This window comes from Meles meles, chromosome 9 (assembly GCF_922984935.1).
Source record: "Meles meles chromosome 9, mMelMel3.1 paternal haplotype, whole genome shotgun sequence".
Lineage (NCBI taxonomy): Eukaryota > Metazoa > Chordata > Mammalia > Carnivora > Mustelidae > Meles > Meles meles.
The window spans coordinates 53,891,649-53,963,737 of NC_060074.1; the positions used below are offsets into that span (position 1 = coordinate 53,891,649).

A 72,089-nucleotide genomic window follows, 5' to 3' on the forward strand; every position below is an offset into this window, starting at 1 on the left:
ACACAAGCCTTTTTTGAAAGTTCCTTGTTTTAAAAGCAGAAATATGATGTATTTCACATAATTTATAAAAATAAAAAATGGGAAACTATTCCTAAATTTTACAAACAAACTGAAAAAAAAGTTTATACATAAATTGGCTGCCTAGTGTCCACAGGGAAAATTAAATTAAACAAAAATAATTGTACAGGTCTATGTCACTTTGTTGTGCTTCACTGAGTTTGAATTTTTTTTTTTTTTTTACAAATTGAGGGTTTGTGGCAACCTTGCACCAAGTAAGTCTATCGCCATCATGTTTCCAACAGCATCTGCTCACTCCATGTCTCTGTGTCATATTTTGGTAATCCTCCTAAACTTGTTGATTGCTATAACATCTGTTATAGTGAGCTATGATCAGTGATATTTGGTATTAGTATTTTAACTGTTTTGTGTAGCGCAAAACAAGCCCAAATATCATGATGAACTCCATCGATAAACGTTGTGTGTGTTCTGATTTCTCCACCAATTTAGCTGTTCCCCTGTATCTTTCCCTTTCCTTAGATTTCCCTATTTTCTAAGGCACAACAGTATTGAAGTTAGACCACTTAATAACTCTACAATGGCCACTAAGTATTCAAGTATTCAAGTTCAAAGGAACACTCACAGGTCTCTCACTTTAAATCAAAACATAGAGGGGTGCCTAGTGGCTCAGTCAGTTAAGCGTCTGCCTTTGACTCAGGTTATTATCGCAGGGTCCCGGTATTGAGCCCCACATGGACTCCCTGCTCAGTAGGAAGTCTGCTTCTTTCTCTTCCTCTGCCCCCAAATTGTGCTCACTCTCTCTTTCTCTCTCAAATAAATAAATAAAATATTTAAGAAAAATAAAAAATTTTAAAAAATAAGTCAAACCTTAGAAATGATTAAGCCTAATGAGGAAGGCATTTTGAAAACCAAGATAGGCAGAAAGCTAGGCTACTTGGTCCAATCAGTTAATCAAATGATGAATGCAAAGGAAAGGTTCTGGAAGGAAATTTAAAGTGCGACTCCAGTGATCACATGAATGATAAGGAAGTGAAACAGGCTTATTGCTCTCATGGGGAATCTGAGTAGTTTGGATAGAAGACCAATCTGGCCACCACATGCTCTTAAACCAAAGACTAATCCAGAAACAAACCCTAACTCTCTTCAATTCTGTGAAGCCAGAGAGAAGTGAGGAAGCTGCAGAAGAAAAGCTGGAAGCTGGCAGAGATTGGTTTTTGAGGCTTAAGAAAAGAAGCCCTCTACTTAACAGAAATGTGCAAGGTGAAGCAGCAAATGCCAGCCTCTAACACTGTCCTAGCCATTCTGTTCCTTCCTTCCCACTCTAGGCAATATCTGCTCTTTTAAAATGTCATAATTTATATGCTAAATATATATTTATATTTATTACTATATTTATATTATATATTTATATTTTCATAGGCTAAATATAATACATATATGCATATTTCTTCATTTTTAAATGGTGGCATACTATACAGACAATGCTATAGCATGCACATATATGTTATACATATTCTGTTTCTCCCAAATGCTTTTTTTAAAAAGATTGATTGATTTTAAAGATTTTATTTATTTATTGAACAGAGAGAGCAAGAGAGCACAAGCAGGGGAAGCGGCAGAGGAAAAGGGAGATGCAGGCTCCCAGCTGAGCAGGGAGCCCGATGTGGGGCTTGATTCCAGGACTTGGGGATCATGACCTGAGCCAAAGGCGGACACTTAACTAACGGAGCTACCCAGGTGACCTATTTATTTATTTGAGAGACAGAGAGAGCAGGGGTGGGGGGGACTGCAGAGGGAGAGGGAGAGAGAATCTCAAGCAGGTCCCCCACCAAGTATGGTGCCCAATGCAGGGCTTAATCTCAAGACCCTGAAATCATGACCTGAGCCAAAATCAAGAGTAAGATGCTTAACTGACTGAGCCATCCAGGCATCCCTCCAATTCTTTTTTTAATTGAATATCATATTCTGGAAATCATATCATATTATATTTCTTTATTTAGCTGCATAATATTCTCTTGTTTATTTAACCAATTGCTGATAGACATGTTGTCTTTCTGATCTTTTGCTGTTAAAAATAGTGAAGCATATTTTCATATTTCTGTTAGTTTATCATTAAAAGTATAACAGCTAGATATACGTTCTGATGGGGAAAATTACAAACTGCAGAGTATCTGTTGAACTTGAATCTCATCAAATTTCTAAATGTGACTCTAACTTTATTGTAAATACAGGAGAATTAACCGTAATCCAGAATATGGGAAATTCTTCAGGCAATATTCAGGATTTAAATAGAAAAATAGAAAAAAAAAAAAAAAAGGATGAGTCATTACATATTTTAAATGATTTTAAGGACTTAATTGACCAAGTGTAACATATAAACTTTATTTATATCCTTCTTCAAAAACTGAAAAAGAAAATAGAAGTCCTTTAAAAAGTGGAGAAATTAGATGATATTAAGAAATTTTATTTTGAATTTTATCTGCTTTAAATAAGCTGTAATTGTTAGGGGTATATATTGAAGGATTTGTGCTGCAATACAAACTTTTGGAATTAGATTTAAAATACTGCAACAAAAATATTTGAACATTGTTTACTAATATACATCCTGGAGTATTTGTGGTTGAATTGATATGTTATATAAGATATGTTTTAAAGTATTCCAACAAAAAATGAAGGATATGTAAAAAAAAAATTGGCAAAATAGTTATAATAGAGTTGGGTTATAAAGAATAATTATAACAAAAAACAAATTATCTAAGTTTGGGAACAATATAAGAGGTTCATTAGCTCACCTCATAGATCTATGTTTTCTGCTTACAAAATATTTGACATTATATTGAATTTGTTTTAATTTTCATTAGCAATGCTCACAAAAAAGTTTCTTGGAAATTTTTTTTTCTGCTGCCTATACTTTATTGTACAATTTGATATCTGATAGAAATATTTGGCAAAACTGCATTTGATTTTTTTGAAAATTAGATTATTTCATAATCCATACATTTCTATGTAAAAATTATAATGCATTTGTCTATTGCCCAACCAGCTACAAACATTTCACAGAGAAGGGAAGAAGAAAGCTGAAGTCTAGTTCAGAACATCAGTGAAATTCTGTTTTACAACACAGCATTACTGGTGCCATACCAGTTAGATTCTCCTGGTATTCACCAACTCATTCTGAAATGAATGAATGTTGTCTCTCTCTCTCTCTCTCTCTCTATATATATATATATACATATATACATATGTATACATATATACACATATATACATATGTATACATATATACACACATATATATATATATATAATTTTGTTTTTTGGTTACTGTTCTTGTTTTTCCAGGTTATTCATAACCACCAAGAGTACTTGTAACAGTGCATAGCACTATTTTTTTAAGATACCTATTGATTCAAATGAATTTATATTTCTTTTGTTAACTCTTTTAATGGGGACTAGTGAACATGCCAGTGAGTCAGCTGTTATCATTTTCGCAAAATATATAATTATTTTTGTTTTTGTCTTAAGAATACTGAGAATTGATAAGGATTTTTTTCCTTTTTTTTGTCACCCACAACTATATTTATTTTTCTATTGTGTTAGATAATATATAGATATTGCTAAGGTAAAGCACATGTAGTATCAGTTCAGCCAAAATACTATTAAGTAAACCTTTACAAATCAGAGCATGTTGCTTTAAACAAATGGGTTAATAAATTGAAATATCAAGTTTGGCAGACATGTTTTTTTTTTCTCTTCTCCACAAATAATTGTGGGGAGTTCATAATTAATGGAGTTCTTATTTAAATATTAGTAATTTATCATAAATTCAATAGAGAAATTCTATGATACATGAATAACACTGGCATTTTATCATTATTTTTTTATTTTAAATAACGCAGTCTCTCTCAAATTAACATACACTTTCATTTCATCCCTTTACTTTGAGAGTGAAATAGTAGAGATGTGTTGAACATTAAAAAAATATTTCAAGATCATGCCATTTTTTGGGGGAATTCATATGACACTCAAGTATAAATTATATACTCTAGACAGAGTTCTTAAACAACTATATGTACAAATGAAACTGTTAATCACACACTTCTACTCTTAAAACTGTGTTCATATATAAGCAATCAGTAATTCATTAGTAACAATGATGATTTTTTAAAAATCAGACAATAATATGTCTTAAAACATGTTTGATAGATTTTCCTTATGTTTTCTTCCATCAGCATACTCAACCAAATTTGGCAGGATCACTTAGGATAACCCCTTTAGATATAAATGATATGAAGACAGTAATGATTCAGATCCTTTTATAACTATGGACTTTGAGATACATAATTGTTCTTACTTCACACTTTATTTGACATTGTAAACATTATTTCTGTTATAAATCAGTGTCTCAGCTGCACATTGCAACTTGGAGTAGACCATTGAGCCGTCCTCTTAAATATTATGACATGGAGAAAATCACATTGTGCTTTAACCTATCAACAAAGGAGCAAAGCAATTACAGAGCTAAACAGAGTCCAGGAAGACCCAATAAAGAAAAATCCAAGAAAATTTGGTGAAAATTCTTAAGGGGCCTTCCAATGTTTAATTTAGGCCTGAGGCATGATTAATATTCTGATTCTAATTCAAAAGACTGAACCACAAAGGTACATCTTTTGGGTATTTTTAATAAGCATAGTACAACACTCTGTGAATTAACAGCTGGTCTGACTGGTATTTTACTTCTTCTTTGCTTACTCAAGTGAAGCAGTTAATATTAGTGTAATCATCAAACTAACACTAGTCCGGCGGAGGGACAGATTTTTTTTTTCCTAGTGTTGTGATGTAGAATACAAATTTTGAAATACACACACACACACACACACATACATAAATACACACACACACACACACACACACTCAAATCCATGGCCGTATTAATATTAATCAAACCATTGGTTTAGATCCAAAGCACAACAGAAGTGGGCTTTTTAAGAAAAATACAAAAAAAAAAACAAAACAAAAACTAAAGCTCTATTCCATTGAAAAAATAGAATGGCATATTTATATATTTCACACTTTGAAAGGGTAAACAAAGTATCAAATACTAAAATAATTACATGAAATTGAATAGATGTTTATGAGAAATATTGAGAATATTATAATGAAAAAGTGATAAACATCATTTATCAATATTATTGCTAAAAATATCTAAAAACTTTAAGATGGGAAATTCTTCTTCATAAAACTGTATGAAAAATTACAATATATTTTACATATACCCAAAACAAAGATCACATTTTCTTAGTAAATGAAGAACTAAAAGATATTTAAATCATGCAACATTAATTTTCATAATTTTGGTTGTTTGTAAACAAGATTTCAATCCCTTTTATTATCCGATGTTTTGATGTGCTCATTCAGATTCAGATTAATCATTATTTGTTAATATCTGTTGAAAAGAAAAATTATAATTTCTTTTATTTTAATTTGTAATACATTTATGTATTTGAAACAAAATTTGCAACATAATATTTCTTATTGTCTTACAGGCATTGTTTAATTTTCATGACAAATTTCTTAAAGAAAAAATCATTTTTAGCATTAGTAAGTCTAGCTCTTTTAACCACTGTAGTCAAATATGATCATTCTCCAATTTACTAAAGGAAACTACAATTTATACCTATTTTAAGACTTTCATTAATGTCACTTAATTAGCTTATAAAATCATTACAATTAGCTGTTTGCTTTTGCATTTATGGTAAAAGGCAATATTTTTAGCATTAGTATTTAATTTTAATAATATTGTAATAATATTATGAAAGACTAAGTAAAATACTACTACTGTGTTTCTATTTAAAATCATGAGTACAAAAGAATTAATACCATAGTACTCAAAGATATCTATTAAAATGTCATTTTTGGGTGGCTCAGTGGGTTAAAGCCTCTACCTTCTGCTCAGGTCATGATCCCAGGGTCGAGGGATGGAGCCCCACATTGGGCTTTCTGCTCAGTGGGGAGCCTGCTGCCCTCCCTCTCTCTCTGCCTGCCTCTCTGCCTACTTGTGATCTCGGTCTGTCAAATAAATAAATAAAATCTTTTAAAAAATAAAATAAAATGTCGTTTTTTGAAGTTCTATAATAAGAAATTTAAAAGATAGCAACATTAAGTAAGACAATGTTTAGAAACTGACCCATTTAGTCACATTACTAGAGATTATGGCTATTTTCTATTTAGCAAATGAGGGAATGAAATGTGTTTGAATATTATGCATAGTCAGAAATGTTTTTAGTGTTCTTAAGGTTTCGACTTTGAAGCATCCATAGCACTATTATTCTGATGACAGTCGTCATCCTCTCCAAACGTTATTTCTATAAGAAGAAAACATCCATGCCTGTTCTTCTCCAATAACAAAAGGAAACAAACACAAAGCAATATTCATGTTGGTTTCAGCTCCATAATCATAACATTAACTGAACATCAGGTGTCACACACAAAAGTACTAGGCAGGTAGGAACCGTGACACACTGGTGAGTCTGTCCTCAATAAAGACATTCAGATTCAATTTTTAAAAACCCTATGTAACCAAAGAAATATACACCTGCAGCAGGATCCAGTTCCAGAGTCATTGATTTGTGATTCTGGCTAGTGAACAGTCTATGTCAAAAGCCACCCAGGTTGGTAACCCTTGCCTGTCAAACCGTGGTTGTTGGATTTGACTGATAAAACAGTGAATTAAATTACCAACTACTACAAAAGCATTTGTGACTGGCTGTTGAGGAAGTCCTGACATCAAATTTGGCTTTACCGAAAATAGATAATTTGTTTATGGGAGACAGGCAGAAGAAAGATTGATTATGAAATTTAGAAAAAGAGAAAAATGGAGAAGAGAGAATAATAAAAACTAAATCGTTTCACTTTCCCTCAAAAATTCTCCAACCAGAATTGTACTACAATTGTTTTGACTTCTTGCAATTATGAGAAGACTCTAGTGTACCAAAGAAATCCAGATGCTAGTACTACTTCAGTGAATGCTTTAGAAATTTGTCACAATTTTTGGAACTCACTTTCCCTAGCTATAAAACATCATGGTTGTAATAGCACTATAACATTTCTATTGTCCTTTCCAGCCCTAAATCTTACAAATACTATTTTCTGACATAATATTAACTGTTGAAATGGAAGCTAAAATCTCCCTACAAAATATTTAAGAAAAATTCTCAGTATTAAAAAGAAAGGAAGAGTGTAGGTGGGTACAAGGGACCAGAAGGATCTATTTTCTTATATGATTCTGGCCTCTGAAGACAAAATGTTTCTGGAAAAGATTTCAGACTTAGAAAATTATTTATAGTTTGCAGATTGGAGTATTCATATATTATCAGTTATTTTAATATTAAGTGTTCAGACAGTAGGTTACTGGACACTTAAATACAAATTTTACTTAATCTTTGCAGGGAATTTTTATTCTAAAAATATAATCTTTTATTTTACTAGTAAGAACAGAGAATTCTATTAAAGGAAATTTACAGAGAAGTTCACAAAGGTACATTTCTTCTAAACCACAGATCATATTTCTATTGGCAGAAACAGCTGAAAAAGCCTCAGAATTTTAGATATAAAAGTGTTTTCAAAGATCATATTCAAGATTTAGTGTGCCATTCTTATAAAACTGCTTTCTTATTTTAATACAGTATCCTCTACAGGACACAAGTATGTATATTAATTGAAGCCAAACTAGTAATACATTTAGAATATACTAAGATGAACAGTAAGCAAACAAAAAAACCCCATAACTTAGTAGTATTACATTGACTCCTTCCTTATATAGTAATCAACTTTTTCTCCATTCTAACTGAATTTTTTATCTATTGTTAGAATTTTTATGCATATTTATTTACTAAAGAAATTTAAATTCAGTAAACTTCTATGTCAGAATAATTATAAACTCCTATGTAATGTCTTCAAAAAAAGAGATACCGAATGGAAACAAATTCTATTACCTTCCACAATTTATTTGTTAATGAAAAGCATAGTTGTGAAAACAAACAAACAAAAAAACATTTAACTTACTGCTCTTAATTAATGAACATGGATTTACATACACATGAGATGTTTCTCAAACTGAAGTTAAAGGCCATTTGCCAACTTTGGTGTTATGGAAAGAGGTGGCCCAACAGTTGATTTGGCAAGTAACTGAATTAGGCATTAAGAATTTCAGGAGGAAGGACTGGTAATTCTGATTATAGGAGTTCAAAATCACTGATGTACATGCTGAAGAAGAGACAGTATTTTCCATCATTGTTTTGGCTGTTTAAAATTCCATTTTAGCATGTAAATAGAAATAATTGATGAGGTATGTACCCAATTTGGGGACAATAGCTGGAGACACCAAAAAATGTGTGCAGAAATGACAGTGCTGACAAGTGTTGGAGGAAGGATGGTGGGTAGGACCACTGAAAGGTCAAATGGAGTTTAGAATCATTGGTCCTCAGCCTTTGTTTGTTTGTTTGTTTCTTTTTTTTCCTAAGATTTTATTTATTTGACAGAGATCGTAAGTAAGCAGAGAGGCAGGCAGAAAGAAAGAGGGGTAAGCAGGCTCCCTGCCTAGCAGAGAGCCCAATGTGGGGCTCGATCCCAGGACCCTGAGATCATTACCTGAGCTGAAGGCAGAGGCTTTAACCCACTAAGCCACCCAGGCGCCCCAGTCCACAGACTTAAACGTTGGCAGAGGTAGTCAGACTGAAAACTGCTAAAGTCCAAATAAATGTCCTGCATGTATTTTGACTTCTAAACTTCTAACTAGCCTACTGTTCTTGTTGCTGTCATAAATCTACCAACCTCCTCTTTTTAAATAGATTTTATTTATTTATAAATAAATAAATAAATATATAATATATATATTATATAAATAAATATATATATATTATTATAAATAAATATAAATAATTATTATTATTTATTATTAAATTATTATTTATTTATTATTATTTATCATTTATGAGAGAGAGGGCAAGGGGAGGAGCAGAGGGAGAAGGACAAGCAGGCTCCATGCTGAGCACGGAGCCTGATCTTGGGTCTTGATCCTACGATCATGATCTGAGCTGAAATCAAGACTTAGATGATCAGCTAACCAAACACCCAGACAACCTTCCACCAGCCTCTTCTTATATACTTTCCATCAAAATCGTCATTGCTTTTGACACAGTGTTTGTAGCTTGAACTTCCTCACTCTATTCCAGAGTCAGTCCCCTCAAGCAGAGTCATGGAGCTCTCTCTTCCTACATTGCCCCTTCCTCCGGACCATTCCTCTGCATCATTGCTCCAGAGCTGGGGTGGGAACAGCAGCCTGCTTCTCTCAGAGTGAGAGAAGTGTACCTTCTCTACAGGTAGGGCATTGAATGGGGGAGATAGCCTCTGATTTGAGTTTACCCTTCTCAGTTGTGAAACCCATTGGCCAATGAGTGAGCTGTGGTGAGGACCCGGACTTGGATTTCTCAGCCTCTCACACCCGGAGTAGAGCTCATGCCCTTCAAGTGGGGCCTGAATTGGACAAAGGTCGCTCCCAACCTCACTGCTGCTTTTGCCTAGAATAGAGGCTCTGCAACATCAAGATCGAAGGTGATTATAACTCCTAATAGCCGGCACTCTGGGAGAAACCTAAGTCCTGGACTTTATTGTAAGGGAGAGGGAGCTTCATCTTAGCATCCTCCTGGAGTAGAGGTTCCATCTTGCTAAGCTGGTAGGGAAGGATCATGATATGGACATTGCTGAAACATATAACACATTGCATGTACATGACGTTTAAGATACAATTCTGGAAGGCCATCAGTCCTCCAAAGCACATCTGTATGCCTCCTAGGAGCACATGAGCCCTAAAATAATAACCCATGATTCAAATACAATTTAGAAAGATTAAGAATATGGAAGACAGGCAGACAGAGTTTCAGGATTTTCTTCTGCTTCACATGCACATTTTAATACCAAAGATCTCCTTTAGTGTAACTGTACACAAAACATTTTCTTACATAACATTAAGCATTTCTTGAGAAATTAAAATTTACAACACTATTGGAACACTATTGGAACAGATGGTGGCTGTAGATACCACATCAAAGGTCACTTGACCTGAGTTGAAATTCTGGGTCAGAAAGCATGACTGTGAGTTAGCTTTCAACATATGGGAGCCTCTGTTTTCTCATCTGGATTATGTGACTAATAACTCGACTAATTGCTCTAGTAGGTATATGGAGTAGGTGAGATAATCCCTAACAATTTCATAATGCAAAGACTGGCACATATAGAAGACTCTTACTACATGTTTACTACTATTAATATTCTCACTGGTGATCTGAACATGTAGTTTGAAGATAATCTTCCAAAGTTTCTGAGTTTCTGTAATTCCAGAGTTCTCTTTTAGTTGTTGCTTTTCACTATTACTTTTACATTTATGTAACAAAGGAATACTATTTTTATTCTGGACCCTCATGTTTGATATTGCACACATTCTTTTCCTTACATTATTATAGAACAAGAGAACTCTGATGATGCACTGCCCATACAAAGCTTCCCTTGTATAATATTAAGATAGATCATTTGCCAAAAGAATAACCTCACTAAGAGGCCAAAAGCATGGGGCAACAAAAAAGTCTTTATGTAATGATTGGTTCACAGGGATCGTGGGCCTTGGGGCATGATTCAAATTTCCTCATTGGATTAATTCTGTACATCTCTCACGCATATCCATGTCCCTCACAAACCAACTTTCTTAGTTTCTAGAATTCATTAGGGATCTTAACTTCTCATCAAAGTAACTACAACTCTAACTTGCCGCCAGTTTGTTTTTGACACAGAGCAAAAAGGAGCTGAACATTTAAGTCCCTAGTTAACAATAAACATATTGGTAATAAAAGATAAAAGAAAAATGGAACAGAAAATTTGGATATCCCCTAGCTCTTTTGGTTAACTAAAATTGCTCAAGTGGTAAATTTAAGCAATTATACTTCTAAATAGAAGAAAAATTAAAGTTTAAAAAAAACTTACAAAAGTAGAAAAGGAAAACCTGGAAACTACTCCATCAAAGCTTAATCATAAAGTTTTAATTATATTAAGGACTCAAGGTTAGAATGTTGAAGAATGCCTCCTTTTTAAATTAGTTTGAGTGTTTAAATCTTAAATCAAGCTCAGCAGTTTTGACAATATCCTAGTAGATCCTAATGTCACTGCCTTTTTTCCCCTCACAACCTTTTGACAAATTTTACCCTCATTGACTCTCTTATGTCCATAAATAATAGAAATAGGAGTAGTGGTAATTATTGACAACCAGGGAGTGTTCAGAGCCAATATCCTCAACTTAGTACACAGCTTCCCTACTTCAAAGGGATATTGTTGTCATAAACTGAAAAATAAAGAACTGTATATACGTGTAACCCCTTGTGCCTCAAATCAGAAAATAAGTGTGTCATTTACATTGTAATTCCTAAAAAACTGAATGACATATATCTATTTTGGTTTTGTTGTTTTTTTGTAAGACCATGACTGGAATAATTATTTCATCGCATCCTAGCCACTTTAAATGAATCTGATAGGCCCAAGTAAACATTTAATGAGAGTATATAAACATATGGTTGGTGTTTGCCCTTCATTTCTGCAATTTACCTAGAACAGCTCTGTTTATACTATTGCAAAGAACTCAATTTCCTTTCTCTTCTTGAATAACACTCCATTGTCTTTCAAGATTTTGCTCAGGTGTCCCCTCTTAACCTATTCACAAATACATGTATAGCTTTAAATGGCAGTTTAGATGTCTTTCATGGGAGACAAAAACAACTCAGGGGTAAAGACTGTGTCGTACCAGTCTTTGGGTGCACAACGCCACGTACCTAGTATATGCCTACTAAACACATGCTGATGAATGAAACAATGAACACATGCATGCGTGTCTCTCTACCTAAGTTTTCACTTCACTCCTCACCTTACCCCACCCTCTGTTTTGGATAAGACCTACCATGTCCTGTCTTGACGTTATCAAACACATTTCAGAGAGTTTATTAAACCTGGGGTATGAACTTTGTGTAGTATAGCAGCAAAACGGAGTCCAGATTGATGATCTAGGCATTAGGAAACAAGTGCAAAATCTTAAGTGGCATACAATCAGATTTGCATCTTGGCATCATCACTTGGATAACCGTGTGAGGCACTGACTGGGCAATGCAGAGAGTGGTGTCAGGTGATCAACTCAGAGGTTAATTTCTATAGCCAGGAGAGAGATACTGATGTGGGTGACAGTTGGGCAGGAAGGAAAGAAGCGTATTTGTGATATTTAGGAGACAAAAAAATCAACAACTTTTCATTAGCCACGTAGGTATGAGTTGGAATAAAAGAAAGTGCTTGGATTTCAGGCTTTCACACTCTAGCAAACAAGAAAAAGAGGAGGAAATCTGGGGACTGACATATGTGACGGATGAGACCATCCGTTCAGTTCTGAACATGTGAAGCTTGAGATACATAGGGGGCAACCAGTAAGAAAGTTCAAGCAGGTTAACTGTATGAATCTAGAAATCTGGGAATGGCTAGTCCTACGGATAAACATTTGATAACATGAAGCCTACAAATACTATTTGAAATGAGAGTAGATGAAATTTTCAAAGGACAAAGTAGCTTTTTCTCCAAGAAGTCCACAACATCGTTTTTCTGGAATCATGTAGCTAACAGAATTGAAACTGACTTACACAGTAGCTCAAATAAAAGTTAGCATGGTTATCATTTTTAAAAATAATAAAATCAGGCCAATTCTTTCCATTGCGGGATCCACAGAATTTCATTTTCTGACTTAATCCTATCACTTCTGTTTAATGCACACAAATATATATGGTGCATCATTTTGCTTTGCATATCATAAAGCATATTGATATAGCAATCAAAATAATTCCCTCATCTTTGTCTTTAATCCAGAATAATTTTTCATGCTTGGCACTTCTTCACTTTATCCAAATTCTGTCTTTTGGGACTGTGTATAAAAGCTGACAAGGGTCAAAGGATGTGTGGGTTGAAAGTAGTTTCATGATTCATGGGAACTATTAAACTATGCAAAAATTATCACTCTGGCACAATGAGTTTCTTATGAAAGCCTTCTTAATGCAAAAAGGAAAATGGAGCATTCCATGGATTTTCCATCTCAAAAAAAATGCTAAGAAGTACATGAAAAATAACCACATAACAGTTTCCAGATAATGGCTATATAGCTCTGTTACCATGCAAACACTTTTTTCCCCACCATTCTCTATATGCAAGTGTTATATATTAACTGGTTCTCTGCTAATTCTGACAATCTAATGACTCACTCCAACCCTATCCAAATATGATTTTTTTAAATGTTTCTGGTCAATTTTGAATAGTTAGAATAACATCCTAGGATTTGTTCAAATCTTTGCTGTTTATTAAATTCTTTCACATAGATAATCTCATTAAACATACAACTATAGGCCATCCAGTGACACAAATTGTTTTAAATTATACTTCCATTAGATTTGTGTTGTGCTAATTCTTCAGATACACATTTGGTTATTTTAAAATTCCTTCTCATTCTATCCAAATATTTAGGGATAAATTTTGTAAAATAAATGAATTAATATTTATAAGTAGTCAAAACAGTATCTAACAATATAAGAAATTATTGATACATAAAAAATTTAAAAAATTTAAGCGTCTTCAAGAACATTTTATGACTTTTCATTTCAGTCAGTCTCACTTTTACTTCTATATACCAGGGTCTCAGCTTAACGACTAGGCTTATTTTAGCCTCTCAGATTCCCCTCAGTATAAACCACCTAAAATATCGCCACTAAATTTAATATGACTAAATTCCAATCACATAAATCTCTTTCTGTAAAATGAGTATTATTTCCTAACTTTTGAAATCCTTATTACAGGTTTCAATCTTGGTCAGCCAGCCCTACCTAATTACCTAGTACCTCTCCTTAAGCAATGCATTCTGCTCCCTTGACATGGAATATTCAAGACATGGAGAAAAAGCTTGCTATTCTGTCCTTCTTTGTGACAAGTGTGTCAGGTCTAACTCAAATGCCACTTTTTCCATTGAAGACTTACCTGATTATTACAGTCAGAAAGCAGGATTTCTTCCCTTCCAAACTGATGGGACTTAGTGTTAAGATTCAAAAGAAATTCATCACCTAATGCAGGGTATAATAAGTATGTTAGTATGATCTATCCTGCTTAGCAGAGTGAAAGCTGATTAAAGACTGATTGAAATTTGGCCAGTTATATATTCACACTAAATTTTCCCGAATGTCTTGAATTAGTTCAGATGTAGCCTATGGTAGATTGATGCTTTGCTCTGTCTTATCTATAGAGTTCTAATCATTACTGGCCTCTCCCATCTATCTGGGACAGCTTCAACCTCTGTCTACCTTCCTGAGCTCTGGATCTGGAAAGTGAGTCTCTGTCTCTGTCTTCTCCCATTTCACTTATCTCTCTACCCTCCCTTGAATTATGAATTCTAGAAAAATGAGGAATGGAAAAAATATAGGAAGGACCTATGTATTTGTTTCCTAAGGACTAAAAAATAAACATGGCACTGAAGTTCATCAAATGAATAATTTAAAAAACAAAAATTAGGCAAGAAAAGGAAAAGAAACACAATATTAAAATATTGAAACTAGTGAACATTTCCTCAGAATCAAAACTGTATTAAATGCCTCTGCATCTGATACCTAACAAATGAGAAATTAGGAAAAATAGAATTAACAATTGATTTAAATGTTTTCTTTGGGCATTTTGACTTCAATATCTTATTAGCTGTTTGATAAGCAAGTAGAAGGCTCAGGGAAGAGAAACCCAGGATAAAAATACCTACGAAAAATGAATCTACTTTACACTAACATTTTGATGTTATAATTATTAAACTGGACAATGCAGGCAGCAGCCTGGTATCAAATTAGGATCATTACTTTCCATGACTATATTATCATATTGAGATTATTATCATGTATCATAACAATTAAATACTGTTAAAAATGATTATAAATATAAAGGTGATATGGAGCTAATCAGTTTTAATGTCCGTTTATCACAAATTCTCTCATTAAGTGTGAAAACCTCTCATATGTATTCCAATTTGAAACTACATACTGCTATAACTTTAACACTATGTAATTAGCTAACTGTGGTTGTTCTGTAGCTTTTCAAGAAGAAAAAAAAAAATTTAGGAGTTTCTTTTGACGAATTTGGTTTTGAAACTTCCATTAATTTAATTCCAAACAAACCCGGCAAGGAAAATACTTACAAATCAGTAAATGCATGTCAAGGGACTGATGGGACGAATAGAAATAAAAATAGAAAAATAAGTCTTCTATGTCAAAGCACTAGTAGTGTTCTATTTGGTCAAAAATAAATGCTACAATGACTTGGCACTTACAAAACAGACATTCCAAATATTTATTATCCCTTTTGCAATTTGTTCTTGGTTCAAAACAGTTGCTAGGTATTAAAGTACACACAAAATTATACCTGAGTTTTATGAAGCTAACCTCAAGCTAGCCTCTTTGGATTTCTTAAGATTTGAGACTGCCAATTTATCTCCATTGCCATTTAAAAAGCTTGAACAGAGGTAACAAACACAAAGTTACTAAATATTTCAATCTCATGCTTTGTATAGCACCCGTGTAATGTCGAATTTTTAGCTTTATTTGTAGAATTGCAAATATTATACAGCTTAAAGTATTGCTTTCGTGCTTAATTATTCATTGAAACACCATAACATATATATGTGTATATTTCGTTTCATGTTGACAAATATTTCAATCTTAAAAATGTGTATTAGCATTCTTACAAGTTTCAGAAACACAGCAGACTTTAATCAGACCAGTTATCTTTAAATTTAGGAAAAGAACCACAGAAATTTTTAAAAATTCATCTCTAGCAGTAAAAATAAAATTAGAAATTAGCCAAAGTTACTGAAAATCACATCAGTCATATGGGCTATTTTTTACAATTTAAGCTATTGAATGAAAATTGGACTAAATTGGACTGATAGTCAATCATTTTTAATTTGTTTAACAGTATAGATTGAGTTAAGAATATTGAACATTCATGATGCATCTGACACAAAAATGGGAAGGACTGCTTATTTATCCATAAGGAGATCACAGAATTTCAGGATAAACTATTATATTAATGGATGATTAAGATACAGTTTAGTAAGAACTTATATACAGTTTTAAAGCTAATTATATTAAAAATTCAAGAGGAGAGTGATTACCACTTCTGAAAAAGTTAGAAAAGCCCTCAGAGAGGAAGTGATATTTGGTTTAAAACTAACAAGGTGGGGAAAAGCATTCCAGGACAAAGAACAACGCAAAGATGACTATACGCAATAAGGTAATTATTAAATAGTATAGGGTATTACTAAGTACCTTCAAATTTTTGAGATGGTAAATAAGCTTAGAGTTAAAAAGGAACTGCATCATTAAAAACCTTTGTCATATACTTTTATTAGTAATCAATAGGTGATTATAGGAATTTTATAAATGGAGATACAGAATTTTTAAATTCAAACACTCTTCTAGTTCTGAAGATGAAAGAATGAATTAGGCATGGTCTCATTCTTCCTGAGTGGGAAAATCAATAGGAGAAAGATTGTTTTAAATTTTCCATTATTTATGTTTCCTGACCTGCTTTTTTTTTTTTCAGATAAAATTTGAGGTGACTTATAAAATTATATAGTAGCAATTTTAGAAATTTGGAAAAAAATACACCAAAAAAGCTCAAGCAAATAAAAATAGAGACTGGAAATGAAGCTAAAAGTTTATGGTATAAAGACACACATACCCCTAGCACTTGGCCATGGTTGATGGCTCTAAGGATTTTTGCAGCCAAAATAAAAAAGATTTGGCAGTTACACAGTTCACAGTTTTTAGAAGACTTATTTTTTTAGGTTCAAAACCTCCATTCTTTTTGATACAAAGTTCAAACAGGAATTTCTCATCAGAGATCTCATAAAGAGTGCATTATATGATCTAATGTATGTCCTAAGCAATATGAAATATGAAATAAAGAGTTTCATAAAGATATCATGTATAAAATTATCCACACATATCAGCATATGGATCACAATAAAATGTGATTAAACAAAACCACAGGAACCAGCAGTTCCGACAATTTCTTCTGTACATACCTCAAATGACAATGTCTTTTGTTGATACTGGCATAATCATTTGAATCGCAGTCTAGTATTCAAGGCCATGGTATAAAGTGACTATGAAATCTGTTACACTGTATTGCAAGGTACCTAGGTGGATTTCTTGAAATTGTGTAACCAACACAAATTGAGAAATCAATTAAATGTTGAGCTTCAGTGGTGTGGCCATTTGCAATATCCAAATTTTACATTTCTTTTTTTTTTTTTTTTTCAGTGAAGTACCCTTATTGTTTTCATTGACTCCTAACATACCAGTATTATCTGTTTTATATACTGAGATGGTATACAAGGTCTCATATGGAGAAAGCTTGCTATTCTTAATTTAAAAAGTAAAATGTATGGGAGAGACTGCTTCAATCCTTGGAGTCTTCTCAGTAAATCATTAAGACAGTGTTGCAATTCCCTTTCCTTGACTGATCCCGATTCCATATTAGCCAGACTTCCCACTCAGAAGCCAACCTTTATCTCTGTCCTTCACAAGTGTTATTCAATACAGCCAACTTTGAATGAATATTAGATCAACACTGCTTTACATCTAATCGGGGACATTGAATATTGGGAAGAAGTACGTTCAAAAGGTTGGTGATGGAAGCTTTGAAGAGCACATTAAATGGTGAGTAGGATGCCTGGGAAGAATAGAGTTTGGATTTGAATATTGTGGAAGGAAGCCATCAGAACAAAGCTCTAATAGTAAAAACTTGTCCTGTATGACTATAGAACAGATATTCCTAAACATTCTTTACCTTCTTTTAACTATCATGGTATCTTATAATGTCAAGGTTCAAGACAGATTTATATATATTGGGTTAATATAATAATACCAGGATTTTATTGGATGAAATCATGTTTCTGGTGATTCTCCTGGGCTATGTTCAGCAGTTGGATTATATGAACTTCCCTCAATACTATTCAGCAAGATTATTCTTAAGCCTGGGCTTGGAACACTGTAGTAAGATCTAGAGAGCAAGTAATATGATTCCTGATGTGTGATGTATCATCTTGTGCTTCATCTCTAAACTCCACTTAGCAGAGATGAGCAATGATCTGATTCCATGAATTGCCCCATTCAATAAAGAAACAACCATATCAAAATTTTGCTTTAAAGGCAAACTGTATTCCTTTTATAGACCTCTAGAACTTTTCAGATTTAACTCCATGTTAGCTATCAAATGACAACAGCAAATTTATTCCAGGATAGGGAAAAGAGTTAATACAGAAGGCTTTGATCTATGGCATCAAAACTGAATAACAAAACTTTAATTTGATCTCAGTAGAAGCAAAAAAAAAATTAGCAGTTAAAAGGCCAAACACTGAAACAAACTGAACAGTGCTGACAGCTCATGGCACGGTACCCAGGATGCACTGAACAAAGAATATCCCCCAAACTGTTAATGGCATAGGTACTGGTATTTGTACAGATCGTCGTAGTGATGAAAAAAAATGTCCTTTGAAAGCAATATTCCTATTTATTTAGGACACAGCACTTAATGGGTTAAAGCAAACTCACATTTTCAAGAAAGACAGCTAGATATTTTGACAGCACCAAGCAATCCCTTGGCCCTCTTGAGTAAAAAACACTGTGTGCATAGCCTTGCTTCCCGATAAATTATTTTAAAAATGATCAAACTGTGTCATATTATTTGTAATGCTATTAAGAATAATATCTAAAGTACTTAAACTAATTATGCCTATTTTGTAAGATTAATTATCATTAATAATTTAACATATTTTATCATTTAAGTCAGTATCCGTTCTGATCTTTAACTTTAGAGAGCGCACTGTATATGTACCACATAATTAGGGCTTATGTATCACATAATTAAGGCTAAATACTAGGAAATCAGACTAATGAGACCAAATCAAACTGAATTATTTAAGCTTTTTTCTTTAATTTTAGAGGGAGAATATTTTGTAATTAAACACTGATTTCATTTTCTTGAGCTTGCATATGTCTCCTTTGTCTTTACAGTCTTTGCTACAGAAGCCTTCCAAAATGTTTCCCTGGGGAGTAAAGAAAAAGAACATCTCACTTGCCACAACTGGGAGTCAAATAATGAATAGAAACAGGTGGTTTCATTCTTTTTCTTTCTCCTCCTTCATCAGTTTCCTGGGTTCTTCATTGTCTCTTTCCTAGGGTTCCAATGAACTGTAAAACTGGAACCTGCTCAGCTTCCTGTCACTTTACATCTTTCATTCTCCCAGGCCCTGGTTGATAGCTATTCAACAAACAACATTATTCAGGACGTCAAGTTTTATGAGGGGATACTTTAAACAGAGGGACTTTTGTGTTCTTACTATCTCCCTCACTCATCCACTTTGTCATTCATTTTATCATCCTTCTTCGAACAGATGTCGATGAGTAGCTACTGTGTGCCAGACTCTTGTTCTACAGCTCAGCTGGTGAGATTTTGGATATGTGACTCTGTTAAATAGCGAAACACATTTGGGGATGTCATTCCATAAATATTTACTGAGTGACTTTGGGTTCCCAAGGGCTTGGTTGGGGACAAAGGATAGAGTGGGGGGCTGGAGGGGCAGACTTTCATTCTCAAAGCTGATGGTCTTTTTGGAAAGACATAAATACATCATTCAGTAAGACCTCTTATTATGGAAGAAGTGGAGGGTCACATGGGAGTCAATGGATGGAAAGTTTAACTTCAATCAGGTGTCAAAGAAGGCTTCCTGTAGGAGGTGTCATTTAAGCTAAGGTCAGAAGGATGGTAAGAAATTAGGTATACATGTGTGTATGTATGTGGATGTGAGAAGTAGCTGGTTGAGGTGAAATTATGGAAGAATGTTCCAGACAGAGGAAACAACATGTGTGAAGGTTGGAGGGAGAACCCATGACTTGATCCAGAATTAGAAACAAATTCAGTGGAACTGGAGTGTAACATTAAATTAACATGGAGAGGTCAGTAAAATTTATAGCTCAGAAACTGAGATGCTATAGCTAGTTAAGTGTTTAAGTGGACAAGCTATAAACCTAATTTCTGATTCCAAAGTCTCCATTATACATGTTGATCCTCTGCATGAAGAAAAGATAAATAAGTTACTTTGAGAAAAAAAAAAGTATTTTATTAAAAAAGAATGATTCTTGGAAAATTTCTCCTTTCAATTGCTTAAAAAATGTTTACTTTCAGAAAAGTAATTGCATGCCTTCTTAGCTAAAGAGATGATGTGTTTCAAGAAAACCAAAGGGAAGCATTTACCATCTTTATCTCCATCTTGACTCCTCCATGATAATCTTTGTTACTGGGCCTCACTTCCTTCTTCTTCCCCCAGATCTGGACCCAAGAGAACTGTGACTAGGCAATAAGGGTCTTTAGACAAGAAATGAGAAGCAAAGTGAAGGATGACCTTCACACAGAAATCAAAGCAGTAAGACACACTAAGAGGTCATTCCTGAAGAAGTTGCTAAGATTCTGAACTAAGACAGCAGTGGTGGGAATAGCAAGGAGCAGCCAGGTTTAAGAGACACTGATGAAGGAGAAGCTACAGCCCACTGTGAACCAGTTGGGTAATGACTAATACAAATGGGAAAAGTCAATGAAGATTCAAATATTATCATGAGAGCAATGTACAAGTTTGAAGGACATGGTGATTTCAACATTTTCAATAAATTTCATTATTTGCTTGACTAAAGCTCTTCTCAATGCCAGGAGCATTCATCTTCATAGTGCTTTAGAAGTGTGTTAAAATATCAATTGTATATGAGTGGCCATCTTTATTTTCACACAATTAAATAGAGCAGATAGGTCACTTCTCATACAGACAAAGTACTGGCAAACAAGTTGTTATCAGACGATCTTCAAATCTCAACAAGTAGACCTCTTAACTGATTCCTGACACATGTCTTTTGGTGGTCTGGCCTTATTCCAGCTAGGAAAGGAGAGTAATTGGCAGTGTAACCCTTATCCCCGGTCCACTCAGGTAGTCCTGTGTCAGAGTTCAGCTCTTCTGAAATCTCTTTGCTTCTTTGCTGCTGTTCTCTACTCGGTGTTATCAAGGCTTCAAAGCAGTTAAAAGTAACTTTTCTTCTCAGAAGACTAGTAACCCTTGTATGGATAGGATGCAAACACTACTCCATTGGCAAGTCCTGGGCCAAAATATGCCACTGGTTGAAAGTGAAAAAAAATTGGAACGAATAAAGAAGCATCATTCTCCTTAATGTCAAGAATGACTTGAATCCAAATTGCCATACTTTTTTATCCAATCCATTTATCACTGAAGAAATTTCTAAGTAATTTTTTGCAATATGTTTTTGACATATACTGGCTATTTCTGATGGTCTCAAAACTGACCATTACTTGGAATTGTTTTTTCTTTCCTACTGGGGAAAGAAAATAAGACCATCATTACCACAATATTCATCTTGGGTAGCACAAAATGACATACAGAGTTTGGACCAGGAGACAAATATAATAATACTTTACAAATGAATCTCTTTTCTTCCCCTAAAGTAGATTTGGAAGAAATTATACATAGAAAAGATCTTAAACCTGAGTCAAGGAAATAGAGTTCTTCATTTATCACAGAAACAAATAGTATAGTAAAGGCATAATTTCCCATAATGTCCCTTGATCGAGTCAACCTATTTCACTCATTTTATTATATAGGCCCTTCAAATGTTTTAGATATCTCCCATCACCTGTCAATTCATGTTTCATTATCCTGCTCCTCAGTGCCATTCAAAGTTGACTTCCTCTCCAATAGTCACCCCTGTCCAAACAGGAGTCATGCATGCCATTTCTGTCCCCACTGTCAATCCAAAACATGGTTTCCCATAATTATATATTTTCAGAAGTCATAGTGAGCTCAATTCTTTCTGCCCAAGAGAGAAAAGAACTCAAACTATCTAAGAAAAGTGAACCTTCAGCCATTTTACATTTGTTGAGAGATTAAGGCATGGTGTTTGTTCCAGCTTATAATTCTGGAGAGTGCTACAGGAAAGGCCCTTAACCATGGACAATCTGCAACCTTGCCATACAGTCCATTTTGAGAGTATGGTTGAGGGCAGAACAACAAAATTCTCTATGAGTTTCTCAGGGATGAGCCATTGCTTTAGCCTCCTGCAGTTTCTTCATGAGCTCCCAAGCCTGTCTGACACATAGGACAAGCTTTCAAATTAAGGATTTCAGTTTCAGAAGAACAGTCAATTCACTCTGTGACATGTGGGACAAAGGCTGCTCTGACAGTCAAGTGAGGAGTTGCTGCTATAAATCCGTACATATTTTTCTGATCACATCATCGCTGGCTACAGACGCAGCTTCTGCTTTCTGCACATTCATGGTCATGTAAAGCAATAGTCATCATGAAAACCAAATGAACAAACATTTAAGTACCTACTCTGAACCAAAGACTAACCCTTAATCTTGACTTCGGCTCTGTTGGATCAGTTCAGTTATATCAAATGCATTCAGAAATAAATGTGAGGATGGGAGAGGTTGGTCTGGAACAAAGTCACATAGATAAAAAGCGATTGCTGTCTAAGTATTTGCCCAGGTCTTGTTATCGCCAGAGTTCATGCCCTGTACCGTTTCAACATTATGTCCAATATGGAAATTTTATCCTGCAAGGTCACCATGTTTAACTTCCATGCACTTTGCAGATGCAAAAAGTATAATGTATTGATTAAATACATTAAAGATGTATTAAGATTACATCTTAATCAAGATCACGTATTTGCATTAGGGCTAGCTAGCAGCCACACCTATGTTCATGATTTCCAGCTCAACTTTATTCTGTATCATGTTCAACTAAAAAAATTATATTGATTTTATATTAACAGTCATCAGTATTATTAACATCACTGATAATTGAAATCACAATTTGAGTTAGCATCAGTACTTCTGTGGGACGACCACATTATTTCCCATGGTTGCATTACCAAATGCCTCCTTGAAAAACAGCATTTTCAGCCTAGACTATGCACCGGTACAATGAGAATGGGTATCATTAGATTCAGAGCTTTGGAAGTCTTTACTTTCAGTATCTTAAGACTTAAAGTTTTCAGATATAATTGTGTGTCTAGGGATGGACAAGATGGGCTATTTGATCTATTCACTTCTCCAGGCTTGGCTAGGACTAGGTTCATTTCTAAACAAGAGGAAATAGAATGCTTTCATTCGACTGCCTTGATGAAATGCCGATGCATTCTTTGTGCAATTTTTAAAATTTTGTTTTGAGAGAAGAGGAAATTTGTTTTCACATTCATCAGACTTTCAAAATGTTAGACTTTGTACTGCTTGGGCAATGAGTTAGTTTAAGTTCCATTATATATTATATCATCAACCCAAAATATATGGAACATATAGAAACTACATGCAAATAGATGCATTCTCTATATGTTTGCTCACTTGGTACAGTAGGTGTAGTGCATATTCACCTAACCTTCCTCACATGGTGCTATGCAAACATTTCACTGAATTGATTTTTTTTAAACCAGGCACTATTCCAACATTGAAGTTCTATAGGAAAATGAAAATGCCAGTGCAAATTTCTATTTTTCTATTTTTAATTTAACTATCCACTGATCCAAGTTTGAACTGAAGAAAAAAAAAAAAAACCTCAGGATATTATCGTGTAATGGCAATTCTCACAATGATTGTTGCCTTATAACATCATTTGCAGATCAGGCACAAAGATTAATTTAGGACCCATTAATAGAAGAATTTTCAGAGGAACTTGAGCTCAAATTATACCAATCTGTTACTGTTCCAAAATAAACGCATCAGGTGGCATTTAAATGCAGGTGGTTAACAGTTTTATCAGTGCAGATATTTAAGCTATTAGAAATATAATTAGAAAAATTAAATTAAACACACTTAATGTAGATTCTAATTCTGGCAGCCCTGTCCTTAGCACTATGCTATTTCTATAGTAATTATAAAATGTGCATAAATTGCACAGGTTTGTTTCTGAGTGATAGCTGAACTTAGATAATTAAGTTGTTAACCATGAACTTCACTGGTCAACATGGTTATATATCTTTGTCTTGTGCCTGCACCTCCTTCTTGTTTCCACAAATCTCAGGGGAGGCAGATGAATGGCACTTGACTCTACCCAGCTACACAGTCGACTGATTAGACATAGTCCTGTACCACAGGTACACTCAATTACATGCCTTGCAGAGAGTCAAGCATTTCCTGAAGATAAAAGTGCTGAATCTGTTGGCTTCACACATTTTATAGTAGGAGAAAACTGTGATCAAACATATTTAAACCTTCAATTTTATTTCATAACATACTTCCTCCTTCTGCTGAACACAGGAAGTAAGAGTTTATTGAGATAAAAAAGGATAAATCAATATGCTTCCAAATAATTAATAACCAAATAATTAACAACCCTATATTTAATTTTTAAGGTGTCAAATAGAACACATTCAAAGGGTCACACCAAAAAAAAAAAAAAAAGTATTTGCTGTCATTATCCTCATAATAGAAAAGCACTTAGTAAGGACTGTTATTAAAGCTGCTTGTATGGTAAGAAAACCGTTCACTGTTGAAGACAAACCTGAAAGCATTAACTGTTAAAAAAAAAAAAAAGTAAACACACACTATCTATAAAATAATAATTCTTATGGATCAAGAACTAACATCTGTTTAGTTCCAAAATTTTTTTCGTTAACACTTATAAAGAGCTAGATAGCCTTCATATTTCCTTAACCATTATGTGTCTAAATGAGAACAGGCAGGGAGATATTCAGCTACCCAAACTTATGCCTAGTGTAAGACAGACATACAGTTATTTAAATGCATAGTTATTTAATGCAACAAGACCTGCTTTGCTCCCTCTTTGAAACTGAAAAATAGCTGCATATTCTACAGCTAGAAAGCCAATGAATTTTCCCCCACAATCTTAATATCCTTGGTTTTAACCAAGAAGTTCTTGAATGTGCTTAATCCTGCAACTTGAAATAGTTCTAGAAATGGTAAAATACTCTCTTCTAACCAGACACAGGAGGCCTGGGAAGAATCAATAAAACTTAGAAATTAAGGGATCCTTTCCAGGAGCTATTTCCTGAGGAACAAGATCAGCAAATCCTTTGATTCCTGAACTTTCTCATAAGCTACCACTAAACATTTTATGTCTATTTTGGCTTTAATGAAGGTAGATGTAATTTCTGAACAAGTTCAGGAAAGTACTTCTTTCAAGCAGGGAAACTGCTTAAATTAATTAAGCTAATTAGGTTAATGAATAATTAAGGTAATTCTTTCATTCTCCCCCCACAATTCAACCTCTTCATCTCTTAGTCATAAGTCTCAAATGGTGGTATGAGAACTCCTACATACAATCACACATTAGACTCCTGTTTAATATTCTACATCATAACTGAAAGGTTTTTTTTGTTGTTGTTTTTCTCTTGGTTTATAGCTTAAATAAGAATGGGCCATCTCTCAACTATTGAATATCTCTAATTAGGAAATGCAAATATCATAAATTAAAAATTAGGCTAGACTAGGAAGATACTTAGGTCTAAAAAATAATTTTAATAATCATATTTTAAATACAATTATAGGCTCATGAGCAATTATCTTTCATATTCTAGGCTCTGCAAAATAGTATTTCATGTGATTCTTTAACTACCCAAGGAAGTATGTACTTTATTATTATATTTTCATATTTAGGCAACTGAAGACTCAGAGATGTTGAGAGACTTGCTCAAGGTCATACAGCCAGAACATAGCAGAGCATGTATTTACCTGTTTCCAAGAAATTATTAAATCCTTTTAGCACTTGGTTAGCATTGTTTCTCTAAATGTACATTTTTATAATCTGTATGTTTCCAATGAGTCAACTGGTAAAAAAATGAAAAGTTCATGAAAATACAGTAGCAAAGAAAGATTAAACAGAGTCGAGCGGTAATTTGTGTCTTGTCTTCTAGAGGCCTATCCTTCTGAACACATTGTCAGTAGTTATCTGATATTACATTTTAATTTAGATGTAAAGCCATAAAAATTGGATTTTAGAGAATAGAGATAGTTTGCTATTTACTTCTGTGATCACAGACATAATTCTGTCAGTCATCTAACTTCGACTAACCTCTGTCATCCCCCTCACCACTAAGGGGCAATACAGCAGCACACATGTCACTATAATTAGCATGCAGCAGCAATTTTCATTAGACCAATGATCTCCAATAAGATTTTCCCAAGGGCTGCATTCAGTTATATGTAATAGTTAGGCGGGCCACATATGTATTAGCATATAATTTGCACATGATTTGCATATGCATTTAAAGATTGCATCATATTTCTCTGGATATTCCAAGGAAAATGTAATTACTACAACATTGAAAGTTATGATTTCTATTTCTCTATATGATCCCACCACATCTGGCTCTGATGGCTTATGACAGAATAGCTCAGCAGAGAACTAGGAAAAGCCGGTAAGGAGGAAATAGCCATTAGAGATAGTTAGGGTCAATAGGAATATTTTGGGGGGCACCAATGATGACTATTGAAAGTACAATGCTTAGACAATTTGTCTCTTCTATAAGAATAAAAGAATAAATGCACACTGGGTGGACCTTCTAAGAAATGCCTTTCTAGTTACAGCTGATATCCTGGTGAGCATATTTTTTCAAACCTCATTATAGTCTAAATGGCAATTTATCTGTTATCACTTGGGAAATCTAAGTTACCTCTTAATTCTAATAGTGTAGTCATGGAACAACTTTAGCTGAATTTTCTTTGAAACCTAATTACTCTCTGTTTTGAACACTAATTTTGAAGGGAGAGCTCTCTATTTCCCTTTAGTTCCTTGATACATATGGACCAGTCCCACCCAACTGGCGAGCATACCTTCTCTCACTTAAGGAGCTTTCTGGTACATTAATATTTGGTTAGGTCAGAAAAAAAAAAAAAGTTACAAACAAGTCAACAAGAGCTGCACAGGAAAATATTTGGGAAAAATTTGGGATCCAGTACACACATAAATGTATACAGACACATATTTTAAATACATATTTCTCTTATATTTATGAAAATAATATTACATTTCCTTTCTCTGTTTCTTTCTCTATGCAATGTAGTCTAAGTTCACATCCCTATATCTAGGAAAAATACTGTAATGTTGATTAGATAGGTAGACAGACAGACAGTTGGATGGGTGCGTTAAGGAGGAAGATCTCCTCCCGCCCATGGTCCTTCTAGCTCAATTTAGAATCAAATTGACATGAGACAGATTAACAGGAGAAAGTCAAATTTACTAGGCATGTGCATGGGGAATCCACCCAGACATGAAATTCCAAAGGCAGTGAGGTAACATGAAGCTTGTCTGAGCTAAGAAGAGAAGTAGGGTTTGAAGATACAAAGGGGAGAAAGGCCATTAGCAAGAAGATGAAAGGTGTTGTTTGGAAAAAAAAGGTTGCCTTAATATGCAGATGAAGTTTTTAGGTGAAAATAGCATTCTTCTTGGTTTAGGTTCTCCTTTCTAATGTAAATGGTAGTAGTTCAGGGGAGGCCAAGAGCTTTTCTTGCACCCGCTGGGTTTTGATTACTTTTATATTGAGACAATCTTTAGGCCAAAGTGGTGCATCTTGGGCCAGCCTGCCTTGGGCCCCTACAGTGAACGGATGGAGATGGATGAATGGATGGATGCATGGATGGATGGATAACAAACAGATGTTTATAAAAATTGTACTGACTGTTGTAGAATGAAAACATATAACTTTAGTAAGAAATAGTATAACTGAGTTCTACCTGTGTTCCTTTTATGTTTTCCTGTTTTAGATGATCAGAATCATATAGGGACAGAAAAGTATAATTTTCTTTACCTACTCTGGAGTCCTTTGAACTACAACTATAAGGCCAGGCCAGTAATGAATGGAAAGTCTTCAACTAGTTTTTAGTAACTGACTTACCCAAGGTCATACAGCTTTTGGGTGATGGAGCGAGGATTTGAACATATAAATGCATAGTTCCCTATTATACCTTTAAGTCCATTGTATAATCTTTGTCTATGTTTATAATAAATAGACACATCTTCTGTTTTGTAAGCAGAACAAATTTAAATAATTTTCAGTAGCTTTGTCTTGTAGTTCACTGAGCAATCTGTTATTCAAATACTTTGTTAACATCCTCAACAATGACTAAATAAAGAGGAACTATTTATTTTTTCCTTGTCTTCTTCTACTTAACCCATTCTTTTGTGCTAAATTCTAGCATGGTTTGACATCAGCAACACAAACTTTGAAATATATAATTGTATCCTTGGACAATGACCATGTCTAGAATACAGCAAATTCTCAGTATTTTTTAAATTAGATGAATAAACAAATGGTGAATATGTAAATGTTATCAAGATAATTTATAACCATAGAAAGCAGTTTATAATATATTAAGTTCAAGCATAGGTTACAAAACAGTTTTTTAGTATGACCCTTAAAGAAAAAAATATATATGCCTATATGGAAGGACAAGTATTAATGAATTTACAGTTGTTTATAGTGTAGGGTTATTTTTTTTTTAGTTTAGTTTTATTTTTGGAAAAAGAACGTCTATTTTTACAAGGAAAATAACTTTTTATATTTGTTTGTTTAATTTTAGAAATGGTCCCTTGTATTACTTTTATATACTACTATCTGGAAAACAATATGAAAGACTATGTTACAACTAGTATTCTAGGATCCAATTTGAAATGTGGTCTTAACCTTCTTACTGAGGAACTCACATTTTTATATTTCAATTAATCCTCCACTGCTAATTGTGTGCAAACTATCTCTTCTTTTAAACTGAAAATGTTTTAAAAACCGGAAGCCATATTTTATTTCACTCTGAGTCATCCTATCCCTACACCAACCCTAATAATGGACTTGTACATAGCCAGTAGCCAAGAGTTGTATAAATATTTGGTAAAGCACTTAATTAAAAGAATGAGTGCCACAAAACTAAGAATGCTGTACCACTCAGTATATAAGTTAAGCATCCTTTTTGAAGATGAATTGAAAATTTTCTAAAAATGAGCAGCCTAATATCATAATGAACTCTGTTTCTATTGGCCATACCATTTCCTAAATATGAGTCATTAATCACAGGGAAAACCAAACTAAAGTACATCAATTATGTCTGATGTAGGAAAGGTGATGTTAGGGTTCAAAGCCAATGGCCAAGAAAGAATTCTTGAGATGTCTTTGGTGCAGAAAGATGATTTTATTAAAGCCAAGGGGACAAGACCCATAGGTAGAAAGAGCCGCAATGGGGTCTTGAGGAGTGGCCCATTATATACTTTCAAGTTGGGTGAGGGTTAGGGATAGTATGTCTCCAAGAAATTTGGAAGCAAAGTTTCTAGGATCTTGAGGGGCTAACTGTTCTTGGGGAAAGATCATTTATTACCATCTAATAAAACATTAGCCATGAGACCGTTCAGATGTTTATTCCTGAGCCATATGCTTGGGGGATGATTGCCAACATGAATGTGTGTTTCAAGATCAAGAAAGTTTCCAAAGGAATTTTTGTATGTTAAAGAAGGCCTATAGGGCTGAGGAGGGCAAGTGGAAGGCTAGAATTGCCTTTTGTCCTTAGTAAAGTGTCAAATTTGAGGCAGCTGAGTCCCTAGGGTAATGTCACTGTACATATTTCAGGCACTTATCAATGGACTGCAGGTAGTAAGGAATTCAATAATTTTTCTTCTGCCTTTGTTTCCCACATCAGTGTCTATTGGGGAAAAATTAAACACCTATAAACTAAAATATTTATGGTTCATTCTGTTTCTAGTCACAAATTATTATTTGGGGATTCGAAAGTAGTCATTTTCTTAAACACAAAGCTTTCAGAGATTAGGCAAGAAATTATATTGTGAGAATATTTGAATAAAATTGAAATGAAAAATGTGTAAGAATGAGGGAATCTCAGGTTATGGGTTTGCCTTTGGTTCAGGTGAGGATCCCAGTGTCTTGGGATCAAGCGCTGCCTCAGGCTTGTTCCCTGCTTGGTGGGGAGACTGTTTCCCCTGCTGCTACTGCTCCCTCTGTGCCTCCCCACTGCTTCTGCTCTCTCTTTTTTTTTTCTCTCTCTTTCAAATACATAAATAAAATCTAAAAATAAATAAATAAAAGAATGAGGGAATCTCATCAAGTCCAAAGAAGTCATATACTTTTAATTTTACTTTAAGAAATATCTTTTTTTTTTTTTAATAAAGGATGACTGCATGGGCTCAACAGCAAGCAAATTTGAGTCATAATAACTTTTATACCAGAGCTAAACCTTACATTGTTTATGCCACTCGAAATCATTCTTTTCAGAATAATCCATGAGCAGAGATTTTTCCATCCAACTTACTATCTTTTTTTTTCTTTTAACGTCGTGTGTAGGGATTCTTGGGTGGCTCAGTCCTCAAGCATCTGCCTTCTGCTCAGGTCATGATCCCAGGGTCCTGGGATCAAACCCGGCACATCAGGCTGCCTGCTCACTGGGGAACCTGCTTCTCCCTCTCCCACTCCCCCTGCTTGTGTTCCCTCTCTCTCTCACTCTCTCTCTCTCTCTGTGTCAAATAAATAAATAATCTTAAAAAAAAAAAAGTAGTGTTTAAGGGGGTGCCTGTGTGGCTTAGTGGGTTAACTGTTTGCCTTTGGCTCAGGTCATGATTTCAGGGTCTTGAGATTAAACCCTGTATCAGGTTCCCTGCTCAGTGGAGAACCTGCTTCTTCCTCTCCCTCTCTTCCCTGCTCATGCACTCACAGTCTCTCTCTCTCTCTCAAATAAATAAATAAAATCTTTTTTTTAAAAAAAGATAGTGTTTAAGCTACATATTGGGCAAGATCATATATGTCCCTGGGCCAATGTGCAATAACAGTTTAAACTTCCAGATAACAATTGTGATAATGCCTGAACTCAGAGGAATATCTCTAATTATAGACATTTCAGGCACCATAGCAGAAAGTGGAAAAAATATTCTAAGCCAGTTGGATCTGTAAGTACTTTGGGCTATACTTACTGAATAGATGCTTTTTGGTAGCAAAAGCTCAATTAATAGTCTTCATGATTCATTCTGTTTGCTGTAGCCCTTGTAGTTTGGCAACCTTGGTGTTAAACAAATGTATAAACATAGCAGTCAATCCAAAATTTTCCTTAGCGGCAGAGCCAATTAAATATGCTAAATTCTTGAAATTATAGAGTAGTACAAAAATGAGTAGAAGGCTACTTAAACTGAAACTACAGAATAACTACTTTAACATGGTCAAAGCTATCATTATTCTTTTTCAGTCATTTAGGTAGTATTTTAGTACTTACCTTATCAAGAACATGTAATAAACTACAAATTTCAGTATAATAAAGAACAAACATCAGCTGTCAGTAAAAAAGTTTTGAGAAACAGTTTTTCATAAATTCATTTAAAAAAATTTAAAACACAAACTTTGAAGTTCCATTTCTACTTTTGACATACTCTGTTTCAATTACCTATAAGCGTTAGTAATTCATATAAATTTCTTCTCTTTCATTAATATTGAGCACCTGAGAAAAATCATATAAGGCTTTCAGGATCCAGATTTTCACTAGATAAATAGCAAAATGAAATGATTATTATTCATGATACTAGTCGGCCTCTTTAGATACATACCTATGACCGTAGGTATGTAAATCCACCATGTTTAACTAAGTACATCAGTGCTGAAGAATGAATTACCCACAACCCAGGGACAGAAATAATTATATTAGAGCTCATTTCAGACCATGTAGTTCTCTATTAGTAATTGTATTGGGCTATTGAGACACAATCATTAGAGACATAAAATGGTCATTTTGTATATTAGTAGTAAAAGAAAAAATCGTAAACCTTTAAGGAGAATTCATGAAATATGTACTTTTGACTCACAGTTAAAACATTGATTAAACTGCACACTACAAAAGAGGATACTAAAAAATAGGAGGCATCACCAAAGAGGCCGAGTACCAAGAACCACCTTAACTTTTTACAAGCAACCCGTCACCAAAAATGTAACATGCAAAAGACTTTGAAACATATTTCATAAAATGCACCTGAAAAAAAAATGGAGATTCTCTTCATCAAACTGCTGAATGTTTGAAGAATAATCTGACAGTTAAAGAGCAACTCTGAACTCAAAGTGGTGGAGAATGTTGCCCATATTCAGTGACTCAATGTATTCTTTTTTTTGGTCATTATGTGACAAAGAGAGCACAAGCAGGGGGAGCAGCAGAGGGAAAGGGAGAAGCAGACTCCCTACTGAGCAGGGAGTCCAGCATGGGGTTTGATCCCCTGAGCTGAAGGCAGACACCTAACCAACTGAGCCTCCCATGTGCCCATGACTCAATTCTTGAGAAACTTCAGAGATTTCTAATGAACATTACCATGCTATGGAATTTGCATAACTTAGAGCCTTATAATCATTTCAAGGAAAACATATCTAATAAAATGTAAATATATACATACAATATGTAATATAATAATAAATTATCACTTATATACTATATAATAAATACATATCTAGATAATATTATATGATACATATTTACACAGATATAAAATAATAATAAAACTATTTTATTATAATTTTTATCCCAATATAATTAGTGTATAGTGTTATATTCATTTCAAGTATACAATATAGTGATTCAATAATTCTATATAACTGGGCAACTATTTTTTTTTGAAGATTTTATTTATTTATTTGACAGATAGAGATCACAAGCAGGCAGAGGGGCAGGCAGAGAGAGAGAGGAGGAAGCAGGCTCCCTGCTGAGCAGAGAGCCTGATGCGGGGCTCCATCCCAGGACCCTGGGACCATGACCGGAGTTGAAGGCAGAGGCTTTAACCCACTAAGCCACCCAGGCACCCCCTGGGCAACTATTTTTAAAGCCTATATATCATTTTGTTTAAACTGTAACTATCTCTAAACCTTGGATTTACATCATATTATATGATTCTATGCAAACCTAGAAATATAGCTGGATGCTTCACAAGTATTAATTTGTATACTCCACATGAAAGAAATGTTATGAGTACTATAATTAGTCCCATTTAAAGTAGAGAAAACTGAAGCACAAACATGCATAAGAATTTGCCTAAGTTCATACAGCTAAGATGGTGAATTAAATTTGGGATTCAAATCCAGATATTCTCTAAGACCTACACATTTACTTTCCTCAGAACAAAAGTTCACTTTTAACAGTGTTAAGGAAAAAATTATCATTTATTTCTACATATTTAAATGTTTACTATTTTATCTTATTCTCAAAAGAAAATGGAGACAATATTAAAAAAAAAAACTAGTAGATAGAGGCTTTGTCAGTCAACTTCTAAACCAACCTTTCTTCATTCAACCCCTGAAGTCTTGACAATGTTAAATAGAACTGGCCACTTCTTTTTCAAGCTAAAAGAAAGAAAAAGGATGCATGATCCATTATATAAACATTTACTTTTTTTGCAAATGTTCCCCCAACATACATTGAAAGGGTTAAATATGATCTCTATAAAAATTCCCAATGGCAATGTCACTAGACCAAAAAAAAAAAAAAAAAAAAGGCAAAAAAAAAAAAAGAAGACAAAATTAATTATAACATGTATCCTTTAGGCAAATTGGTTCTTAATATTGAAGACTTAATCATTTGAACTACCTTCACAAACTGTGGACATATGTCCTGGAGTCTCACTCAGACTTCAGCAGAACTTACACTTCGGGAATGGGGTCTTTGAAAAGTCAAAGTCTAAGTCAACGTAAGAATGAACATGACAATGGGCTCATAGAACAGTTAGTACATGAGCTGATCCCTGACCACATACCAACTTCCTACAGTGAGATAATGGAAATATATAGAATAGGCAATATATAGAATAAGCAATCACCTGGGTCATATAATTTCTGAACTTCAGAAAACAATTTCACAGCCCTTTTTAAATACAGTCATTGGTACTACCTACAGGTTATCTTATCTAACTCTTGCTCTCATCTTGACCAGATTTAGAATCAGTTAAGTTTTATTAAATACCTACTATTTCAAATATTGGACATTAGATCCAGAGCTTCATCTATAGTATTTCACAATTATCCCCAGTTTTATAAATGAGGAAACTGAGGCTCAGAGACATTGAAGAACTTGGCTATGGCGTGCCCAGCCCATCTGTTAATGGTAGAACTGCTACTCAAACTCACATCTGATGAGTATCATATAAATGAGGGGTTTAAAAAAAGTACAATTTCAGATGATGTCTGAAATGAGCTGTGCCTCCAGAGGGCCACCATAGTCTCTGGTCTGACCCTAACTTGAGCAAAGATAACCTTATTTTAGAGAAGGGCTTAGATTTCAGTTTTTCTGCCAAGAATCCCTTGCTCTGAGCCTCACCCCACTTAGCTGGGGCTCTACACCCTGTCTATCCTCTGCCAGGCTTCTTTTGAAGAAGGCACCTTTCTGTTGTCTCCCTCCCTAGACACTACCGGCATCCTGGTAAGTTCCTCCTGAGTTCAACAACTGCCTGTCATTTGGACTAATCCTCTTGAACCTTATTCCCAAAAGAAGGGGCAGTGGGATCAATGTTCAAGAGTAGAATGAGAAGGGAGGAAGAGGTTTTAACTATTTCATAGTTAAATCAGACTAAACTGAGATAAGGAAATAAAAATGCTTGCTATTTGTGTAGGCCTTGATAGTTTATACTACATTCCTTATGAGAGTTTAGCTTTACAATAATTACCCCCATCTGAAAAACGACGATGACAAAAAAACAGAAACAAAAAACAAAAACAAACACAAAACAGCCTTATGGAGGCTTAAATGGTTTAAGATTGTTTGGCTTATAAAGGCAGAAATTCTGAACCATTCTTAGCCCTTACTATCCTATCTGAAACCTTAAATCGTAAGTCTTAGATTTCAGTTTATTTTAATTTTAGTTTAGATCTACATATTCTTGGGGGAACTTTCTATCTAACTAAATTAGTTGTTTTGCAATTTATAAAAATGATACCTAAAAAGGCAGTCTGCTTATGTTTCTCAGTGTCTATTGCTTGCAGAAGAACACATCAGATGCAAAAATACTCCCATTGGCTTCTTATTTTCAGAGAGCATGTGAATCTCAAATAGGCTGCATTTGCATTCTGGAGAAAATTTTTAGAGTCAAGTTCTATTGCATTTAACAAAGCTGATCTTGTGCTCTCTTCTTCATCACTACAGAGGGCAGCAACAGACAGCAGAGCTCCTTAGCATCACAGAGGAAATGTTAAAAGTTCCCAGTAAACAAGAGGGTTAAAGACAAAGTCATGCTTTAATCACGCCAAATTTTCTTTTGCCTTTATGCTGCTTAAAATTAATCACATTTATAAACTTTCATATAAGTTAGCAGGCAAATGGATATAGAAAATACCAGGGAAGCCTAGATTTTGTCAAAAGTTGAATCTAAGACATTTTGTAATTATGCCAAAACCAGCATTAAACAATAAACATAGACTATATGCTGTGGAATATTGCGACAAGTGAAATGTGGTCTGTTTTTTATCCGGTTATTTTTCTTACTCTTTGTTATTGTTGTCCTTAAATCCTTATCTCAGCACATGAAAGTTCTTTACATAAAACATTTATTGTTGCTATACATATCATTATTAAATATATCCAGGATTGTTTTCAGTAGTAGGAACTTTAGAAGCTATGGTTTTACAATGGAAAGATTTACCTGCAGACTGCCTTGAGAACAGAAAGGATCGTGACTAGCAGTTGGCGAGAATGAGGACTGCACTCGCTTCTTAGCTTGGTTGCAAAAACCTAAGACTGATTGTACATGCAAAGGAGGGCAGCAAAGGTCTTATGATCAAAAGGGAAGAAATGACTGACAACACAGAGCTAGTTCAAAGGAACTAATGGAATAATTAGTCCCAAAAAGACCAAAAAGACTGAAGAATTCATGATGTCATAAAAAGCAGAGCTACTTAAATTGGATTAGAAAATAAAAATGACATGAACATTGTAAATATTCACAGATCACATCATTGACGTGTAATGTGCCGTTAAATGATGTCAAATTAAAGGGGAAATTACATGTGTTAGAACTAGGACGAATAAAAAGAAGACATTTAAAGATACATGGTCCTTCAAGTGAAAATTCCTAACATATATTACATAGATGATCATCACCCAGACAGTGAAACCGAGTGAATGAAATGTAAAATAAAATATGGGGGGAAAAGATACTGGCTAAAAACAACTCGTTTTCATATATCATAAATGGTATTGAACTTTAAATTTCAGAGGAGCTTAGGGGAATTTGTTTTATACAAAGCAAACCCAAACATGGTTAGAGTAAATAACTGATTATGCCATTAAACTCTGAAAATTTATCCCAGCATCTGCCCCAAGTATTGAATTAGTATGAAAATTTATCAGAATAGGAAAGGTTCTTTAGGTCTATCTTAATTTGGACATGCTCAGTTTTCTCTTGGTAATTGTATATGTTGTTTGAATCATTTCAGTGATTTTGGACTTGTTTTGAAAGTTACATGTGATACAAAGAGAAACAACAAGAATATTGCATGAGGCAAGTGTCACGTCTGCCCTCTTGCTGGGTCTCCCTAAGAGCTCTTGCTGATGATCATTTATGTTATTAACACATAACTGACCTGAATTTAAATGCAATTCAACTACTTTCAAAATGCATGCAGATAGTTAAATAACTTCGGGCCAGTATACAAATGGTTAGCAAAGCAGCATTTCCATTCCAGATACATTTCATTTTTGAGAAATACTTCAGAAAGTATTAAATAAAAATCAACTTTACAACTGGCTTACTCTTTCCATTCACCTATTTTTACTGTCAGTAAGTTCAGCTTTACCTGAATCCTCTGTCCTATTAACAAGATAGCAAGGACCTTTCTTATATTGAGGCTCATTGTTAATAACATACAGCATATTGTACTATATGTAGCCTTAGTACCTCAAAGTGACACATGAAACAAAGTCCCAATAAATAGCAGATATTATACTCCTTCCAAATGATCACATACATTACTATTCAAAATGCCCTCCCAGTGTGCAATAGGACTTTTCTTCATTCTCAAAAGTTCCATAGGTTTCATTACAATCTATCGGAAAAAGACAAATGACTTAAGAAAAAAAAATGTGGCTCAGCTTTCCATGAAATATTCACAAGAGTGTTTTATCAATAGACATAATCTCCAGTTTTAAATGAGTTTATTTAGGCATTTCACAAAGCACATGGAACTTGATCCCCTGCTACTTATATTCCCCATAAAAGAAGAGCAAATTTAACACAAAATACGGTTTGGCAAGCAGTGGTTGTTTGTGAAATGGTGGAGAGTGTTTCTCCCTCTTCCTTGTGTGGCTCTAGTGAAATCAATAAAACAAGATGCTCGTTTGTGAACAGCAGAGAAAAACACTATGGAGAAGTGGGGGGTTGAAGGCTTCTATTATGGCACAACCTAATTAATTAATAGACAAAAAACTAGCATGCTTAAATGCTTAAATATTGCAAATGAGTCTATAAAATGTCCAGTTCCTCTGCAACTTAGACTGAAGGGTACAGATTGTCTACTCCTTCAGGCTTCACCCACATGGAATAGATAAAAAGAAAATTGATAAAAGAAAATAGATTATTTTCTTCTTGTAAGAAAAAGAAAGGAAGCCAACAGTAAACTAGGCTCTGAGCTAGTTGCTTTATATAGGTAACTGTTTTAATACTAGTAATCCTGAAGAAATGAGATTAGAGAAATTAAGTAAAATAATCCAAATGAGCCACACAACAAGCTAACCATAAAAATAAGACTTCAAGTTAATTTTACCTGACTTCAAAGTTGATGGTCTTTTTCTAAAAAGCCTTATTAAAATTGTATTCCATAGCCAGTATGCATAAGGATGAATTTTACAAGAAGACAAAATACTTGTTCTGATTTGGGAATAAAGTTTTGACTCTGGCCCTAGAAACTCCTACTTTATGATAAGCCACTAGTGCCCATGGCTAAGTGTGGGAACTGGAAGCTACACAATTTAAAATTTGTGTCTTTACCATCAATTAGATCTTTGGTCTAGAGCAAGTTACATAAACTCTCTGTGTCACAATATCCCATCTGTAAAAATGGAATAATGATACAAAGAGTACTGCATAGGGTTGTTCTTAAAATTAGAGCGATTATTTATACAAAGAATCTAGAGCAATCCTTAGCGCACAGTAAGTGTATTTTAGGTCATTTTAAGTAATATCAACTCACAATTAGAAGAATTAATGAAAATTTCATTTTACATCTCAGAAATATAAGAGAAACTAAAGTTGCAATTGCTATATGGAATTTAAGAATTTTAATTTTGGACTAGATATATTCGAAAAGACCATTGGTAAGTGAAGAAGAAATACAGAGAAAGAGAAGAAAATGTGAGAGAATGTAAATCAAATGAATGATTCAAATTTCTATAACGTGATATTTAGAACTAATCAGACGTTTGAATATGCATTAAATTCCCAGTACTCTAAGGAAGAGAAAACTTCAGTTTAAGTTTGTATTTCTGAAACACAAAATGAATTGCCATCCTAATATTATTTTTCTAGAATCACCCTAAATTTTCTGGGTACAGTGGTTTCTTTTTTTTTTTTTTTTTTTTTTGGGAAGAGGAAAGCATAAGAGATTGAGTGCTCCATTTACTCCCTCTCCCGGTAAAAGGAGGAGAAAGAAGGAAAGGAGGGAAAATTCACTCCAGGAATGGTTAATTTCTTCAAAGAGTTCTGATGATGCTTTAGATAATCAGTGTTTTAAATAATCAGTGTAGACTATACCAGTGTGGGAGCTGTTGAAGTATTAATAAATCTGTTCTGAAAATTCCTACTGCAAATGTGGCAGGTGGGAAGGGTATATATGGCCTACGGTAAAACCTTTGACAAGACAGAGGGTATCTGGATTCTGAATTGGCCCTGGCTATGACAAGGGATTGTAAATTTCCTTTTGCAGTCTATAATCTTGTCAGAAACTAATGCAATTCTCTCTGTTGCAATTTTCATTAATATTAGACTAACTTTAATATAGAAAATGGACTGAATACTGGGTATGAACTGTTTTATTGACTCAACCAGTAGGTAGTTTTGTAGTTTTGTCAACATTTCTAAGCCCGTTACAATGATTTTAAAGCTAATACTACATGAGAATTTTTATAAACAATTTCTTTTTCTTAATTTTTGATATTGAAGTATAATTGACATTATACATACTCTTACATTCTCTGAGGGTTATTTTCTGAGTTACATTTAATCTCAAAGAAAAGCAGTTCTATAACATTAGAATGTTTCCACATTTGACCATGTATATCAATAACTAATGGATCTACATGATGGTCAATAAAGAAAGCAATCTATGGAGAATAACATTATCATATTGTTTAAGTAAATTAACCTTTTCTAGACATGGTATGAGGAGTATAACTTAACGAAGAATATTTTCTTTTTAATTAATATAGGTACTCACAATAAAGGAAATGGTCATAAACGTAGGGACTTACTCTATAACATTGAAAAAAAGCTGATAAAGCCAGAATATCAACCACAAAAAGTAATATTCCAATCATTTTCTTATGTTCTGGGAAAAATGCAATGAGGAAAGAAATACCCACTTGTAGTCTAAAGTATTCCAACCACCCTCAGAGAGAAATTTACTCATTGGAGATTAACATGCAATCTATTTATCACAATATCAAGAATAAAAATTCCAAAAAATAAAAATATTTCAATATTTCTCTCAAAGTCTTTTTGATTTCTATTCCTGAATCTTTGCCTTCATGTTATCTTCATGACACTCTATCTTCAGAAATGTTAGTATAGATTCATCTAAATTGATAGTATAGAGTTCAATCAAAACAAAATAGTTTTCATATAAATATGTACAAAACAAAAAATAAGTCATGCAATAGATCTTTATTTGTAATTGTTCATATCATTATTTGTGCTATAAGTTATTTCTACATATATGCACAGTTCTCTGAGTCAAAATAATGTATTTTTTTCTTCGTTGATGAAAAATTCAATAATATTATGAATTACTATTTTTAAAAAATGTATAGTCTGCAGTCTTAAACCAAAGAAGGATGTGCTAGTTTTGATAAGCAGTCCTAATGAGGGAGTAGGTTTTCTTCTGATAAATTGGCACCAAAAGTACAGAGAAAGTTTCAGTTTGTGGTAAGGAAAATTTTCACAAAGTTGGCCCAGGATAGCTTCTAAAACATTTATCCTGACACAGTGTTTAAAATTTTATTATAAAGAAAAACATCCATAAATGGAGGAACCAATTAGAAAATGTAAACCCACTCTAATAGGGTATTTTGCAAGTGTAAATGTAAAATAATTCTACAAAACCATAATCAGACTCTTACTATGCCTCAGAATTCTTTTCAATTTTTTCTTTCCTCTTTTTTTGGAGGGGGGTGTGTGCGTGCGTGTGGTAGAGAGGGGTGGGAATTTCATTATGTTTCCTAATTATAGCTCTGTGAAACAGTCTGCACCTTGATCAAGAGAATAACTGACTGACTTTGTGCAGATTGGTTGACTATTATTTCATGAGAATATGGAGTTTATCTGCTTTGAGCACCCACTTTCATTTCAGCACCTCAACTTTTTTTCTTTGCCTTTACTCTTTCTTTATTCAAGAAAGTGATGCTTCTTTCATTTGAATTTCATCATCCTTCATTTCCCTACAGCCTTTAATCCTAGGCATGATTTCTCCTCCCTGGAAAATGCTTTCGTTTTTCCTTCTCTAAAGGTAATCTTATCTTTGGTTTATCTTTATTATCAAGTATTTATGATTGCTAGTATCTCACTATGTACCGACTTTTACACTCCTGAAATGTGGGTTTCTTCTCAACACTGTGCCAAAACTGTTGTCTTGAATTTAGTAAATCATTTAAGTGTAAGTTTCAAAGTAAAATTGAATTTACTGTTTTTCTCAAACATGCTCTTTTCTTGATTTCCTAATTCTGTAGTAGCATGACTATCCTCCCAATATCTCAGAATTGTCTTGGATGCATCATTTTTCCCTACAACTTCTTCCTTGAGCGGGTCCCATGACCAACCTACGACTGAGATCACCCTAGGAGATTCCACCCCTTTTCATTGTGGAATGTGGTTATTGTCCTAAGGAAAGCACAGAAAACCTGGGAAAGAAACTTCAAGACTTCCGCTGAGGTAGCCAAGGAATGAAACCTAAAACTTCCGAGAGACCCTGAGACTTAAATGAAATGAAAAGGAGCCACAAACTAGGATGGAATTCTTCCAACTGAGAGGATATGTTGATCGTTTGAAGCCTGACATGTTTTGCTCTGCACAACGAAAGCTTTCTAGGAAAAATGGAGTGAACACTAAAGTAATGAACTTATATGCTTCTTACGTGGCAGCTTTCTCAGGACAAACTCAGTTTTAAAAACATGGCCCTTATTTTTGTTGTTGATTCTAACCTCCGAACCTCTTCTTCTTTTTTTTTTTTTTTAAAGATTTTAGTTATTTATTTATTTGACAGACAGAGATCACAAGTAGACAGAGAGGCAGGCAGAGAGACAGGAGGAAGCAGGCTCCCCGCTGAGCAGAGAGCCCAGATGCAGGGCTCAATCCCAGGACTCTGGGATCATGACCTGAGCTAAAGGCAGAGGCTTTAACCCACTGAGCCACCCAGGCGTCCCTCCAAACCTCTTCTTATAGGAGGGTTACTGTCTCTGTTGCATACCTTTTATCATAAAGCAAAATATGTGGAACTGAATGTGAACTTCCAGTAACTTTATTGGAATTTGATGATATGAAGGCTATGCTGATCAGTGAGGTGGTATGATACCAGAAAGGTTGTTTGGTTTAGACAATGGAGTTTTGTGTGTGTGTGTGTGTGTGTGTGTGTGTTTTTAATTCCATTTTGGATTTTTAGAAAATTAGTTAAATTTCTAGGATATAGTCAGAGTCCAGTTTTTAGATAAAGCAATGTCCTAAAATATCATGCCAACCTCATCTTAGTTGCACAAAATAGAGATAAAACATTTTTCTAAACATCTAAATATTTTGAGCATTAGAGACTTTATCCCGTTTTTAATTGATCTTCTACTTTGTTTGCTGATGCAATTATTTATTCAATCTCAGCCATCATTAGAATCTAGGCTTAAAGGCAAAGTTCACATTAAAAACCCTACCCTCAAATCCATCCAGTTTGTGACATTGTATGTTCTTTATAGGATCCTAAACATCAAAAATATAATAAAAGTTTTAGAGTAGGTATATTTAGATCTCACTATAAAAATTAAATTTATTTTATATGTTTTCTATTACTTTTGATGTTTAATTTTTGAATTACATGTTACTTCATAATTAAAAATATAAACTTTTTAAAAATAAGCCATAGTCTGTATAATAGGATTGTGATCATATCTTTTGAGTCTCATAAAACATTTTCCCTAAACTTAGCATATTAGTGATATTATATTTTTAAATGACTAATTTATGATTAAGTAAGACAAATTTTGCCCATCTATGAGCAATCTAAATGGTCTTCCCCTCTCAATATAATGCTATTCTCATTATTAAAGAAATAAATCTTTCGTGGGTACTTTTGAGGTTAAAAAAATAATGAACCAATTCTGTTTTACTCAACAGAGAAAAAGTACAATGTGTTATTGTAATCTGACTTGTATCCTCCTTGTAAAGCCCTAGAAATTATTATTTTAAATTGTTAGATTAGATTTTCTGCAGCTTAGTATATCGTAATGTAATTTCTAAATGCAAATGAGATACTGTACAGCTTTTCCATAGCGTTGTTCGTGAAAGCCAAGCATTTTACATATTACAGTGAAGTGCATGTTATTAAGAAACAAATTATAATGAAGCTTAATTTAGTATGAAGACAAGATACTGTAGCTTTATAATGGATGACAGTGCAATAGGGTATGTATGCAGCAAATAACGCTACCTGCCGAAAAATTTAACAGTCAAGAGTGCTATATACACCAGGAGTGATAAGCAGTGTACTTTCGAAGATTTCCACTTGCTCCCAGTACTTCATGGCAGAGTGACACTTTGAAAGCTATCTTAGCTTCCAGACACTGACCAATGCTATTTTTGCCAAATAAAGCCTGGGGTTCATTCAGTAATACTCCAAGGAGATGTGAAGGAGGTAAATTCTGCCTTTCAGCTTTCAAGAAAAGAAGCCCCTATTTCATTCATCTGTAACTAGTATTAATTGCTGACTAGTTTTTAGATGTATCTTGTCTTTCAACTGTATTTTAAGTAGATGAGGACAATAGCCATATCTTGCTCTGCTTTTTCCTAGCCTGGAGTGGATTTGTAATCAACCCAGATCTGTCTGTACCTTGCTGTACAAGATGGGAAATTAATCTTGCAGGTAATTTTCTTTCTCTAAAAAATAGCTTGTACCAAACAATCTCTAAAGTCCCTTAAAAATAAAAGATTCTATGAAATATGATCTAATAATTGCTCAGGAAACAACTATGAACTGATTCAAACGAGTAACAAAACTGTTAGAAACTGTGAATCTATGGAGGCAAAGTATATAAATATACCAACAATGGAATCATGAACAATGTTACTCTTTAAGCTTATAGTATTCTGTGAACTCTCCAGATCATCCTTATAGTTGGTGAGGATAAACGGTCTACTGCAATCCAATCACATTGAAGCATTTGGCCTGGCCTAACACATGCCATCCTTATACAGATTGTGGGGAGACCATCTTTGGAAGAAGAGGAAGGTAAAACCACAGCAATTAGTACTACAAACAGCCAAATGGCCTACATATTACAAAACAAATCTCCTCAAAGATATGTTTCTGTTTTGAAGCATAGTGCTCATTAAATAAAGCACTATTTAAAAAAGAAAAAAGAAAAAAAAAAAGCAGAGACATCAATGGGTTTGTTGCATGCAGAAGAAACCAGCTCAAAAGCAATTCATTATTAATGCCTGAATATTCTTGCTAAACAGTTCTGATTATTTCACAAGAAAGAGGTCAAGGTAGTGGAGAAAGGGATTTAATCAAATAAACTCTCAATCTCTCTCCAAATAGCATTTTCATCCAGCTGCATGTAAATTCATCAGATGACTAGCCTCCAAAAGCACAGGCAAGGTTAATCTGCTATGACTGTTAAAACTTCTATGATATGCCTATTGAATAAAGATTTAAAATGGGATGAACCATGCAAGTTTCCCCAAATTAGACTTTTTTTTTGCTCATAAAATACATGAAATTTTCACTGTTTAAAAAAAAACAACAGCAACCAATAAGCCATATTTCTTTTATCTAAATTGGGCTATATAATTAATTTCTTAAAAAGGGCTCTTTGTGATGTAGTGTTGCTTTCATTTATTGGAATTTTTTAGAAACTCGCACCCTCAGGTTCCAGGAATTCAAAATGTTTCTGCTCTGCTTGGAATTAGCTTAAAAACTTTGAGAACTCAGAAATCATATAAAAGAAAAAGGTTATAATAAGTTTTACAATATTTTTGAAATCATCCTGATTTACTTTTACTTATATGCAAGATTATAAAATTCATCACATTTTTATCCAAAGGCAATATTGCTGGCAAACATTACCAAGTATCTTGGTGATTTATTACTTAAAAGTTAAATGTAATTTCAGTTTCCAGTCTTCAAAATGTAAAAATGGATGGAGATAAGAACATTAAAAAGGTATATTAGTGTGTATTTTTAGAGACAAGGAAAATACATATATACAATTACGACACAGGCACAATTTTACTGATATATTTTTGTCTGTTTCATTCTCTATGAAACTTTATAATTGTGTATACATATATTATAAAAGTTAAAAGCATGTTTTCAAATATGGCAAGGTGTTAAATACCTTTTTACTTTGAGAAGGAAGAAATCTGAGTTCATTTTTAAATCTGAGTTCATTTTTTAAAAATTATGCTATATAGATGTTTCTAGAATTCAAAGAAATACAAAAGGATCTGTATCTGACAAAGATACATAATTTACCTTCTGTAACAAACAATTTAAATGAAATTTTCCAGTGAAGTCGATGTCCTAATTTTGAACAGATATAAAGATTTTTTAAAACATCTACGATCTCTTCACTATTCGAAGGCTTATTTTCTGCATTTTTAAATTTGTAATTTCAAAATCCATATGACAACAAACTACACCACGGTGCTGTTTAATTCAGCCTCTTGCTATTTCAAAAATCCTTCTAATACCCTTCTTCCCTGCTAAATTTATACAATTTCCTTTGCATTGCATCTTTCATTTCTATATTTAAGAAACCATGCAGCAGTTAATAAGTCTTCTTTAAAAAATTAAAGTGTTTTCCTGCTGGCATTCTTTGCCCTCTTAACTCTCAGCACCTTTCTTGAATCATAGACACCATTTTACATGAGGACAATTTCTAAAAAGCAAAATATAACTGTCTAATTAAGGGCTGCGTGATTGGCTAGTTCGCGGTCCCTGTGACAGTTGTGACAAATACACATATTGGCACAGCCCTAACCTCACTTCACAGTTTGCAACACAAAGATGGTATTTTCAGAAATGTGAAGAACACCCTGATACAAAGCTTCACCTTGTCTAGTGCTATTCCATTTAATTTTTTATTAACTGCCTGAACATATGCCATTCTAGAAGAGGGTAATAGTTACAAAATGTCAGCAGAAACATTTAAACTGCTAAAATGTAAATGATTTTATAAATTTGTAATGAAAGGTAATTGTCATGTGGGAAAAGTAACAGAAAAACAGATATGTATAAATGCAAAACTGGTAAAAAATACATCTTATTGGTTGAAGGTAGGAAAACCTAAGTATATTTTAATGAGTTCTGTAAGTAGTATTTAAATAAAATTAGATTCATAAGCAGAAAATGTGAATTCTATAATATTTTATTTTCTAACATTAGGAAAGTTCACAGTAATGACAAGAACTCATGGAACTTTAATGCGCTAAATTCAGTAAGCAGTAGGACATTAAGATGCTTCACCTTGTTTAAAAAAACAAATAAATCAAAGTAGGATAATATAAATAAAAAGTGTCTTTTTATCCGCATAATAGCTTTAAAAGCACCAAATTCAAACATGCTTAGTTTGTTTCTTTACTTTCCACCACAGTAAAAAACAATTTAGTGATTAATCCCTTCAGCAACATAATGCTGGGTCAGTACTTTCCGTTATGTCAAGACGACGACGACTCCGGCGGAGGATTGAGTATTTCCTCAGCCACCACACCGAGCAACCACCTTCCAGTTAGGTTTGCGGGCAACCATCTTTAAATGCTTGAGCTGTTCTGCGTGGCCATGACAAGATTTGCAATTCTCTACGTTTATTTACACACCATCACCCCAACTAGACATCACATGGAAGTGGCATGGTCACAGCTGACCCCAGGGTAGTCCCTGTCCCTGCCGATCCAATTTCATCGTGCTCTGCAATTGAACTGCAGTCATACTGTAGAGAATGTATGCACAGAACTCCATGCCACAAGAAAATTAGCAGAAGCTTGTCAGGGGGTATTTTCCTGTTCTACAGTGACAGACTCTGGACAAATAGGTCTGCTTTCCAGAAATCCACAGAGGTCTGGCTCTCTTGAAATGTATATGAGCCCAGCATATTTATGTCGCAGTATCCTATATGGTAAGCTTGTTATGTGAGAGTTTGAGAACAGTGTTAAGCCTTTTTTGAATTTCCCATGTCCTCTTCACAGATTTCAAGGGTTTTAAATCGCCTAGGAATAGACTACTTATTTTTGATTTGTAGAAAAACAGTTTCTGTTTAGTGGTGGGAACTGAGAAAAATGTATTCTTCCTTCCAGAGGAAAAAAAAAATGCAGCACAGATCTATTGTATTTTGAAAGCAAAAGTTCAGGGAGATTTTTTTTTTTTTTTTTTGCAATTTGATAAATCAAGCTCTGAAAGTCTCCTTCCTGAACCCTCATTTTAGCTGTAAAAATTAATTATATCACAAATAAAATCTGTTTAAGAAGCCACATTTAAAATACACTTGCAGATAAATTTAGAAGATCCTTTGTTTGAGACAAAATGTTAAAAGAATAATATGGTAAATAGAACAATTTTACCATCTGTGGGCAGAACATTTTTAAAACATAATATGTTTTGTAATCTAGCCTAAAGTAATTTTATTAGATATTCTGTGCAGTTCTTACATCAAACATCCTCAGAAGCCCTACGATCATTTTATATTCACTGGAAGAAAGAAAGAAATCCAAAACCTAGTTAAATAAATTGTTCATTTATTCCTTCCCTTTTATGCACCAAGATCTACATGTGGTCATTAATTATAAAGAGACTATTATAGCACCATATTTTCATTCAATACGATGTCCTGGTATATATCAAAGAAGTCCCATAATTAAAACAGAAGGGCCACAATGACAATTAAAATTACAATCTATATGGGGAAAGAAAGTACAGTTCTGCAATTTTTCACCCTGTCACTGTCAGCCGCGTGGAATATTCTGGTCACGTCTCTTGTAAAGCAGCCTAAATTCTTCTTCACCACTGCAACCTCAAAAGCATTATCAGCACCTAAGCAAAAGCCTATGCAAGTATAATTTAATACGAAGCCACAGTTTGCAAGTAATAGCGTATAAAGTGATATTTAAGTGGTGTTTTAAGCACACTTCTGATGGCTACAGCCGCTTTTCCCTGGTAAATGCGTTTTCCTTTGAGTAGTGATTACGAGTCCTAGGTGAAGAGGTCCTGTGTGCAGGTCTGTCTGTAAGCCTTACTTCCAGCTGCCAATCTTTACTTCACAGTGAAGAAAAAGCCACATAGCACCTTGTTCTTACTCTTGTATGCTGTCATCCTCTGAGCCTGATAACACAAAATCATTTCCACATAACACTTTCCGGCTTCTGCCTCTTAAACCTCGAGACCTACACATTGTGCCTGCACTTGCACCCTTGGCAACCGGCTCCCCGGTCGCCCCTGCCTTTGAACCACCAGAGTCTTCCAGCGGGCTCTTTTTAACACTTATCTTGGTAAATATCTGCATTAATGGAGTACAAAGCTTTTTGGTAGCAATACGTATTTGCTACAATTTATTGTCTATAAAAGTCACGAGCAGTGAATTATTACTCTTAAAATTGTGTTTTTCTTTATAATAACTTTAAACCGAGCGCTCATATATGAAGCATGCAATGGAGATTGAGAAGGTTTTGTATAATAAAACTGTGACATGGTCATTTTTTCCAGTTTTGCATTACAGAGACACACTCATGCATGGTGCTTTTTAAATTCTTATTATGTGTGAGGTCAGGGGGTCGAATGTCAGAAAGTACTGTTAATTTCACGGGGTTAGGGGAAAGTAAATTCAGAGGGAATACAGATCACTTAGCACAGAAAACCAACTCCTCTGAAGTTTGGTTTTACATTTGTTAACCATATCCTTCAGCTGACGAACCATTGAGACCACGGTGACATTCTGGTCCCAGATATAATGGCTTGACATGCTGCAGTGAGAGAGCGATTCTGACGCCCGGCTCGGGGTGCCAGCCTCAGACTTCCTCTGAATCAATGAAGCACTAAAACTCCACACAACTGGAACTGAACAAAGCATGTTGCCATTTTGGCTGTGATGTTTAAATTATAGAGAAAGCAGTCAGGATGTCTTAAAGTTCAATCTGACAAGAAATGTAAAATATATTTCTGTCTTCATTCTCTGGGAAGGTAGCATCTCACACTGCACCATAGCACTACCCAGAGTCCTTTTAAAGTGGTTCATAATAGAACATCAAAGACAAAATTCGTGTATTTCAAGGCTTTTTCCATCATCAAAATGACCGTCAGCGTCGGGGCCAAGTTTCGGGGGAGGGGGGTGCGAATAATTGCTGAGATAATATTGTTTTATTCAGTTAGCAGTGTGGGGATAGAGTTCCTTTATTTTACTCTTTGTGCTGAAAGGAAAAAAAAAAAAAGAAGAGCGTGCGGGCAGATACACATGGCCCAAGTTAGATCACTCACTGCCACCAGCGAGATAAAACAATGGTCCACCTCATGGTTATGACAGAGGAGCCATAGTCAAAATAAGTTTTAATGTGAGGCTTGTGAGCGTGTGGTTGAACTCTGATAAAACCTGCATCTGTTTAAATAGAGTTCACTGGGCTGGTAGAGACAGATGCTAATAGATTTGGTTGGTACTTTCATTTTTTATTTTTTTTTTAAGCAAGATTTTTCAGATTCAAAACTCAAACGGGGCTCAGCTGCCCCCTTATAATTAAATTTTAATGACATAGGCTGAGTGTTTGTGTTTTGGCAGCATGCTCAAGACTGTTAGCATTTAAACGGTTACAACTCGACTTTGAGGAGGGCAATCCCGATGCAAGTCATAGGTGACGTTCCTCCAAAGGGGCTCTGGTTTACTGGGATGCTGTGGGACCTAGGATAGCTAGGTCATCCCGTTGCAGTCACTGTTAAAAGAATAAATTAGAACACAATACTGCATAACCGAAATCCCACAGTGGCCTTGGGGGCCAGTGCTTTTTCAATTCTTAGGCTTTTTCACTGGAAGTAACAGTTCTATAGGTTTTTGTGTGCCAAATGGTCTATCGGTAAATAAAAGAAGTGTGTGGTACTGCTCATAAAATCCTGCTTTCTCCTCAAATGGCAGAAGCAATCCAGGGTACAGATTTTAATCAGTTTATTTTTTTTAAGGATTATTATTAACTCTGCTGTGGTATCCTTTACTGGCTTCCTTTTATAATTAAAAACTTTTTCCCCTCAAATCCCCTTCTCCAGTAAGCAGCCTGTTGCCTGAAGTTTTAATCCTTCATTACTAGTTAAAACAAAATCACCAATTAGGCACATGAACACGTCTGTATTAATCTCATTAAGGTGATGGCACCAAATAAATTGGAACTATTTTTGTGCTTTTACTGTGTTCCTATGGCTTTATCAGGCCCTGTGGTCATATACAAAGACCTCGAAGCTTAGTCATTTAGAGTCATTCGGTTGTGGACTGAATGTGGCATTACCATCTATGGCTGAAAATTGCTTTCAGCTTTTAAACTGCACTGACTAGTCTGTAGTTAATCTTAGATCATTCACTCGCAAAATTAAATGAGCCAGAACGATGGTCTTTTTTTTTTTTTTATAAAATAATACATCACAAAACACTTATTTGCCCTGCCCAAAAGAGAGATCAAATTCATTTAAAATCCCATAAACCAGAGTTGTGAATTTTTAATTTTATTTAGTAGCAGAGAAATAGAGGGTAAGCTATCTTTCTACAGCACATCATTGCTATAAATTTACATATGGAACATGGTTTGATGCTTAACCAACCTTTAATCTACCTTTGATGTATACTTCTACTTCGATGTGGTCATGTGACACCCTTATTAATGCAAATGTAAAAAAGAGTGTTTTGGATCTCTGATGTAATTAGCCATAAACCATGTTTAAAAAAAAAGAAAAAAGGAATGCCTACTTGAGTCACCAGAGTTGCATGTAAAGTTCACAGTTATCATCACAGAAGAATAACCTTAAGAAACTAAGTTTAAAATCTTTACTTCATTCATTCCTATATTTTCTGCCCAAGTAACTGTTAGAGATCATTTTGCTGTACCAGCGATAGTCAACTAGGAGTTGATTGCTAAATAATTCATTTCATTGGAATAAAACATTTTAATTTTCAGAGGATTCTAGCCTGTTTCTTATAAAAGTAAAATCCCATTGAAAGAAAAATGCTAATTGAGTCTGGAAAAATGTGAGTTCTTTTCCTCATTAGGGAATGTTATCATCACTTCAAACACATCATCTTTTAAATGAAAACAGTGGGTGTGTTTGCTTGTTGTGGGCTCCCTTTCTTCCCACTGCCATACCTCCCAACATGGACCAAATGTATATGTTTCGATTCTGGCAGTCACTAATTTTAGGCTCTAAAAACCTTGAGCCACGTCACATGAGGGGAGGTCACTCCATCGTGCCAGATGGAGGCAAAAAATTCAGATATTTTGAGAGGCTGACCCAGTGTAATTCCCCTGGTAGATGACAGGACCTTAAGGTTAGATATTGGAAAATAGGGTTCATGCTACTCTGTCAGTGGGGCGAGTGCAAGCTGCCTGTTTGACAGAGAAGGTGGTGTGTGGTCTGGACCTCAAGAAAAAGGAAGTCAGCCACCCAGATCAAAAATTACTCTGTCGGCCATCCAAAAATGATTCTGACATCAGCTTAGAGAGGCAGAAAAAAAATGGTGAAAAAAAAATGAAAATTGTACTCTGTTCTGGGGTAGTCTAGGGAAATTCATGGACTCATAATGGCCAAAGCCACAACAGTGACATCTCTTTATTTTTACTATATGTTGCAGATATATCTGACTCAAGTTATACAATTCCAAAGCTAACCATTCATCACTTCCTCAAAACATAGTGTTATAAGTATAGTACAGTGAAATAAAATGGATTTCTATTTGGACATTCTTTTTAATTTAAACAGAAGCAAAAGTCACTGAAATTGATAGAAGCCACTCATTAGTTACATAATTATTTTGCCCACTATGGACATGTCCCTCTATTTCATTTGTAATAATTTAGAAAAAAATTATTTGGGGCCAAAACCTCAGACTCATTTTATTGAGGTTGTCCTGTATGTCTTAAAAACTTTCTTGAGACTTCTTGACCTGATTCTAAATATAACTACATTCCTTAAATCTTACCATATTGATGCATTAAGAGATATTGGGCTTATATTTTCCAAGAAATTTTAATGATCTAAATGAATCTAAATCTATCCACGATTCATCTCTTTTCTAAGAATATGGATGAAGTAAAAGGTACATACATAATTTTAAATATCTTCCAAATATAAGGTGACCATTTAAATACTTCACACTATTAGTTTTTCCATCTCAAGGAAAAGATCTGCATATTGTTGTTTATTCTGTAAAATATTCCTTTTTTTAATAGCCAGAACCAAATAATTTCTCATTTTTACAGGCTTCACTTCACTTTTCTCACAGTGAATAAATTGCAACTTATTTCCATGAAATTCACAGATGACACAGATCTTTATTTTGCATAAAGGCATAAAGAAGTGTCTAATATCTTCAATATTCATCTGCTAAGTGGACATTTGCATTGGGTTAGAACGGAAAGAGAGCCCCAACCCTCCCGCAGTGACAGCTGTACAAAGGGATGACATCTGACAGCTGTGACAGTGCTGAAGGGAAACTCAGATGACTCGCAGCATCCATGATCCAATTACAGCACACATCCCTCTGACAGACCCAGCAGCTTGACTCCAGCGTTTGGAAGGACAGTATTGATCTCTTGTCAGAAACCAGTTGCCTGCCTGCAATTGTGCGTTGCTGAACTTTGAAAAGCTATAGTACCCTCTTAAATGATAGGGGCAGTCAGGTTATAGTATTCAGGTACAAAGAGAGGTGCAAAGGGTATCTGCTAAATGCTCTAAACTTGAACAAATCATAACAATATGACAGCCCAATCATACTCAAGGAGCCCAGCTGATCTAGCTGGCTACTGTCTGTGCTAATGGAAAGACAGCTCTTTGTGTTTAGTGGGATGATCTTACTTGATGAAAAGGCCACTGCAATTAGTGCATGCTGGTTGGCTGTGCTGGGTGACAGCCGCACGGATGGTGTAATGGCAGCTGCCAATAACCCTAACTTCAAGAAAACAAACAATTAGGCCTTTGATCCTAACACTGTGAGTCCCTCTACTCCAGACCTCTGCTCGGCTTTTACTGTAAATCTCGTAAGGGCAATGTGGTACAACCTCACCAAACAGAGCAACTTGGTCAAGAGGTCAATTACCTGTCTCTTCTTGCTTTCTATTCCTGACTTCCTGAGAGAGAGAGAGAGAGAGAGAGAGAGAAAGGGAAAAGGAGACAGAGAGAAAGAGATGGAAAGAGAGAGAAAGAGAGAGATACCCCTGCAAAAGGTTAACAGACATAAACATTTCTTTATGTGTGAGCATCAATATTCTAAGACACAAAATTTTAAAATACATTTTTAAAACTAGGGTGGTAAAAGCAAGATGTTAAACTTTATAATGGAGATAAGAGATATCGAGTGGCAACAGATCTAATACTTGAAGATATATGTGACACTCAGTGTTCAAAACTACCAAAATCCGAGAATAACTAAAAGTTATCTCCCGTTTACCCTTATTATTTTGGAATTGGATAAAGATGGATGAAATATGCTAAAACTTAGAAAATACACAAAACTTAGAATGCAGATCATTTCAGGGCTTTTCCTCAAGTGCAGCTCCAACAGATAAAGCCCTTAAGTAGGAGTACAAGTGAAATTAAGTACTGGAACACACATTCAAGCGCTCGCGTACATACACGAATTATTACCAGAATAGACAAGTCTATGATCAGAAAAATTATGTCTAGTGCTTGCTTCAGGAGCCCATATGATAAAATTAAAATGATACAGAGATTGGCATGGCCCCCGTGCAGGGATGATTCACAAAATCAAGAAGCATGCCACATTTTTAAATAAATATTCTTTTTTATTGAAGTATCGCTGACAAACAATGCTCCATTAGTTTCAGGTGTACAACACAGTGATTCGATAAGTCCATACTTTATGCTATGGTCACTACAAGTGTAGCTACCGTCTGTCACCATACAACCCTATTACAAGACCACTGACTATATTCCCAATGCTACGCCTTTCATCCCCATGAATTATTCATTCCATAACTAGAAGCCTGTGCCTTCCACTCTAAATATTCTTTATGTACCTCACATTTAGAACTTTTCTTAGCTTTAAAAGTTTTTTTCTGTACTTGTTGACTAGGTAATAAGCATTATTAACTCTAAGTGGGCAGGTAGTGAAAACCCAGAGCTCTAGAGTGGGTATAATGGCAAAATTGTCAAACTGACATTATATGAATCATAAACCTAAATTATCAACTATTTCAAATAGGCAAATGTTGAAGAACAGCTTCATATATTTAAAAAATAAAATAAGGTATTAAAGGTAGGGCTTCAGAAATGAACAGAAAAGTAGTGACCAAAAGCATAAAAAAATAAACTTTGGGAGAGCTGTAGAGCAGAGAAAAATTGAGATATAATAGAATCTAAGATAAAAGAAAATATAGAACGAACGTACTTCAGATACTAATCCTTAATACACACACACAAACACTCCTGTTCACTCATATGTAAATAAATGCTAATTAAAACACCTGACATCATCCAAATATATAAACTGAGTAATATAAAGTTAATGAGAGTATAGAGACACAGACATTCTTGTCTTCTTTAGGGGAGAACAAATTGTGACAGTCTTTCTCAAGGTTACTTTGGAAATATCTATCCGAAATCCATTGTGAAGAAAAATTGATCAAATATTTATATGCAAGAACATTCATTGCAGTATTGTTTGTAATGAGGAAAAATAAAAGTAACCTGAATATCTGGTAGGAAGGGACTTAGTACCTATATCATGATGCGTGCATAAAATAGGATAGCCAATAAAAGAAATGAGGTGGATTTATATAAGCGGATGTGAAATTTTTTCCAAGATATAAATATACTATTTTTGATATAAATATAGTATTTAGATATAAATATGGTATTTTTAGATATAAATACAGTATTTTCTTTGTATAAAAGTGTACACAAAACAAACATATATGTAGGGATATTTGTATAACTGTGCATATATGAATATGTATGACGTCTATATCTACATATGCATGTTTTATATATATTAACATTTGCATGTTTTATCTATATTAACATTTTTAGAAATATAAACAAGAAACTAGTAATAATGGTTATCTATCATGAGTTGGAGATGGTAAAATTTAATTTGCATTACCTTACATTATTTACATGCATGTGTATTACTTTTTTTTTGGTAAAGATTTTATTTATTTATTTATTTGATAGACAGAGATCACAAGCAGGCAGAGGCAGGCAGAGAGAGAGAGGAGGAAGCAGGCTCCCCGCTGAGCAGAGATCCCGATGTGGGGCTCGATCCCAGGACCTTGGGATCATGACCTGAGCCAAAGGCAGAGGCTTTAACCCACTGAGCCACCCAGGCACCCCATACTTTTTAAACTAGTTAATTAAATGTCTTTGTGTTAATGATCTCTTAACTAATATAAAACTTGCCTAAAGATAGAACCTAAAGAATTTGTACTCTTCATTCCTTTGTTAAGCTTTTTTTTTTTTTTTAATTTATTGTAGATATCAGATTTATGATCACTTGGGAAGATGAAGAGTAATTTGCCTGACCACAAGAATCTCATGGTCTAGTTGGGGAGATTTAAAATAAAAGGGTGCTATGATGAATGCTGCACATCACAGTAGATGTAAGGCACAGGATGTTAAGGAAATATACCTCAAGGACCTAGATTTAAGTCTCAGATGGCAAATGTGGTCAGCCAAGTGAGGGAATGCATAGGCCCCAGGATTTAAAGCACAGAAAACATCATCATGGACAAAAGAAAAAAGGAGCATGCAAGCTGTACAATAGGACTTATCCTTAGAAAACAGATTAGTGGTGAAAGATGAATCTGGAGAGGAAAATAAATATTTCAAGGGGAAAGATGGTGATTAATGACCAAAAACACCTGCAAAAGTTCCAAATTTTTTCATTCATTGTGATAGTATAGAGATGCAGTTGTCCACGTGTATTGAAAACTGAGAATCACCTGGTTCCACATTAAAAGAAGCAGGTTCACAAAGTCCAACATAAATGCATCAAATTTAACTGGTAATCTGCATGCACTAACAAGTATCTCTGGTGATCATTATTATCTGATAAGTTCAGAAAACATCTGTAGAAGGTTACAACATCTGTTAGGCCACTTATCTTGAGTCTAAACTTGATCCACCAGAGAAAAAACTATCCAGCCCAAATGAAAAATTCCATCTTTGTATTTATTTCTACAGTGGCAAAGTAAAATATATTAAATAGATATTATTAAGTAGAATATATAACACAAAATCTTAATTCCACCAAGCCCCTATTATGAGATAATTGTTTACTTTCTTGATAAATAAATAATTATATTTCCTTGAAAACATCTCATAGAATAAAGGAAGTCCATAAACTATTCATCTGACTTTTGGGGACAATTTATTACTAATTCAAATTAAAGGATAGTATAAACTTACAAACAGTTTAAACTAAATGATTCTACTATGAAATTGAGAAAATGTAGGTATTATGAAATTCCTTTGAAGTATTTCACATTTTTAATTATTTTCAATCTTACTCTAGTTCCTTAAATTTTTGAATTGTTTTATGACTTTAAAATACATTTCATTCATATTAGTTTTACCTTCTCCACTAAATATGTGAATAACTTTACCAATAAGAATTTACTTTATTTTCATAGTTTCTGTTTTCTGGAAGTCTGGAAATACAGATCTCTTACAGGCCAAACCACAGCAAAGAAAGAGAATATGTATTTCTAGCTTCATTCCAGCCCTCAAGATGGTGTGCTTGTGAGTTTGAGTATTAGGCTTCTGTGGTCTAATGGTAGAAATTGATCTCTTTGTGGCTCATTTAACTTTGTTCTGCTCCATTTCAAAAAGACTGTGCCCTTAAACTTGTCCATCTCTCAAATACCTGCCATAGGTCAGAAGGAAATGAGGGAAGAGTGTGGATGGTTTTGTAGAAAAATACACAACCAATAAATTCAATTCAATTCAACTCAATTCAATTCAATTCGATGGAACAAAAACATAAATAATCCTACATCAAGGATGCAAAATCAGAAACCATGAACTGGAGCTCAAAGATGTTATGGTTAATTAGCACAAATAAATGTGTAGAAAGAAATAAAATGGTTTACTGTGGTAAACATAATAACAGAAGTATATATAAGGCACAGGAGAGTGAGGGTTATCTGATGAGAAAGTAGGGAAGAAGAAGGTATTTATGAATTTAAGATAACTCTAAATGATAAGTAAGCATTCATCAGATTTATAGGGTTTGGAGAGAGGTTCATTCTGAGCAGAAAGAGTAGTGTGCATAAAAGCACATGAAAGTTTGCACATCAGAAAACTGAAGTGCTTAATATTTATGGAATGTGTGTTTTGAGAAGGAAAGACATTCACTCTTATGGAGACTTTTTTCCATTTTTGAGGTATCTCCTTCTGCTGTATTCATGCTTCCAGTGAAAATTTCCTCCAAATCCCAATGTACTCCTGTAATCGAAGGTCCTAGAGAAAAAGATGCAGAGGGGCAATGCTGAGTAAAATTACACTATTCATAGCTAAGATTCTCTGATAAATTTTGTTGCATCGAATGTCCTAATTTAACACCTATTATAAAAGGAGTCCTGATGCAATCCTACTCTTCAATTATAAACTTTTTCCAAATTAAAAAAAAAAAAACAAACCCACAGTGTAAAGAATCACAACATCTGGAGAAAACCTAACAATGTGTTTTTCCCTAAGACTCTGAACAACAGCTTATGTAACCTATCCACTCCATGATTTTTCCCGTCTACCACACCTTGATTCTTGCCTGGATTTCGTCCATATCAGCCCCTGAGAAGGAGAGACCATGATGCCCATGAATTAACAAAGTCTGTAAAAACCCTCACCAATCACTTAGCACTCTGGAAACACCATCTCTTAGCACAGTCACCAGAATATTGTGTTTATAACTGTGGACATCTAACTTGGGAGACTCTTAGAGAGGGTGAACAGGCCAATAGTATCCCTCAGCTTTTGCTCCTCTTCTTAATCTAATTGGGACTGTAGGGCCATAGTTTTACTATGGCATCCAGGACACTTTGCATGTCACCACATAGACACGTAGGCAATGCCCGGCCTCAGTTTTGGTGGAATGGCCTTCAGGATGTCTCAAAGGGCAGACATTCTAATAAACCACTATTGTCTACAGTTTCTCATCTATATCTTCTGGGAGATTTTCACAAAACCATTTCTCATCCCTATTCCTAGTTTCAACTGTATGCAGTACTTCCTTGCCCTCATTTTGTGGTACAACCACAGATTTCTGTGTGAGTCTGTAAAACTGTTGCATAAGTAATAAACTTTGTATTTTCATTTGGGCTCACTGTCTCACACATTTATGAAAACGTGGCAAGTAAATCTAGCAGCTGCCACTGCAGCCTAGCTTATGGGCTGCTTGATCACTTTATAGATTTAGTTACTCCTGAGGTCCATGGGAAATGTTGCTTCCCCTTGAGGAGAACTTACGTCTAGAGAGACAACTAACATTAATTTCCAACCAATACCTGTAAAATATCTCTATAAAATGAACATAGAAAACTCTATCTTATAGCATGTTAATATTTTTTTTTAAAGATTTTTTATTTACTTATTTGACAGAGAGAGATCACAAGTAGGCAGAGAGGCAGGCAGAGAGAGAGGGAAGCAGGCTTGCTGCTGAGCAGAGAGCCCGATGCGGGACTCGATCCCAGGACCCTGAGATCATGACCTGAGCCGAAGGCAGCGGCTTTAACCACTGAGCCACCCAGGCGCCCCTATCTTATAGCATGTTAAAGCTCACTTACCATACCAACATCTAATGGACACTTACATATGTCAGCCACTGTTCTAACAGTTCTATACACACAATCTATTTTAATCCACACATCAACCCCATTAACTCAAATCTATACATGAAGACATTGAGGTTTAGAGAATTTAAGGAACTTCCCCATAGTTAGTACAGAGTTAGAATGAGCCATAACCAAAGTTGAAATAGACACAGTCCAATTCCAATGCCCTTATTTTTAATACAAGGTAATTCAACCTCCCCACTAACAGTGATCACACCAAGTTTGATTTGTGTACATAGCAATCTATCTTACTGTGGATCTTTACATCAAATAAAACTGATCACCTTATGTGATCCAATGTAATCCCTTCATTTCCTCAGAATATCACTTTCTCTAGTAAAAGTCACTTAACCAGTAAGTCATTTCTATGTTTAGTTTAAATATTAATCTAAGAGAGGCATTAACACCCCATCCCCAAACAACATGATCATCTTCTACATGATAATTAAACTTTTTAACAGTCATTTTTTTTTAAAGTTGCCCTTTTGGCTGGGCCCCTGGGTGGTACAGTTGTTTAAGCAACCTACTTTTGGTTTTGGCTCAGGTTGTGATCTCAGGGTCCTGATCTCAGGGTCCTGAGATTGAGCCTCCTATTGGGCTCTGAGCTCAGCATGGAGTCTGCTTGAGATTCTCTCTTCCTCTTCCTCTGCCTCTCCTGCTCATGCTCTCGCTCTCTCTCTAATATAAGTAAATAAATCTTAAAAAAAAAAAAAAGTTGACTTTAAAAAAAATTAGCCATTTAAATACATCACACTTATTTAGGCCAGTTAAAGCCCTATCTTTATGAAAATATAAGGAACATGGCAATGAGTGATCTCCAGTAATGGATGTCCCAGCTGTCCCAGACTCAAAATCAAATATTGACCTATGTTGCCACATACATACTCCGAAGCTTTTATGTTATTTCCTATGTGTTGCTACCTACCTTCAGCTTTTCAAGAATAAAATTCTGAGGAAATCTTTCCTTCCTACATCCTCTGTATTGTAGAGTCACATAAGAAACAGGTACACCTCTGCTCTCCAGACTCCTTGGACTCCCATTTTAATTAGATAGAGGTTACACAGTTATCATCGTTTGAAATGATGCCATTTTCCCTATCAATACAGAGTCCCATGAAAATCAAGCAAAAGACAAATGAAGGAAAAGCATTTTCAGAATAATTTAATCTCATAATATTTATAAGAGCTTTGATTTAATTAATGACTATGTATGCAGACAAAAACCTCGGTTGTTTTTTGGTAAAAATACTGTTTTAAGCTGTATCTATATACTATGTTTTTCAAGGTATTAAGAATGTTCCTAAAACAAAATTTCTAGGAATACTACAGGAAATTCAATATAGATTTTGTGCATGTCAGTCAAACAGAATAAAACGTTTGACTACAAAAAAAAAAAAAATCTTGGCAGAATTTACCAATAAAGAGATTTGATAAATAGTAAGAGAATACTTGGCCAATGACAAATCTAGAAACTGATACATAAAATGTATTTTAGATAGAACATTTTTTATACATATAAAAGAGATAAAATGATGTTCAAACTCTTGATCATTAAGGAACAAAAAGATATAGCAGTGAAGAATTGTGAAACAAATTTACATGAAAAGACTTACCCTTTATATTTTGTGTTGACTTGTAATTCTTCATCAATAACATTTTTGTAAATATTCATATCTGAAAATTCATAAAGTGGAACACACAGGATGATATTTTGTTATTGTCCACCTGTACTTTCTAGTTAATGCATAAAGTCATACTAATTTAAATGACTATAACAAATATCTTAGTCTTTGAAAATTGACAGAATTAGTTTTACATATTTTTATTCATTTGTTTCAATTTATGAACTGCAACCTATGGCCTCTGAGTACATGTGCGTGATAAAATTATCAGAAAACAAATTATAAATAGTAATCACTGACCTCTTTCTTAGCCACTGAACTTTATCAATGGCCTGACCCAAGATCCCAGACCTGGAGGCCAATCAACTTTACTCTGTCAGTTCATAAGGCAAATAAATTTCTAAATATAATCCCTCACATGAAGAACTGCCAACCTCTAGTATGATGAGGCTGAGATTCACTGACTGTTGTCTGTGGTAGTTATAAGGCAATTTTTAATTATGAAAATACAGAAGCAAAATTTACTACAGTAATCTTATGGAAACTAGTTTATTCATTTAATTCATTTTTCTTCTAAATCAATTTATACCACAAATACAATTTGATAATTTAGAATTTCTATTCTAAAAATAAGTTTACTCTAAGAAATATAGTTTCATTTTAATAAAGGTCTTCATATTGACACAATTAGCCTAACAACAACTGTTCTGAAAGCTATAATAGATTCTGATTTTTTTAACTGTTGCATTTTCCACATTTCAATACAGTGATTAGAATTCCAGGGAAATACAAAACAGTTACTTGAAATTTTGAAATAAAAGTAAATACTTCCTTTTATTCTTTAATGTTTGATAACTGTAGCTATTTTTTTCTTCCTGCCTCTCTCCATGTGTTTATGATCTTTACAACACTTTGATTTCATTTAAAAAGTACAAATGATTTGTTCATTAGGGCCTCAATCTCAAAGCATAAGAGATAAGGGACTGTGAAGGAAAGAAAGAATAGTCAGAAAAGATGTCAAGTCCTTCTTTAAAACTGTATTCACATGGAAGTGGAGTCTCCTGAATTAGATTGAAACAAATGAAGAAATAGTGAAAAACTGTACAAAACTCAAGGTTTAAAAAGAGTACTGTTAAGTATTCAGAATGTGTACTATAGGTAAGGCAAATTTTTGATATATTAAAGTCAGATTCTTTTTTGAGTAGTTAACAAAAAAGAATCTATCCTAAGACAAACATGAATGGATATAATTTGTTTATATGGATGCAGAAAACACCAAGAAGAGCCAACACAATATTAGAGAAGGAAGAACAGAGTTGGAAGACTGAAGGTACATGACTTCATGACTTATAAATATACAGTAATCAGGACAGTGTGACTTTGGTTAAAAAATAGACAGATTAATGAAATAAAATACAGAGACCAGAAATAGACCCACATAAATACAATCAACTGATCTTTGAAAAATAGCAAAGGCAGCACAATGGAGTCAAGATAGTCTATCCAACCATTGTTTCTGAAACAACTGGACATTACCATGAAAAAATAAAATAAACCTAGACAGGAACCTTATTCCTTTCAAAAATGAACTAAAAATAGATCATAGGCTTAAATGTAAAACACAAAACTGTAACACTCCTAGAAGACAGCATAAGGGAAAACCTAGGTGATCCTGGATATAGTAACAACAGTTTAGAAATCATTGGTAAGCTGGACTTCACTGACATTAAAAACTTCTGCTCTTTGTAAAGACCCTATCAAGAGAATAAGAAGACAAGCCACAGATTGGGAGAAATATTTGTAAAAGATGCATCAGTTAAAGGACTGTTATCCAAAATGTACAAAGAATTCTTAAAACTCAAAAAGAAAACAAGCCAATTAAAAAGTAGGCCAAAGACCTTAAAAGATATCGCACCAAAGAAGACATGCAATGGAAAATAAGCATATGAAAAGATATCCCAAATTATATGTCATCAGAGAAATGCAAATTCAAGTAACGAGATACCAGTACAGGTTTATTAAAATAGCCAAAATCCAAAACCCTGGCAACATCAAACACTGACAAGGGTGTGATACAACAGAAACTCTCATTCATTGCTGGTAAGAATGCAAAATGTTACAGTCGCTTTGGAAGATGTTTGGCAGTATCTTACAAAACTAAACATACTCTTACCATATAATCCAGCAATTATGCTCCTTGGTATTTACCCGAAGCCTTGAAAACTTATATCGACACAAAACCTTGCACACTGATATTTATAGCAGTTTTGTTTGTAATTGTTAAAACTTGGAAGCAACCAAGATGTCCTTCAGAAAGTGAATAGATAAATAAATTTTGGTACCTCCAGACAATGGAATATTATTAAATGCAAAGAGGTAGAGAGAGAGAGAGAGAGAGAGATTGCTATCATCTAACCATGAAAAGACACGGAGGAAACTTAAATGCATATTACTAAGTGAAAGAAGTCAATGGCTACATACTGTATGATTCCAACTATATGACATTGTAGAGAAGGCAAGGCTATGGAAATAGTAAAAAATCAGTGTAAGGGAACCTATCAGCAGTGTATTCAGTAATATGGCACAGAAATGTTCCAAAGTGTTTGGCTTTGAAATGACATTAAAGCCAAGGCATCCAGTTCCAACTTTTGTTAGAGATTAAGTTACTTAGGGGTCCCTGGGTGTCTCAGTCATTTAAGCAACTGATTCTTGGTTTTGTCTCAGGTCATCATCTTGGATTCCTGAGATCCAACCTTGCGTCTGACTCCATGCTCAGCGGGAGTCTGCTTCTCTCCCTCTTTCATTGCCCCTTCCCCACTCATGTGTGCTCCTTCTTTCTAAAAAATAAGTAAGTAAATCTTTTAAAAAAATCTAAATAAAGAAATTATTTCATTAAGATTTTAGCACAATTAACCCATCTGCACATTCTTCCTTATTTCATTATCCACTCAACACTAGACAGCTGAGTTTCTATTAATGCTTCTGGTCAAGTGGACTGTTTTATCCGTATTTACACTGACATTTAATAATGTTTACATCTATTTAAATTTATATTTGCATAATGTATTTTTTCTTTTCCCGAATGGGAGGCATTATTCTTTTAAATCATTGTTAAAAAATTAGAGCGTGGATGTTATAAAATTCAAATTGAGGCACTTGGAAACTTCTTTAAATTTGGTCACATTGCAACAAGAATTAATTAATTACCAGCCAAGCTGATCTATCTTAATATAGCCATTTAAAAGAAGCACTGGAGTGGTGCCTGGGAGCCTCTGCCTTCGGCTCAGGTCATGATCTCAGTGTCCTGGGATCGAGCCTCACATAGGGCTCTCTGCTTAGCGGGGAGCCTGCTTCCTCCTCTCTCTCTGCTTGCCTCTCTGCCCACTTGGGATCTCTGTCTGTCAAATAAATAAATTAAATTAAAAAAAAAAAAAGAAGCACTGGAAAGACATGTTTGTATGATATCATGATTTGTAATAAGAAATATATATTTAGTCTTTGTACCCATTTCTGGCACAGAGCTCCTAAAACTCTTTGAATTTCCTAGTGATAAATACAGTGACGGTGTCTTTCTGTTAGGTAAATGGCCTATGGATGGAGGCTGGTTGCCAGAAGAACGAACTGTGTTTATTAAAGGGCTGGAACTTTCAGTCTCATCTTCAGCCTCTGGGGTGGGAAAGGGGGTCTGGAGATTAAATCAATTGCCAATGGTCTTTAATTAATCATGTCTATATAATAAAGCTTCATAAAAACTAAAAGGAGAGTGTTCAGAGAGCTTCCGGGTTGGTGAACAAATAGAGGTGCTGGGAGAGTTATGTACATGGACCATACAGGGAAGTTCAGTGCCCTTTCCCCATACCTTGCCCTATGCATCTCTTCCATCTGGCTACTCCTGAGCTATTTCCTTTTATAAGAAACCAGTAATATAGTAAGTAAAATGTTTCTCTAAGTTACAGAGTTAGAATGGGTCTAACAAGTAAATCAAACCTGAGGAACAGGTTTTGGGAACCTATAATTTGTAGTCAGTTGACAGGAAACACAGGTAAGAACCTCAGCTTGCAATGTACCCGAAGTATCTGAAGGGTGTGTGTTGTGGGAGGGGCCAATAGTGGAAGACCAGATTCTTAACTTGTGGAATCTGATGTGGTCTCTGGGTAGATAGTGTCAGAATTGAGTTAAATTATAGAACACCCAACTCATGCCTGAAGAATTGCTTTGCAGTATGGAGGAGACACCCCTCCCACCGCACACCTCCTCCCCAACACACACATGTTGGAATTGGATCCAGAAACTCAAGAGTTTGTTATTGTAAAAGTAGCTCAAAAAAATCCTTCTTGGGGCAACTGGCTGTCTCAGTCAGTAGAGCATGGAACTCCCGATATCGGGGTTGTGAGTTCAAGCCCCACACTGTTGTAGAGATAACTCAAAATTAAAATCTGAGAAAAAAATTCTTTCTTAAAGAATATATTAATTTTCAAAGATGAGGAAGCTAAGATTATTCTCATCTATACCTCATACATATGACTTGAATGACAGACATCAACTGATTGTGATGCCCTAAATGATAAATTATAATTGTTGACATTAAATGGAAAAAGAAAAAATGCTGAGGCAAGCAAAGCGGAGCATTCTTGTTTCAGTATGTACCTTTTTCTTTTCTCCAAATTTGTGCTTAATTCTCAGAGTAGCATGATACCTTCTCTCAAGAGACATCATTCATCCCCAAGTATCTTAGAAAATTTGAATCTTAGCAAATGGACAAATTTGAAACCTTACATTAGAATATACAGGTGATTTACTTAATCCTTAAGAAATGAATATTTAACAAAAAAGAAATAAACCTACTTATTAGGAGGATATTCCAATTCTGTTTACGTCTTCTTAGCACTTACTATCAAAACTGACCAGGGAGTTATTCCTTGAGAATTTTACCTACTAATACAATTCTAAGATATCTCTGTTCAAAAAATAACATACATTTTCCTATGATCTTATATCATTGTTATAAAATAATAGTGATTACTGTAACAAAATATCAAATCTAAATATAACAGTATATTATATGTAAATATAACACCAATAAAACTGTAAGTGCAGATTTTTTAAAATTTCCTCAATATAAAGTATTATTTCTTTTTTTTTTTTTTTTTTTAAAGATTTTTTTAATTTATTTATTTGACAGAGAGAGATCACAAGTAGATAGAGAGGCAGGCAGAGAGAGAGAGAGAGAGGGAAGCAGGCTCCCCGCTGAGCAGAGAGCCCGATGCGGGACTCGATCCCAGGACCCCGAGATCATGACCCAAATTATTTATTTCTTATTTCTTATTCAAAGCAGATTCCTCTTACCCTAAATATCTGTGGTGATATAAAACCAACATAATAATTAAACACTAGTCTAAGGCATGCTTTGGTTGCACTGAAAAATTCAGTAAAGGAGAGGTGGGATATAATCTCTAACAGGATTGAGACCAGAGTACCACATAGGAGGGAATACAAAGCATAAATCCTTTGCTGGGAGCAAAATCTATATGCCTACAATGACCCTTATTCCTCTTGAAGAGGGAAATAGAAATAGTTATTTTATCAGCAGGATTAAGCTGAAAATATATACACAGAATTGGACAACTACCACTCATTATTATTCAGTCATTACTAATTTGTCTCACTTAACTGAAAATCAACAATGAACTGAGCACTGTCAAAGTTTTATTTTAGTATACGAAAAGGTTTTGCATTAATCAGACTGTGGTCAAAACTACAGATAGGAGAAAATAATAAGATTTCACCAAGATATTACCTCCTCCTTGAAAATTTTATTGGTTATCTATAGTATAAAAGAACACCTTAAAATTTAGTGGCTTAAAACATTAATAATTTATTATTCCTCACAAATCTGAGACTGGCTATATAATTCCTCTGTTGGATTTGCTGTAACTCTAGGGACAGCCAGAATGGAATGCTCAAGATAACCTCACCAACTAATTTGGAATTTGGATTTGGCTGCATTTTCCTCCACATGGTCTCACACTCTCTAGGCTAGAATGCAATGTTTTATATGGAAGCTATTAGGCAAGATTTATTTAAAAGGATGAAAGTGGAAGCTGCAAGACCTTTTGAGAAGTATGCTGGGTGATTCACACAATGTGATTTCCACATAATGTTGGTCAAAGACTAGACCAGATTGAAAGGATTGAAGAATAAACCACATTTTAAAATGAGAAATAACAAAATATTGTGACTATGTTTTCAATTTACAAGGTTTTTCATAAGTACATAGTAGATAATAAAGTCTTTGCTGATTGATCAAGATCAGAACATGGTAGTCTAAGAGGACTGCTGGTTTTGCTTGCTTCCTCTGATTATTCCATTCTTACTTCATATTTGTTTTCTCATGATGAAACTCTGCAATATGGCAAGACTTTGAAGATTCTTCCATATTTGTATAGAATTAAAGGAAAATAGAGTACAAAGTATCAAATAACTTAATAAAAGAACAGAATTTAAAGGAATATGTAAAAATGACTATATTTACAAATAAAAAGAATTTTTATATATTTTTGGTAGGTTTAGAAAGTGCTTTTAGGTATAAAACTATTTGATTTGATTCTCTATGAGGAATCAAAGTTATCTATTGATAACTCTATGAGAAAGAGAAAAAGGTAGTATTATTCCTATTTTACAAATTAAACTCAAGTATTTAAGTGATTGTTCTGAGAACACATCCTGAGTAGGTGGCAGAGACAGAGCTAGAATTTGGGTGTTCTAACTTTAAAAATTAATCCATTGTGTATCAATACTAAACAAAGTTTATCTCTTTCATCTAATGAAAAGTTACTTAGAATGTGAATACTTTAGAACAATTTCTGGACTTTTTTTGTACTTACTGTTTATGGCCAGGCTTTTTTACTAATTCTCTATTATGAGGATAAAGTTTGATTTTTGTTTGACTAACTATTAGTCTCAAACATAGTGGTGTGCTCCCTGTGAATGGACATAACTGTCTAACAATTGTGATAATGTGGAATACCAGAGGTCTATGGACAAATTAATCTAATTATTTTAATTAATCTAAAATTACTCATATCACCTGTTTATTGTTCGAGATCTGTATTTTGCAAATTTAAAAAATAGTATATCCTTACTTGGGTGCTAATTCAAAATAAATGCACAAAATGAAAAAGGCTTCATTTGTTTTAAAAATTTAATGTTAATTTATATAAACACATACAAATACTCTGAAAGATATCATATCCTAACTAAAATATCTATTTCAGGATATTTCATCACTTCTTATACAGAAAAAAAATAATATATATTAAGACTATTAATTTGGTGTTGTCTATTTTGATATTTAATCAATTTAGTATCAACTATAGTTTTAAATTCTAATTGTCACTGATACTAAAAATTAATTCAGTAAAAATGTCAACGAATTCTAAATTATAATATACTTAAGAAAAATTTAAGTAAATCACATTAAGAGCTTCTTTTCAATTTTGGAATTCAAATTGGTATATGATTTAGTTTCTGATAACTTGTTTAGATTAAAATATGCTGAATATTCAAGAGTGAAGCAAATATCTATTGCCACTTTGATTGTAAAATTGGTAAACTGCAGATGGCTACAAGGCATCTCTATTGCTGCCCATTTGTTTAAAATGACATTAAAGAAAATGACTCATAAAGTTAGACACAAACACATTAAACAAATAAAGGGTTTTATTACAATGTGCAGAGTAATAATGGAATCCTTATAGTATAAACTTACTAGTCTAAGTGTGAAGAAAATATTATACATTGACTTGACCCCAACACATTTGAAAATCAAAGACAATATTTTGACTAAAATTTTTTAAGCAAATATCTTATATTGCTTGCTTTTATATAAAATTCACTTCTATTAGTATGCTTTTAGCCAGTAGTTAAGCAATAAATTGCCACCATCATACATTTCATATAAGTTTAGAAAATGAGATCCTGTCTATCAACATATTAAAAATATTTGTCCTCAAGAATTACATTTTTAAAAAGTTAAGTAAAAATCATGAGCAGTGGGCACCTAGGTGGCTCAGTGGGTTAAAGCCTCTGCCTTCGGCTCCAGTCATGATCCCAGGGTCCTGGGATCAAGCTCTGCATCTGGCTATTTGCTCAGCGGGAAGCCTGAATCTCTTCCTCTCTCTCTCTGCCTGCCTCTCTGCCTACTTGTGATCTCTGTCTGTCAAATAAATAAAAATAATAATAATAATAATAATGAGAAATAGTAAATCATGTAATAAATGATGCAAAGGTATAATTCAAGAAGAATAAAATGAGCAGGGAAAATTACATTACATTAGAACAAGTGTAAAATTATGAACCTTTATGACCTGAATAACATAGCAATAAATTGTGTAATGAAAAAAAAGAGAAAAAAAAAGTACAATGCAAAGCGAACTTCAGGGAAAAAACAATCAAATTAGGAAATTTAAGAATTTCTTCAAAAGAACAACAAAAATAAAAATTATTATATTTAATTAATAAAATTAATATAAATATACTTATGTACATAAGCCAAATATATCTCACAAACATTATAGAGAACACTTCCGTATATTTGTGGAATAGTGTAGATTTCAGTAATGACAGTTTTTACCCTCAAACTGAGTCTTTTGCGGATAACAATTATAAATTCTGCACAAAATAAAAAAACTAATTCTTTTGAGACACTGAAGAATAACCAAATTCAATAACCCTTGAAAGAATGGCACCATAGTGGATGAGACTTGGATTTATACATTTTTTTGGTAAGTGTATTCTCCAGTTCCTGTGGTACAGCACAGCTAAAACTCAAGTAGAAAGGCATAGTCCTCAAGGAAATAGTCTTAAGGAAACAGAGGATACAATGTAGGATTCTTTAAATGCATGGAAGATGAAGGAGGAAATCCCAGGAAGATAGCCACAGAAGGAGAAGTCATAAAAGTTGCATATAAATGACACCAAAATCCTCATCTGACCTCTAATCTCTTCATGCTTACGAAAGATTTCAAGGTGAGGTGACATACCTGGAGGGCCAAAAAAAGGCGGAGGTTTCACATTCTTTCAAGTGAGACTTGAGTTTGAGTTCAGCCAAGTTAACTGCATAGCAAATCAAAAATAATACACTTCAAAAGAAGATAACACACAGAGATTCTACAACGTATTATTTTAAATGCCCAATAATTACTCAAAAATGACTAGACATGTAAATATACTTGAGAATTTCAATAGAAAGAGAAGCCAATAGAAACCAAAATAAAGCTGACTCAAATGTGAAATTTAAAAATGGGTTTAAAGCAATTTTAAGTCTGTTCAAGAACATAAATACATAATCATAAAAAATACAAATATACTATTTTCATGATAAAAATAGTTAAATTAAAAAACCATCAATATAATATATTGAAAATACTTCAAATATGGAAATTAAACATACAACTGAATAAACCTTGAATTACAGAAAAATGATAAAGAAAATTGAATATTTTAAAATAAATAATGAAATAGACCACATCAACATTTTAAGGATGCATGAGACATTGGTTATACAGTAACAAAAGTGAGTACAGAACATTTTGAAGAAAAAAACTCCAAGTAAATTTTTAAAAGCTAACAAAAAATAGACAAAAGTTATTGTTTTGAAAATATTTGTAATATATTTATTTCTATTTATATATATTACTTCTATTTATATATTATTCATATATATATATACACATATATGTGCGTGTGTGTGTGTGTGTGTCTGTGTCTGTGTCTGTGTGTCTGTGTATGAGTCTTAGCAAAGATGATCAAAGAAAATAAAGAACTGAAAATCACGGGGGGTTTTTCCCCATCTCTCTGCTTTGAGGGTAGCACTAGACATGGAATTGTATAACATATACCAGTGATGGAGCATCTTGAGAGAAAACTCACTTTTCTGGCCAGAGAAACTAGGAAAAGCAGAACTTGTGGCCCGAATACTTAGGAGGAATCCCTGTTAATTTTTTTCTTTCTTTTCTCTTTCTGCTTTGCCATGAGAATGACCAGGAGTGTGGAACTGATTTGCAGTGGGAAACTAAGTTTTGGAGAGAAATCTTATTTTTCTATCTAAAGAACCAAGAGAAAGGTTTCCTGACAACTGGATAGTATGAGAAAGATTCCAGAGATATGATCTGGAAAAAAGGATAGGCCTATTCTGTGTATGAACTAGTAAAATTCCCAGACTCTTTTCCAATTAGATATGCACAGGATCAAACCAGAGCAACACAATGAGCTGAGAACTAAATCAGAAAATTAACTACAGCCTAAATCCCAGACTCTAACCTTTGAGAAGCATAATTCATACTGATATTTCAAGTTCCCCAAAATGAAAAATTTTACTCTCATTAGTATCAATATGTTTATTCATTTGATTGAGTCTAGAATACACAGAAAATAGTTTCACAGTTCCTAACTTCTATTACTACAAAAAGGAATTCATATTTCTTTACTGTTCTCTCTTTGTGGAATACATAAACCCTCCCCCCCCCAGTTTTATCAAGAAACAATTGACATCCACCACTCTGTAAATTTAAGGCATACAGCATGATGGTTTGATGTACATAAATTGTGAAATGATGACCACAATAGATTCAGCTAATATCCAGTTCCTCACATGGATACAGTAACAGGAAAAAGAAAGAAAAAAGGGGGGGGGATTTTTCTCTTTGTGGTGAGAACTCTTAGGATCTACTCTCTTAATAATATTCCTATCTATCATCCAGCAGTGTTAACTTCAGTCATCTTGTATACATTACATCCTAGTACTTATCTATAGCATTCAATTCATTTTCTCAAAAACAGACATTCATGTAATCCTCACCCCTATCACGTTTAGAATATTTTTCTCAGGACCCTTCCTATTTCTCCTCTTGTGCCCACTTACTTTCCCGAATTTTTGTTCTGAGTGTACCACAATCTGTTTATACATATTCTCCTATTGGTGGGCATTTTAATTATTTTCATTTTTTTGGTTATCTTTGAATAAGGCTTCTACAACTATTCTTGTGCAAAACTTTTTGTAAAGATCCATTTTCATTTCTCTTGCGTAAACAACCTAGGAGTGGAATTATTTGAATTATACAGTAGGTACATATTCGATTTTGTAAGAAACTGCCAAACATTATTGTTCCAAATTATCTTCTCAGATTCACCATATGAGCATTCCAGTTGCCCCACATTCTTGTTTACTTTCGATGTTGTCAGTCTTCAAAATTTTATCCACTATAACTGATGATATGGAATTTCTCATTATTTTTATAATTTCTGTTTCCATGATTAAATAATTACTGTTTTATGACACGTTATCCTGCACTTAAAGCCCTACATTCTGATGGCTTCTGATGGAGTGTGATAAATGTTGATAAAGTCAAGGTTGTTTACTATGTTTCTCAGATCTTCCATATCTTTGCTGATTTTCTTTCTATCTATTCAGTATTATTGATAAAGGAAAGTTGAAATATCTATGAATAATTATGGATTTATTTATTTCTTTATCAGTAATATTAGGTTTTGGTCTCCATGTTTTGAAGCCCTCTGGTTAACTCCATATACAATCTGTACTGTTATGACTTAATGGCCATTTCTGCCTTTTAATTGATATTTAATTTTATATGCATAAATATATTATTATTATGTTTGTATTTTGATATACATTATATGTTTGTTTTCCCATTTTAAAAATTTTTTCCATTATCTCTTTTCTGTTTATTTTGGACTATTTTAACACTTCACGG

The 72,089-nt window shown here is 34.1% G+C and overlaps 1 non-coding gene across 1 annotated transcript; it reads left to right on the forward strand.

Annotated features, from left to right (window-relative positions):
- The first annotated feature begins 53,530 nt into the window (after positions 1–53,530).
- LOC123951249 lies at positions 53,531–53,634 on the forward strand. The gene has a single exon (XR_006820399.1). It is a non-coding gene; the product is annotated as a U6 spliceosomal RNA (small nuclear RNA).
- Positions 53,635–72,089: the final 18,455 nt, after the last annotated feature.